The sequence below is a fragment of the Nyctereutes procyonoides genome, unplaced genomic scaffold (genome assembly GCF_905146905.1).
Source record: "Nyctereutes procyonoides isolate TBG_1078 unplaced genomic scaffold, NYPRO_anot_genome, whole genome shotgun sequence".
Classification (NCBI taxonomy): domain Eukaryota; kingdom Metazoa; phylum Chordata; class Mammalia; order Carnivora; family Canidae; genus Nyctereutes; species Nyctereutes procyonoides.
Window position 1 is genome coordinate 65,326,657 of NW_026575126.1, and position 61,235 is coordinate 65,387,891.

General features: G+C 48.4%; 1 protein-coding gene across 1 annotated transcript; it reads right to left on the minus strand.

Moving 5' to 3' along the window:
• Window positions 1-496: 496 nt before the first annotated feature.
• Window positions 497-43,263, minus strand: MMD2 (monocyte to macrophage differentiation associated 2). The gene is made up of 7 exons (XM_055340910.1): window positions 43,191-43,263; window positions 17,862-17,943; window positions 16,265-16,425; window positions 12,852-12,926; window positions 5,969-6,070; window positions 5,162-5,231; window positions 497-1,493 (listed from the first exon to the last, which is right to left on the minus strand). The coding sequence occupies exons 1-7, from the start codon at window positions 43,235-43,237 to the stop codon at window positions 1,290-1,292; spliced, it is 741 nt and encodes a 246-aa protein (XP_055196885.1). The 5' UTR covers window positions 43,238-43,263; the 3' UTR covers window positions 497-1,289.
• Between the last annotated feature and the right edge of the window lie 17,972 nt (window positions 43,264-61,235).

Genomic DNA, 61,235 nt, shown 5'->3' on the forward strand with positions numbered 1-61,235 from the left:
TGTCTACCTTGAGAGATGCTTGATTCAGAGATTCCCAGATTCCCACTCAGATCAGGAGCTAGGCCTGGATCCCCTCCCCAGTAAATGTCCACGTGCCAGGTACAGAGTGGACAGCCCAACCCTGGGAGGACACTATGAGGACAGGTCCCCAGAAGTCTTGTCATTGGGCTACTAGGAGCTTCAGAGGTGGGGGTATCCCAACACTGGGGACACTCTGCCCAGATCCCTATCAAACTAGCCAAGGCCTGCCTTCCTTCTGGGGCTCATCTGAGGAGCCTCTAAGGGCCATGATTTGCACCAAGCAAGAATCTGAAAGTTGGCATCACAAGCCCTAAATCTGGAGCAGGTGAGCAATTTCCTGGGATCTGCTTGCCCCCCCCCTCCCCACCCCCACCCCCCAAGGAATGGCTCTGATCATTTCTCTGGATTTTTCAGCAGAGGAATTGGCCAACTAACCACTTCCCAATCCCCAACCACTCTTCCTCTGTACTGAGAATCAGCTATGGTGTAGCCGAAGGCCAGGGGTTCCTCGAGCTGTCTGCCTAGGTCTCCCTTCATTGCCCCAGACTGCCCCACTCCAGGAGTGTCCCCAACAGGGAGAAGGAGTTCAGGCATAGTGTCAGGAGATAAGTATGCTCCCCTACATGGAGACTTCTAACTGGTCTGGTCATGATCCCACTGCAGAGCACAGAAGACAGGAAAGGCTAAGAAGGGCCATCCTAAGTGCTGAGTTGATAAGTCATGGCTGCCCAGAGCACCTCCTGGAGAAGAATACTGATACTGCACCATGCTCCATTTGATTGGTGATGTCTGCTGTGGTCATGGATATTCACCATCCCTGATCTACAGGCTGGGTGACTTTCCCTGAACAGGGCACAATTCCCCAGCCAGGACTTTGGTAGCAGAGGAGGCCCTGGCCAGCGGGGTACAAACAATCCACCAACTCCCTAACAGAGTTATGAGAACCCTAAAGAGTGTCTATTGGCCCAAGGTCCCCCAGTTTGCCAGGACAATGTCTCTCCCTTTTCTGAAGATGTTAATGTTGGTTGTATTAGGAAATACTTGCCTAGAATAGAAACACATTGCAGGGTTAATTTATCCTCTGTAAAAATGACTAAATGCTTTCTTTCTCACCTGGGACCCTAAGGACATTCTGGCTACTACCAGAAGTAGCCTTGGACCCATCGAAAACTCTGCCCGTGGACATGCAGATGGGCCTGGGCACTGCTCTGAACCAAAGTTCATAGAAATGCTTTTCATGATGCTCTGTCCCATGCATTGGAGCCACCTCACTTGGACACCTTGGCCTGCACAGTGCTGGGCAGATACAGGTACCTCCAGATGGCATAGTAGTGGGTGCCAGCACCAAATGCCACAAAGAGATGCCAGATGGCGTGAGCAAAGGGGATCCTCCCGTCACTCTTGAAGAACACCATGCCCAAGCAGTAGAAGACCCCTCCGGTCATCAGCTCCCAGATGCCCTCGGTGTTGGGCTGTCGGCAAGGACAAAGGTAGGGCACAAGTCAGAGGAGCAGCCAGCAAGGCTGGGAGCACCCCACAATCCCCGCCCACATACTCAAAACAAAAAGAAACATGGATGGGAAGCCAGCCCAGATTCCCGGGTAGAAGGTCTTGACACATATTAATTCTTCCCAAAATTAATTCTCAAATGTTATTGATGTCTACCAAAATCTCAAAGACTATTTTATAGCATATGTTTTCTAAAAATTAATACAATCTGGGTGTGTACCCAAAAGAAGTGAAAGCAGGGATGTGGACAGATACTGGTATATCCAGGTTTGTAACAGCCAAAATGTGGAAGCAAGGCACATGTCTGGGGATGGATTAATGGATAAACAAATTGTTATTTGTGTTATTTCATACTGTGGGCAATTATTGCTCAAGAGTTAAAAAGGAAGGAAATCTGGCACCTGCTACAACATAGATGAACCTGGAGGACATGATGCTAAGTGGAGTGAGCCAGAGACAAAAGGACAGATACTGTAGGATCCCACACAGATAAGGTCCCTGGTGTCCATTGAATCCATAGAGACAGAAAATAGAATGGAGGTTACCAGGGGCTGGGGAAGGAGGAACAGAGAGTTAGTGTTTCCTGGGAACAGAGATTCAGCTTGGGGTGATGAGAAAGTTCTGGAGATGGCTGGTGGTAACAGCTGCATGAGAACGTGAATGTGCTTCATGCCACTCAACTATATACTGAAAATGGTTAAAATTGTAATTTTTATGTATACTTTATCACAATTTTTAAAAAGGAATATATGTCAGGGAAAAGAATTTTAGAGAAATCAAACAAAAAATATTAAGAAAAAAAAGGAGTCATCCTAGCCATCAGAGATGAGCAGTATTAATACCTGAGCAATTGGTGGTTAAAGGGAATGGTAGAGACCCGATGAGAGCCATCACACCATCCCCCACCCCCTGTCTTCCTGGGTCCACCTGTACATGAATTACAAGCTGCCACTGCTAACAGTATCCTTCCAGAAATGTTCTCTCCACGAGCAACATGCCATATGCACTTTGTACATAATGATGCATAGGAAATGATCATTCTAGATAGATGGACTCACACCATCCCCACCATGCTGCAATGCCACACTGGGTTAACTGGTCTATGGGGGACCAGTCTGCAACCCATGGCAGGAGACATTTCCATCTTTTGAACAGCTGCATAGTATTTCATTGTCCCTGTGGACACTAACTGATCCATTCAGTCCTCCAGAGCATTGTACTCACATATTAATTACACAGTAACAACATTAGGAATATCTAGAGCCTCCTAGCCCTTGCTAGGTGCAAGGCACCGCATGGAGGGCCTTTGTGCCACCGTCACAACTGCCTTAAGAGGCAGGCATTACTCCAATTGACTGTCATGAGGATACGCCCATGACACCTGCTAAGTGAGGAAAACACGCTGCAGAGCAGCGCATTTCGTGTGACCTTATTTTCGTAGAAGAACAAATAATTCAGTATGTCTGCATATCCACGTAGATTTGCATATAAATAAATAAATAAAAAGGACATACAACAAACTGAGTGATGGTTACAGCTGGGGCATTGTATTAGGGAGGACGTGAAAGGGGGCTTTGGCTCTTTCACACATGTTCAGACTTATTTTTTGCAGTGATTATGTATTTAAATATACACTTACTATATATAAGTATATATATGTCCTTAAATATATGTAATACATGATTGGACAGATAGTGTATAATTTAGTATTTATTTAGTGTAATTAATAAAATTTAAAAATTTTAACATAAATTTAAATGATATTTTAATTTAAAAAATATTTACTATATATAATGTAATATGTACTTAATAAAATTTTTAAGAACCTTTTAAAAATTTATTTATTTATTTATTCATGAGAGACACAGAGAGAGGCAGAGACATAGGCAGAGGGAGAAGCAGTTTCCTTGTGGGGAACCTAATGTAAGACTGGATCCCAGGACCCCAGGATCATGACCTGAGCTAAAGGCAGACACTCAACCACTGAGCCACCCAGGTGCCCAAATTTTTAAAAACTTAAAAGTAAATTTAAACAAATAGTTTTAAGATTTCAAAACATTACAATGTAACATTTAGTTGAATTTGTAATATTTTTAAAATAAATTTAAATTTTTAAAAATTAAAAATATTTAATATAAATGATATAATGTAATATTTATTCTACTATACTTCATACATTTTTAATTTTTTAAAAAGACATTTAGATGTTTAAAAAATTTTTAATGTTAAAAATATTTGTCATAAAAATATTTGTCATAAATTATATAATGCAATATTTAATATACATCAAAAATTTTTTTAATTTAAAGATAGGGGTGCCTGAGTGGCTCAATCAGTTAAGAGTCCACCTTTGGCTCAGGTTATGACCTCAGGGTCCTGGGATCAAGCCCCACATGGGGCTCCCTGCTCCATAGGGAGCCTGCTTCTCCCTCTGCCTCTCTCTCTCCTTGTGCTCTCTCTCTCTCTCTCAAATAAATAAATAAATCTGTAAATAAATAAATAAAACGTAATTAAGCTACATTAGCTCACTCAGTTTAGTGCCAGAATAGAGACAGGCCCTTGGACAAAACAGAACTGAAATATTGTGTTCACACATATATGTGTGAATTTAACATGTGGTCAAAGGAACATGTTTAAATGGCAGGTAACTGAAATCACTGGCTAGGTGTCTGGGGACAAATCACCATGTCCAGGAGAAACCACGGTGGGAAGTTTAAATCCATAACAGAAACAGGAGAAAATACTTTCCTAACCATAGGAAGGAAGAAAGAAAGGAAGACTTTCCTAACCATAACACTTAGAGTTAAAAAAATAAAGAAGATAAAATTTTTCAAAAAGACGAAACACGTGGTAGACTTGACAATGTATAATCTTACCACTTGCCAATAAGAGTGTAAGATAAATCAACTAGGGGGGGTGCCAGGCAGGTGAGTTTACTGTGCCCACTTGACAGGACAGTGGAGGCTGGGAGGGGTGATGTGGTTTCCACACTTGCCCCCCCCCACCTGGCCTCTGCCCCTCACAGCGGGGGGGGGCGGGGGCGGGGGGGGGCACACCTGAGATCCACCCTAGTCACCAATGTTATGGGGGCAAATCCTGGCTCAGCCACTTAGGGGCTGCACATGCACATGGGCTGGCCTGAATGTCATGAACGGGACGTCATGTCCCTCTCCAGGGACACCTGGGTCAAGGAAGTAAGATCCTGTGGGTAGGCCTCCTGCACTTAGTAAGGGCTCAGACTATATATAGGGAAGGTGCCCCTTCTGGGCTTGGTCTCTGGTGTGGACAAGCAGTTTAGGATATACAGACGCCAAAGCAGGTAATCAGAAGTCCAGAACCCTGACTCTGCCTCTATGGCCAGGAATGTTATTACCACAGATTTAATTTAGTGACTGGGTAATTACTATGTGCCAGGTACCATCCTAATCCCCCCCACGGGTTTTCCTATTCAATCCTTAAACATACAGGAGGGCTGAAGCGGGGAGGATCACACAGCTCGCTGGAGGTTAGGCAGAGTCAGGCCTCAGTTTCCTCATGTGCCAGAGGAGGGGGTTGGACTCAGTGATCCCAAGAGGCACGCTGGGTCCCTCCAGCCAGCTGGGAGTCCCCTTGCTGGGCAGGCAGGACTTACCATTGAGAGGATGACCAGGGCAGGGAAGAAGCCCATGATGACATAGCAGAGCAGCTCCACAAGCTTGTACCTGGCAGGAAGACAAGCCATCTGGGCCTCGGGACAGCCTCCCCATGAGGAACAGCGTACAGCTCCCCGTTCTGGGTAGGAGGGACACCCCAACCAAAAGAGTGAGAAGGACTCCACCCTCTGCCCAGCACTCCTGGACTCTGACTTCACCCACTGACACCCAGCAGGTGCTGGCAGAGCTGGGTGGCCCTGGGTGGATCTCCTTCCCTCTGGGACTTGGGTCTCCATCGATGAGATGACAGGCCAGTATTGCCACTGCTGAGTACAGCATGCCACACTCGAGCCTGGGGCAGCCATTGCTAGGTGACCCTAGCACCTTTTCCTGCTGGGCCCAGGCAGCCGCCCTCCATACATCCGAGTGGCTGCAACCGACTGACACTGATTTGCTGTCCCTGGAGATTCCAGGGATCACTTATTCCCTTTGGCTTCTATAGCTCTGTTTCTTTTTTCACTCTGCAGGACTGAAGTGAAGGTATTCGCAACCTCTCCCCCTCACCTGACCACCCAGCTTAGGGAAGGTGGGTAACACATGACCCACAAGGCCTTTGTTAAAAACACTCTTCAGATCCACCCTACAAGGCTGTGGCCCTGGTCATATGGGCCTGAACCCCATGATGCTAGGCAGAGCTGTACCCTCATGCCTCAGGGGGTCATCCTGGGTTGTCATCTCCCCAGGGGCAGAGAGGAGGCCCAGCCCCCACCCCGTGACACTCCCCCCACCCCCCAGCCCTGGCTTACCGCTCATGGAAGAAGAAGACGTAGATGGTGCCCACAGAGGCCATGATCCAGACCAGCCAACGCATGTGGGAGGCCCAGGGCCCCAGCTCCCGAAGGTTCAGCCTGGGAGAGAGCCAAGGGCACAGCCTGAGGGGGGCCCGCTGGGACCCAGCCCCTCACAGGAAGACTGACCCCAGAGAAGCCCTGTGACCCGCGGCCCGCAGCAGGGACGTGGGCTCTCATGGAAAGCCAGGTGGGGAGACCGAGAAACCCACTGAACAATAAGCAATGATTAGAGGGAAATTTCCAAAACAGATACTGTCGGAGTATGAAGAGAAAGAGCATCTCAAGTGGACGGGAGTGTGAAGCCTCTTTGAGGGCAATCTGGCAGACTCTTTTTTTTTTTTTTAAGATTTTATTTATTTATTTATTTATTTATTCATTTTTTAATTTAATTTTTTATAATAAATTTATTTTTTATTGGTGTTCAATTTGCCAACATACAGAATAACACCCAGTGCTCATCCTGTCAAGTGCCCCCCTCAGTGCCCGTCACCCATTCACCCCCACCCCCCGCCCTCCTCCCCTTCCACCACCCCTAGTTCGATTTTATTTATTTATTCATGAGAGACATACACAGAGAGAGGCAGAGACACAAGCAGAGGGAGAAGCAGGCTCCATGCAGGGAGCCCGACGTGGGACTCGATCCCAGGACCCCAGGATCACAACCTGAGCCAAAGGCAGACGCTTAACTGCTGAGCCACCCAGGTGCCCCCCCATCTGCTTGAATCTACCAAACCCGAGGTGTGCATGTCCCATGACCCGGTCCTTCTGGCCCCGGGGGGTCAGCCAAGTCAAGGCTGTCTGGTACTCGCACCCAGAGGCACAGGAAAGGACATTCATCACGGCATGGGTCCATCGGGGAAAGCCGGAAGACACCCCTTGTCTACCAGCAGGGGAAGGGGATGGCATCCATCTGTGCTGGTTATCAATAACTGCCTCTCACCCTTTCTGCCTGCCCCAAGGTAACGGAGCTGGGCCTTGCACATCCCTCCTTAGCCGAGGCACGATGCTGAGCTTTGTCAGGGGAGTAAAATGAAGAGACTTTGCAGGAGGAAAGGCTCTTCCTCCCTGGTTTCTGCAGTTTTCCCATGACGTTTGCAGAGCAGGCTTTTCTCCGCAGCTACGTGGCTTTCTCTGGCATTTGGCCATGGCGTGTTCTCTTGCTGTTGACTTAGGTGATGGCAGCAGCGGCGGTACAGCTTCAGGTCCTGGACAGTGCAGGCCTGTGCCCCAGGCCAGGTGGCTGCTCCTGCACCCTCTCTGCAGCCCCACACACCTGCACACTGGGGCCCCTGCATAGGGACTCCTGTCCAGCAGGCCACCTGGCCTCCACCCTGTGCAGTGTCTGCATAACTGAATTGCACCAAAATGCTCTAAGGTTCCTGCAGGCGCGTCTCTGGCTGCTAGTTCCAGGAGCACCCAGCAACCAGCAGCTTCCCTGGCACAGAACAAGTGGGGAAGCTCAGGACCTCCCGTGGCTGGCCTCTCCCAGCACCAAAGAGGGGTGAATTCCAGCAAGCCACCACACCCCCACCAAACCCTCAGCAGCTGCTCTGTCATCCCGTGGGCAAAGACCAGGCTCTTTCCAATGAGGTAGGAGCTCTGCCCTGGGTGAAGGTGGGGCTGGTGGTAGTTGTCCCTTATCTCCACCACTACTGGCTTCCCTAGATTTGCCTTTGATGCTCATGAATCAATTCTCCCCTACTCCAATCTCCCATTATTAATCCTTTATACCAAGTTTTTGGTGTTCAAATCACTGTATGGTTTCTGTGTTCCAACTGCACCCTGCCAAACACACCGTCCTCTGGTATAGTCATAGCAGCTTGGAAAACAGGAAAACAATCTAATCTGTACTTAGGTGCATACAACAAGACATATTATTAGGTGTGCCAGGATTGAGCAGAGCATAACAGGACTGTATTATATGAAGAGAAACACGTCAATGCGCAGAACTCCAATCTGAGCCCTTTGTTGAGTGGTAGCAGGAGTTACATCTAGAAAGGGACTGTTAATGATGGCAGTGGTTGTGGGGGGAGGGTCCTTTTGCTCTTTTTCAGGAGTGGCTTTCTTTTTTAAAATTTTTTAAAAAGTTTTTATTTATTCATGAGAGACACACAGAGAGAGGCAGACACAGACAGAGGGAGAAGCAGGCTCGCTGCAGGGAGCCCCATGTGGGACTTGATCCCAACCCCAGGATCACACCCTCGGCTGAAGGCAGATGTTCAACCACTGAGCCACTCAGGCATCCCCTGAAGTGGCTTTCTTGAATGAGAATACTTTATATAAAACGTCTGTCTGGGGGCACCTGGGTGGCTTAGTTGGTTAAGCATCTGCCTTCTGCTCAGGTCATGATCCCGGAGTCCTGGGATCAAGCCCCACATTGGGAGTCCCTGCTCAGCAGGGAGTCTGCTTCTGCCTCTACCCTTCACCCTGCTCTTCCTCACTCTCAAAAAAAAAAAAAAAAGTCTGTCTGCCCTCCTGCCCCCAAAAAGCAACTGGCTCAGAGTTCAATTGTTATTATAAATAAGTTAATTTATACTGGATAACTTAAAGGTAAAAAATAAACAATAATAACCAACTCATTACCCAGAAAAACCATCAGGAAAGAGCATTCTAAATAGTTCTCCAAACAGATGCAAAATTGGCCAATGGGTAGGAGGACAAGTATAAAATGGGATGGAGGGGGGTGGGCAGAGGAAGGGATAGGAGGACAGGCTGGGATGGAGGTGAGGGAGCATCGAACCACATGTAATATTTCTTTCTAAAACATTACACTGAATTTCGGGATGCCTGAGTGGCTCTGCGGTTGAGCATCTGCCTTTAGCTTAGGGCGTGATCCCAGAGTTCTGGAATCGAGTCCCACATTGGGCTCCTTCTGGCTTCCGGCAGCACCTCCTTCTCCCTCTGCCTGTGTCTCTGCCTCTCTCTCTCTCTCCCTGTGTCTCTCATGAATAAATAAAGGAAATCTCAAAAAAAAAAAAATATATATATATATACTATGCTGAATTTCAACTTGACTTTAAGAGAAAAAAATGAACACCCCTTCCCCACAAAACATGAGCTGAACTTCAAATAAATATTTCTGCTCTTCTCTTTCTATGGTGCCAAAGCATTTCAAGCATCTTTTATAACCTTTTCTTTAAGTAAAGATTGTATGCAGGAATCTTACACGTAAGTCCAATCTACCAGAAGCAAACATTTAAAAAAATGAGGTTTTCTGATTGAGGCAAGGATGGGGGAACCTGCAGTCATTCACACCCCCACCCCTCCGTGGTCCTCTGGAAACCTGGGGGGTTCTGCAGAAAATGGTGTGAGAACCAGAGCCATTCAAAGAAAAATATCCACCACAGGATCTATGGTGTCCCCTCTTCCCATGCTCCCAGCCAGCCAGGAAACTGGTCCCCAAGCTCCTCTGTTTCCTCCACATTCAGTCAACCCCCATGTTTTGCCAATTCTTCCTCCTAAAAACGGCTCATAAACCAGGGTACATCTCCTGCCCCCCTCGTTCACAGCCCTTCCCACAGCTGTGACTCATTTCCTGTGTCAGTATCGGGACGGTCAACATCTGTGCTCCCTGTGAGACCCGAAGTCCCATCAGGAGGGCCATCCTCAGACACCGGCACGGGACAGAGAGCCCAAGCCCAGCCAGCCGCAGCCAGGCATAAAGACTAGAAACCCAGGCATTAAATCAGCAGAAGGCAGGACAGACGGAGGATTGTTCTAGAAATCCATGTCAAAGAGAATTACTGGGACACCTGGGTGGCTCAGCGCTTGAGCATCTGCCTTCAGCCCAGGGCATGATCCTGGGATCCGGGATCAAGTTCCACATCGGGCTCCCTGCATGGAGACTGCTTCTTCCTCTCTCTGTGTCTGTGTCTCTCATGAATAAATAAATAAAATCTTTAAAAAGAGAGAGAGTTACTGCAGCTGAGCCCAAAACTTGACTGTATTCAGTCACGTCCCAAGGGAAACCTGACATTACCTGGCCCCTGCCAACTGCAGGTGGTGCCTAGGGCACACGTGGGACCCACCACAAGTGGCCACAGGGAATGAGGTCCCTCCTATGGCTCCTAGCTTCTCTCTGCTGCTCCTGGCCTGCTCCAGTGGCTTCCCACGTACCCACACCTCCAGGACCTTGCTTATTCTAGACACCTCCAGACTTATGCCTGCCCCCTTGGCATCGATGACCAAAAGCACACCAGTTTTGGGAATAGAAGCGAGTCACCTCTTCTCCCAAAGCCCAGCTAGGCATGGGGCTTGCATGTGCCTGCATCTTGCAGGCAGACAGCAGCATGGCTGGTTTCAGGGGGAGGCTGGCCCAAGAAACCCTGGCCCCCTTGCCTCCTCCCACCTTCCATATGTCACTCTACTCAGCTGCCTGCAAGTGTCTTTTCAATCTGTCCTGTCTCCTCTTAACCGCCTTGGCCACTCCTAGGGGCCGGGCTACCACCTCTTTTTCCCTAGGTCCTTGTGCCAGCCTTGCCCACACCTCCCTGCTCCCAAGGCAGCCACCCTTCTGCCTCCAAACAATAAAATCACCTCAATATCCTGCTTCAAAGCCCCATCACTCCTAAGGATAGACCAAACAGCCTCCCATCTATACTCCCTTTACCTCTACCCTTGTATGAGATGTGGGCACCATGCCACACCTGCCACAGGAGCACAGACACCCAAGGCATGGTCACCAGGACCTCGTCCAGCAGGGAGGATGGATGACTTCATGGGTCTCTCCAGACATATGCTATGCGGAAGAAGCAAAATCCAAAAGAACGGGATGCCACTAACATGAAATAAGAACTCAGGCATAACTATCATCTGATGACAGGTGTCAGGACTGTGGCTACCTTGAGGGGAGGGGACAAGGAGTACGAGGCAGCTGGACACATTCTGCTTCATCTGGGTGCTGGCTGCTGTGTGCAGAAATTCACTGGGATGTACACTTATGACTGCGCATGCTCTCTAGGTATAGCACACCTCCATGAAACATTTATTTACTTTTTAAAAAAGATTTTATTTATTTTTTGATAGAGCAAGAAAACACAAGCAGGGGGAGTAGCAGAGAGAGAGGGAGAAGCAGGCTCCTCGTTAAGCAGGGAGCCCGATGTGGGGCTCGATTCTGGGACCCTGGGATCATGACCTGAGCTGAAGGCACTTACCAGCACTCTTAAATGTATTTAAAAAGCAATAGTCAAAAATAAATAAAAATAAATAAAAATAAAAAATAAAAATAAAAAGCAACAGTCATTGTATATACAAAAAGACCCATCTATTAGCAGATACAGTGAAAGAGAAGGCCCCACTTATGACAGCCAAAAATAGAAATTTCCTAGGCAAAAACAGAACAAACCTTTCTGTGGTTCCTCACTCTTCAGAAGCACACGTGCTTCTCAGAGCAGCACACCTCCTCCAGGCAGCCCTCCCAAGGCCCCCACACCACAGCAGCACCTTCTCTGAGCTCCCATGGCTGCATGCACACATGCCCATCTTACCATGTCACCACTGTCCTGTCACAGACACCCTTCCACTGGCCAGACCCTCGGTGTCCCGACCCCCAGCACCACCCGGCCACGTAATACACATTCACCAAATGTGAGCCCAACAGCTCTACAGGCTCCCCAGGCTTTTTTTCTTTTTTCTTTTTTCTTTTTTTTTTTTGAGATTTTATTTTATTCATGAGAGACACACACAGAGAGAGAGAGAGAGAGAGGCAGAGACACAGGCAGAGGGAGAAGCAGGCTCCATGCAGGGAGCCCGACGTGGGACTCGATCCTGGGACTCTGGGTTCACGCCCTGAGCCAAAGGCAGACGTTCAACTGCTGAGCCACCCAGGGGTCCCTCGCCAGGCTTTTAGAATGTGGTGTGAAGCTGAGTGTTTCCTTATTCCAGAACTTCCTGGATTTATTACTAAATCAAGTTGGAAAACTCTAGGTCACTTGCTGGGGGAGTTTTTTTTTTTAATTTTTATTTATTTATGATAGTCACAGAGAGAGAAAGAGAGAGAGGCAGAGACACAGGCAGAGGGAGAAGCAGGCTCCATGCACCGGGAGCCCGACGTGGGATTCGATCCCGGGTCTCCAGGATCGCGCCCTGGGCCAAAGGCAGGCGCCAAACCGCTGCGCCACCCAGGGATCCCGCTGGGGGAGTTTAAAACGGATACACCGATGGTGACCTGGCAACACTTAACCAAATAAAAGGCCCACTCTCTGCCACCCAGAAATCAAGTCTCTAATCTATCCCCCAAAGATCAGGCTCCAACCAGATGAAGCTGCCATTTCTGGAGGTCAGGAAAGGCTGCCTCTTAGCAACTTCATACTATTTGAGCCAACAAATTCACGCACATGTGCTAAATGATACACAAGCAAGGGGCTTCCTTCACCGCAACATAGCCTCTCCTAGCCAAGGGTCAGAGCATCCCAATGCCAGAAATATCCATAAACGGGGGATGGCCAGGAAATGTTATGCTGCTGCAGAAAAATAAAAAGACTGGGGAAATCTTCAATGCACTGATATGGAGACATGCCCTCAGTGATATTACTAAGAGAACAAAACTAAATTGCAGTTTGAATGGTATCCTTCCTTTTGTATTAAAAATAGGAAAAGTATGAACACCAAAAAATTGACAATATTATGTTCACACACTTTCACTCTTTTCGCACAAAATAACTTTGGAAAGATACACAAGAAACTGGTAATAAGTAGTTGCTTCTAAAAGGAGAATGGGCAGAGGGTGTGTTCTTACCTACACTATTCTGTGCTGAATCAACATATTACCCAGCCAATATAAGAAGAAATTCGAAGAGAGGAAGCCAGCCCTTCCCAGGGACAGCACAGGGGTACTTACCAGGGTGCATAGGATGCCGCTATGAAGAAGTAGATGACCATTCGGTCAAACATGTGCAAGCAGTGCTCCACCATCCTGGGGCAGAGAAGGCATAGGGGTAGGGTCAGGGTTAGGGCCCCAGAGCCACACCCTGGGACAAACATGCCTCCCCGCAGGTGTGGAGGGGCCTGAGGTTGACTCGCCTCTGTCCAGCCACCACCCCTAGGCTTCAGGCTCCCCATCTGTGAGTGCCCAGAACAGTGATTTTCAAACCAGGCTCTCCAGCACTCTGGAGGTTGAATGGGGACACCCTGTAGGTTTCTTCAAAGACCCCCTTCTCCCAGAAAGGTGAATGTCTGACATCTACACCTGTACAACTCTGCATTTTGGCTTTATTTTTATTTATTTTTCTTAAAGATTTTATTTATTTATTCATTAGAGACACACAGAGAGAGAGGCAGAGACACAGGCAGAGAGAAAAGCAGGTTCCATGCAGGGAGCCCGACGTGGGACTCGATCCCGGGACCCCGGGATCATGCCCTGAACCGAAGGCAGATGCTCAACCACTGAGCCATCCAGGCATCTCTGCATTTCAGATTAATATGCTGGGCTTTTCAAAAGATTTCATATGATGAAATAATTTGGTGATTAAAACCAATGAACTTGGGATCCCTGGGTGGCGCAGCGATTTGGCGCCTGCCTTTGGCCCAGGGCGCGATCCTGGAGACCCGGGATCGAATCCCACATCGGGCTCCCGGTGCATGGAGCCGGCTTCTCCCTCTGCCTGTGTCTCTGCCTCTCTCTCTCTCTGTGTGACTATCATAAATAAATAAAAATTAAAAAAAAAACCAATGAACTTATCTATGTGCCCCCCTCCCCCAAAGATCCTCTGGGTCCTGGTATTCTGGTTCAGGTCCAGATCTGGAGCCAGAAGGCCTGAGTTCGAATCTCAGTGTTACCACTTAGGGACTGTATGACCTTGAACCAGCTCCTTATCATCTGTCTGTTGGCCTCAACTCTCTGCTCTGTCAAGTGGTTAGAATACCAGCCTATCACAGGATGACTGTGAGGATTAAGTGAGTTGGTACTTAGCACAGTGCATATCAGGAAGTGCTCAATAAACATTAATGTTTTTGTTGCGACCTCGCATTGCATAGCAAATTGTAGGCTTCAATATATCTGCCCTGTGTGGTAGCCAGCCTCCAAAATGATGCCCAAAGAGCCCCACTTTCTGGTATTCACACCCATGTGTAGCGCCTCCTGTGATGAATAAGACAAATGACATGTGTAACCAACAGAGGGCTGCAGAAATGATGGTGTGTGATCTCTGAGGCCAGATCAGAAAAGACATTAGAGCCTCTGCCTTGTTCTCTTGGAATGCTAACTTTGGGAGAAAGGAGCCATGTGTCTGTGGAGATGTCCATGTGGGAATCACTGAGCACCTGCTAAACATCCAGCACCAATTTGCCAGCCACGTGAGGAAGCCACCTTGAAAGTAGCCTCCTGCAGCCCCAGTCAAGCCTTCAGATGGAAGCAGCACCGGGCCAGCATCTGGACCACACAAGAGATCTGAACCAGAACCACACAGTCAAGCCCCTGAATTCCTGGCTCTCCAAAGCTTTGAGAGGCAATCGAGGTTTCCTATTATTGAAAACCTCTGTGACTGAGCATAATTTATTATACAGCAATAGATAACTAACATAAACTGATTCTGTCCAGGAAACCTCAGCCCTCAACAAGACTGACCAGTGATCCTATGTATGGTTTAACTGCATGTCCTCCTAGAAATAAAAATGACAACCGCAGCTAGCATGTATAGAGCATGTGACATGACCAGAACACTAGTCGAAGCAATTTAGAACATTAGCTCTTTAATCCCACCTAGAAGGTAGGTACTGTTAGTTTCATTCACCATGTGACAGATGAGGACAGGAACAGCCAGCACAGTCACACCACTGGTTAACTGGACACTAAACCCAATGACAATGACTGCTATCTTAATAAGAAAAGCGGGGGGGAGATTTGGACAAAGAGACAGACAGGGAGGAAGGCCACATGAAGACACAAGCACCCTGGAGGATAATCCAAGGAACGCTGGGGTTGCCAGAAACCAGAAGAGGCCAGATCCTTCCTTAGAGACTTCGGAGGGAGGATGACCCCATGGACACCATGATCTTGGCCTTCTGGCCTCCAAAATTACAAGAGAAGAAATCCTGTCATTTCTAGACACCCAGTACATGGTAATTGGTTACGGCAGCCACAAGAAATCCCTACAGTGGGGAAGAAGAAAGACCCATGGGGAGAGCAAGAATGGGAAGCAGGAAGGGGGGACACAGCAGAGTCATGGGGTTTCTGGGGGTGAGGGAGGCACTGAATCTGGGGAAGAGGTATCACTGCAGCTGCTGCAATGGAACAGGGCATCCCTGGATTTAGGGGGACCCTGGATTCCTGGGATTACCTCTGGCTCAGATAGGACCAGCTCGGTGATCTTGAGCAAGACCCACGGTCTGTGGCCTTCCAAATTTCAGTGTCATTATGCACAAGACGGGGATTCCATGTGCTGCAACATGGACGAGCCCTGGAACATCATGCTTAGTGAAAGAAGCGAGCCACAAAAGGTGGAAGCAACCCAAGTATCCATTGATGGATGCATGGATGCGCAACATGTGCTACGTACCCACAATGGAATATGTCTATTTAATGCCTTCAAAAGGAAGAAAGTTCTGAGACCTACTACCTACCATGTGGAGTGAGCAACATACTATGCCGGATAAATAAGCCAGTCACAAAAGGACAGATATTCTATGATTGCCTTGTGTGAGCTCCCAAGAGGAGTCAGACTCAGAGAGAAAGTAGGATGGTGGGTTGGGCGAGAGGATAGGGAGCAAGTGTTCAAAGGGCACACAGCTTCAGTTCAGGAAGATAAAGTTCTGGAGATGATGATGGTGTTTCCACAACCATGTGAATGTGCTTAATGCCCCTGAACTAGACACTTAGGCCTGGCAAAGATAGTCAATTTATGCGATGTGTATTTACCACAGTGTTTTTAAAAATTAAAAGCAAACCAAAAATTTAAAAATATGAGACTAATGCTACACCACAGATTTATTGGAAAGACCAGGGGTGACATCTGTACAGGACCTAGAATTGGTAGGGGTGTTTCCCAGAAGGGGGGCAGTCATTCTGATGGTTCTGACAGTTCCAAAGGCCCCTCATAACAACACCAGAAGCTGGGAGCTTACTCTCTGGGCCTCTCAGAGGTGAGCCAACAAGGCTCATGTAGGTGACATGGTCTCCCCAGGTGGGACCCACCTGCGGACAGCCAAGACAAAGACAGGTCCCCACCCTGGACCCCTCCTGGCCCAGCTAGGCATGCCTCCTGCCCTGGTCACCCTGCCTGGCACACACCCCTTCCGTGGGCTAGGCAGAGGCACCTGAGGTGGCTCTTCTTCCAGGAGATGGTGTGGAACACAGTGGACACCACGAAGAGCCCACAGAGGCCAAGGCCATAGATCCAGGCAGAGATGGTCTCCCAGTCGTCATCTGACAGGAGGTAGAGGTTGGAGCTGCCGAGGATGCTGGGGATGATCCAGAGCTGGAAGCAGAACAGAGACAGGTGCTAGAGGGCCAGCCTCCAGGCCAGGGAAGTACAGAGTCCCTAAGCTTCCCAGAGCCCACTGTCCACCCTCTTCTCTAGACCCACACCACTCAACAGAACCTCCCCCCATGGTGGGAAAGTCCTAGACCTGCACCGTCCAACATGGGAACCCCTAGACACCTGTGACTACTGAGTACCTGAGCCATGACTATGCAGTAAAGTGCTGAATTTTTTATTTTATTTCATTTTAATTGACTTTAGTTTCCATTTCAGCAGCCCCACGGAGCCAGAGGCTACCATATTGGGCAGCACGGCTCTAGAGAAGGTTGTGGTAGACACCAAAGCTCCCTGCCTCAAGGAACATCACCAGTCACTGCCCCCACTTCTGTATCAGCTGACAGCCCAGCCTCGCAGTCCCCAGGCACCTCACACCACCTCACACTTGTGTGGTTGCACACGAAGCTAGCGCCTTCTGAAGAAAACAGCCCACTCCACCACGCCCACCTAAAAAACCCTTCACTCTTCACAGCTTGGTTTCTCCATCATTGCCCTTGAGGAGTCTAGAACTCTCCAAAGCACTGGGGGCAGGGGAATTCTAAAAGCATGCCTAGTTCTGTGTGTTGGGAGCACTTTTTCAGGAGGAAGGTTCTATGACAGCAGCATCCAACGGAACTGTAATGTGAGTCACACCAGTCATTTAGGATGTTCTGGTAGCTGCGGTTTTAGAAGGAAAAATAGGTGAAATTAATACTGTATTTTGCTCAACCCAATATACCCAAAATATCATGTAATTAACATAAACACAGTAAGGAGATATTTTACATCCTGTTTTTCATGCTAAGTCTTCCCAAGTTGGTGTGTATATCACACTCCCAGCATATCTCCAACAGACGAGCTGCATTCCAAGTGTGCAATTGCCACAAGGGGCCAGTGGCTACTGAACTGGACATGGGTCTAGATCTTTCATTATTCTCAGAAGGGTACACTGCCCAGAAAAGGATTTCTTAGGCAAGACTGAGGTGGAGTTGGCAAGTATCCCAGAGAGAGGGAATGGCATGTGCCAAGGCATGCAGGTGTACCTTCTACCCAGGAAACAGTGCATTCAAGTGCTGGAAACTGGGAGGAAGGGTGTGGCAGTGGGAGGTGGGCCAACTAAGGAGCTAAGACCTGCTTTGGAGCTTGCTATGAAGTCCAGATTACCAGGGAGCCACTGAAGGTTCATAGAGCAAAAGAGGCATGCTTAGCACCGGAGTCCAATGTACCCAAATGACCTTCCCTTGAGATCCTACTCACTCTTCCAGGAGCCACAGAGGACTTGTCGTCACTTGGGACATCGCCATGGAATAGAGATGTTGACTCTCTCTAAGGGTGAAGGACTGCCTTCCCTTCCACCTGAAAGGGGCCCCCTCTCAGCACCCCAAAATGCAACTCACAGCATGGGTGGCACAGTTGGCTGCATGTTCATACTCGGTGGGCTGGTACCTCTTGTGGGCGGGGACTCGGTGGTTCATGAACCTGGAATGAGAGGTATAATTCCTGGAGGCTGGCCCAGGAAGCCTGGAGCAGCTCTGGTCACAAGATTCCCAGGAGACCTGAAGATCAGATCCCTCCCGGGTTGAGGGGGTGCTGGGGGGAAGGATTCCTCCCCCCCTCCCCCTCTCCCTTCTCCTTCCCCTACTCCTCCTCTCCCTCCTTCCCTTTTCTCTCCCCATCTTCCCTCCCCCCTTTCTATTACACTGTTTTTGGACTAGCCAATATTTATTTTGTGCCTAATCCCCAATGTGGTATTTTTTACAAAACTTTGCTAAATACAGCATTCTCTCCATTTTCTGCTTCTCATTTTCCTTCCGTCCAACTGACGCACAGTACAGCTCCCCAAGGGTACAGCCTGACCAACTCTTCCTTGTGCACCCACCCCCATAACCACCACCCATAAGGAGCCTGAGCTCATTTCCCGCCCCCCAGAAAGTGCCCTTATACCCCCTCCCAGGGACTTTTCCCTCAGGGAAACCACCCTCTGACATTGTCATCAGATTACTTTGGCCTATTCTTGAACTTCCCATCAATGGGATCACACAGCACAAACCCTCTTTTGTCTGGCTTCTTTGGTTCCACGTGACTTTTGCGCGATTCATTCATGTTGTTGGATATAATGATTGGCTGTTTTCATCGCTGTACAGAAGTCCATCCACAATTTATGTATCTACTGGAGGTGGATATTCCAGTCTGGGGCCATCATGGAGAACTCTGTAAGCACTCGTGTGCACATCTCTGGTGACCATCTGCACTCATTTCTGCTGGGCGTAGATCCACATGTGGAAATGCCAGTTGACTTTATCTTAAGCAATATGCATTCCTAGTGTTCTGGAGTCCATGCCTCGTTCATTTCCTCCAGTCTCTCCTTTGATCCGCACTGGAGCTCCGAAAGCACACAGATCTCTTGCCTCACTCATTTTACCGAGGGGAAACCATCGTGTAGAGTATATGAAGCAACACCCCCAGGTGGTATGGCACTCAGTCTGTGCCTGGCTGGTGTGACTCTGGGCAGTGGTTTTCAAGTCAGGCTGGGAAGGCAGGCCTGACAGGGTGGGGAAGGGGAGTCAGAGAGCTGGGGGTGAGGTCTGCAAGCACCTGGCCAGCAAGCAGGGCCAGCTTGGCAGGGGTCCTCTCCTTGGCCCAATGGGCAGCTCACCTGTTCACCTTGGACCGTGCTGACCATCATCCACCAGATGGGGTTAAACTCCATGGAAACACCAAAAACGTTCCCTCGAAGACCCCAATTAGTATTATGAAGGCCCATAAAAATAAGGGATAGGCACATGGTTCAGAATAAAGGGCTCAATGCAGTACAGGTCACAGAGTATCTACTAAAGCACCTTCCATATGCTGGGTCCATGCCACGTGCAGACCACTGAGTATATGCTGAGCTTCTGGATGCTGGTGTCACGCTGGTACAGTTCACGGAGAATTTACCCAGCAGTACCACACCAGTATAGATCACAGAGCATTCACTGAGTACCTTCTGTGTGCTGAATCTGTGCCAATGAAGGTCACAAAGCATTCATGGAGCACCTCTGTATGCTGGACCCATGTTAAGTGTACTTCACTGAGGATTTGTCAGCACTTTCTCTATGCTGGATCCACACTATAGAGTTCATAGAGCATTTGTTAAGTACTTTCTATATACCAGTGTTACACTGAGAACCAGGGTCAATGGGTTGGGATGACCTGGCCTTGCCCTCGAGGAGCTCATAGTCCAGAAGGCTTTAGATGCAAGCAGAAATCCCAATGCCATGTGATTAGTACTCCTCATCCCTTTGGGAAACCTTTGAAAACATCTACTATGTGCTGGAGTTGAGAAAAGAGACAGCGTAGTGTGAAGGCTTCCAAGAGGGGACAGGCTTCCCAGGGCACACAGGTACACCAAGATGCCTGGGTGCCTGGCATAGCACCTGACTCCACAGTGGGCACCAGCAAACAGATTGTCAAGGGATAAATGAGTGCACAAGGTGAAAAGAGAGGTGAAAGGGTGATTCTGGCCTAGGGACCAGCAGAAGGGACTGTACAAAGCATTGGGCAAGCCGCCCAGTGTGTGCAGGGCAGTCAAGGCCGGAGGGTGGGGCTGTCTGCCAGGCGCTGACACTGCCACCTGCCCTGGCTCTCCCAGGGTCTGGTTTTCCTACACTGGCCCCTTGGCACCTAGACAAGTCTGCTGGCACCTGCTGGCAGCCACTCTCTGCCTGCATGCAGCAGTCACTCCACCTGTGACCAGGGCAGGGTCATGCTGAGCCCATTACACAGATGAGAGAACTAAGACCCTTGGGCAGCAAGTCCCAGGGCTGGGTGTCTGAGCAGAGCAGGTTGGACCTCAGTGCTCCAATCTCTGCAGAGTTCGACACCTGTGGAGGGGCGGGCTCAACGCTGGGCTTTGGGTCACAGAGAAAAGGGAGGACCCAGCCCTGGAGCTGAGGACCGCACAAAAGCACAGCCTCCTCTACCTCCTCCCAAGACAACCAGCCCAACAGCTCACCTTCTCCAGGAAGAAGCTGTCTGTGGCCAAGAGTGGCTTAATAAATAACAATACAACAACAGAAGCAGTGCTCTGGGCTGAGTTGTGTCTTCCCTAAATGCTTATGTTGGTGTCCTAGCCCCCAGTACTCAGAAAGTGGCCTCATCTGGAAACAGAACATCTGCAGATGTCATCAGTTAAGAGGAGGGTGAGGCCCTAACCCGCTACGACGATGAGGGTGCTTATGGGATAAGGAGAGACACAGAGTTGAAGCCCCTGATGCCAAAACCCCCAGAGGCTGGGAGACAGACACAGAAGCTTCTTTAGAGCCTCCGGAAGGAAACCAACCCTGCAGACACCTCAGTATTGGACTTTTGGCCTCCAGAACTGGGAGGCCAAATGTTTGGGAGGGGTTTGGTTTTTGAGGGTTTTTTTAAGATTTTATTTATTTATTCACAAGAGATACAGAGAGAGAGGCAGAGACATAGGCAGAGGGAGAAGCAGGCTCCCTCTGGGGAGCCTGATGTGGGACTCGATCCCTGAGCTCAGGGATCACGACTTGAGCTGAAGCCAAATGCTCAACCACTGAGCCACCCAGGCATCCCCAAATGTTGGTTGTTTTAAGTCACAAAGTTCATGGTCGTGTGTGACTAGAGCCCTGAAGACACTAACAAAGTTATGCACAGTGTTAATTTTGATAGCTCCTGCCCAAAAGCCCCAAAGGGGGCTGTGCCAATGGGGTGGGGCAGAGGCCAACCATGCAAGGACACAGCTGATGCCTTTGTCCAAAATGGGAAACTGAGTCTGGGGCTGAGGGAGTTCTCGTCCACCTGCCACCAGGCACAGCCCAGCCACCCTCTCTTCTGCTCCCTTAACAAATAGCAATAAGCCACCCATGATGCCAGCCTCACGGGTCCAAGGGTGATGTTGCATTGCCGTGGCAACCTTCGATGGGCAGTTCTTTGTTTCTGGGTTCCACAAAACCCTCCTTGTCTCGCCCCGTGCTGCAGCCACTGAACAGCAGAAAGGCGGGCAGAAAAAAAAAGCCAGGAGACAAGGCCCCAGGACCGGGGGCAAACACCCAAGAAACAGAGTTCCCACAACCCTCCAGAACTAAGAACTTTTTCTTTACCTCCTTGTGGCCTACTTTCTTTCTTCATAGCCTCTAGGCAGACATTTTTTAAGAGGACAATGAATTGTTTTATTTAGGTTTTCACTTTCCTTTGTATTTACATACAGTATATATATATATATTTTTTTCTATCCAGTTTTATGAGTTTGGGCAAATGTAGACTGCTGTGTAACCACCCCCAACAATGAAGATAAAGAACAGATCCTTCATCCATCCCAAATGCCCCCATGCCCCGGGTACCCAATACCCATCCCCAGGTGCATAACAGCTGCTCAGTTCTCTGCCCCTACAGCTTTGCCTTTCTAGAATGTCGTGTAAATGGAGTCGCATGGGTGGCCTTCAGTGTTTTTGTTTTTTGTCTAAAAAGTACTTACACGATGAAGTCAAAGTGCATTCTCAGGTGGAAAGAAACTGCTCTGAATGCCAAGCAGGGATTGACTTAGGTCTACTTAAAGTGCATCTAAGACAAACTTGTTTTAGGGACGCCTGGGTGGCTTGGTAGCTGAGCATCTGCCTTCAGCTCAGGTTGTGATCCCAGGGTCCTGGGATCGAGTCTCGCATCGAGAGCCTCTCAGGGAGCCTGCTTCTCCTTCTGCCTATGTCTCTGCCTCTCTCTCTCTCTCTCTCTCTCTCTGTCTTTCTCATGAATAAATAAAATCTTAAAAAAAAAAGACAAACTTGTTTTATACAAGGAGAAAATGGGCCTTCCTAAATCACTCATTACTGTTCTTGGCGATTAGCCTCAACCCTTCCATCCTCTTTTTTTTTCTGCATCGCCTTCTGAGTTTGGTTTTTTTTCACTCGGCATCATGCATGTGAGGTCCATCTGTGTTGTCACTGTGCTCTGATGGCTCCTTCCTTTTTACTGCTGAGCGCTCTTCCATTGTCTGGATGTACAATGGCTTGTTTATCCATTCCCCAGTAGAGGGAGAAGGGAGTCATTTGTAACAGATGAAACATAGAGATAAAATTTAGAATGTTCTTGAACAGAGCTGACAGTCAAGGAGCAGCCTTCGAGATTGTGGGAAGCTTCTCTTAAAAGAGTTGATATTTCCAGCAGGATGTCACTAAACTAAAGGAGGAAAGTGGGCCTTTCTGCCTCCTCTCTGGAGAACAAAATTTCTATTCTGTGGCCAGTCCTACTGCTTAGATGACCTCGGGCTGTGGCATTTGTGGGGGGTGGGGAGGACAACCTCACATGGAGAGCTCCCAGACAGAGTCAGGATCCAGACTTGGAGCCAGCAGGGAGGCAAGAACAGAGGCTGAATTTCCATCCTGAACAGGATGGAGCAGGGGCTTTGAAGTTGGGCACAGCTGTGTGGAAAATCTCTGCAGAGTCACTTAGGTGCTGGGAGACCTAGGGGAAATTACTTCCTGTTTCCGGGCTGCAGCTTCTTTGTATGTAAAAGGAGATACTATTGCCAACCCGATAGGTACCATGAGATGAGATGGCTCAAGAGCAGAGCACCTGGGTGGCTCAGTCAGTTAAGCATCTGACTCCTGATTTGGGCTCAGGTCATGATCTCATGGGTCATGGGATTGAGCCCTGTGTCAGGCTCTGTGCTAAGCAAGGCGTCTGCTTTTCTTTCTCTCTTCCTCTCCTGCCCCTCCCCTGTTCATGCTCTCTCACGCTCTCTCTCTAAAGTAAATAAATAAATCTTAGAAAAAATATGGCTCAAGAGGCCACACAGGAGTGCCTGACATGCACTGGTACTCAAAGAATGGGCACTCTTTTCACTTCTCCCTGGAGAGCCCCCAAAGAGCCCAGGCACCATTTTCTTACTGGTGGTTGATCCATCCAGATACTTCCCATTAAAGTCCACAACATCCTTGCAAAGGAGATATTATTATTCCAACTTGAAGGTGAGGCCATACTAGGTTAGGCCAATGCTTCTCAACCTTGGCTGCACACGGACGGGTAGATCAACAAAACGTGAACCATCCATATGATAGGATAGTACTCAGCCATAAAAAGGAATGACATTCTGATACCTGCTACACATATAAACTTCAAGCACAGGATGCTGTCACATGAATAAAACAAACCAGACACAAAGATCACATATTATAGGGTCCCATTTATACAAAATATCCAGCATAGGCAAATCCCACATAATGATAGAGAATAGATTAGTGGTTGCCCAAAGGTGGAAAGAACAACCTCTTAATGGGTATAGGGTCTCCTTTTGGGGGATGCAAATGTTTGGAACCAGACGGAGAGGGTGATTGTACAACATCGTGGATTACACTATGCCACTGAATTGCTCACTTTTAATGTGAGCTCACTTTAAATGGCAAATTTTGGGGGTGCCTGAGGGCTTCAATCAGCTAAACATCCAATTCTTGATCTCAGCTCAGGTCCTGACCTCAGGGTTGTGAGTTCAAACCCTGTATTGGGTTCCACACTGGGTGTGGAGTCTATTTTAAAATAATATAAAATTTTTAAAAATAAATAAAATGGCAAATTTTATATGTCGATTTTGCCTTAATTTTTTTTAATGCTAAGAAAAAAATAACCTGGGAAGATTATAAATATGCCAATGCCCCAACTATATCCCAGATCAAATAACCTAGAATGTGTCTCGGGGGCTGGGACCCAGGCATCGTATTAAAGCTGCTGGGTGACTGCAACAGGCAGCCAAGATTATGAATGAAAAGCCCAAGCTGCTACACGGTGAGTAACACAGAACTGGACAAATACTAGCAACAGGAATTAATCTGAATGTCTAACAACAGGTTAGTGGTAAACGCATAAAGAGATGACTGCAAAAAAAGAGGAGAGATGGATAGAGTTGGGTCTCTAGTCACAGGAGACTTTGGCTGCCCTTTATTTTTTTTTTTTAATAGGATCGGGTGGGGGATTAAAGGAGATTTTCTTTTTTAAAAAAAGATTTTATTTTATTTATTCATGAGAGACAGAAAGAGAGGCAGAGATATAGGCAGAAGGAGAAGCAAGCTCCTCACAGGGAGCTGGATGCAGGACTTGATTCTCCAAACCCGAGATCACGCCAAAGGCAGCTGCTCAACCGCTGAGCCGCCCAGGCTGCCCATAAAGGAGATTTTCAATTGACCTGTACTGTTTGAATTTCTAGGAGATTATATTCAAGCTTTATTTGTGTAACTAAAAGTAAGTTTTATAAGTGCATAATGACACAGGAAATGTTTGCCAAATATCTATCAAGAGGGAAGAAGAGAATATATAACTCATTATAATTATAATAAGGCTGAAACATGTATGGATGGAAGAAGACATGTAAATGCACAAAAATGAAATACATTATTTGTGGGGAGGGCGTTGGATTTACCCTTGATGATACTTTTTCTCTTAAGAATTCGTTTAAGGGTTTTGAGGGAAGACAAAGATGGAATGCCCATCAGATCACAGTATTGTATAATATGCTGGATTTCTGGGAGAGATAAGTGTGTCCCGGTTATGGGGAAGATTGTCCTTCCTTAGGAGATATGTGCTGACATGTTTGAGGATGAAGTGTCTGGATGTCTGCAATTCACCCTAAAAGGTTCAGAGAGAAGAGGAAGTGATAAAGCCAACATTGCAAAAGGTTAATATCCGGTGACTCTAAGTGAATGGCACTCAGACTTTCATGGAACTTTTCTTGCAACTTTTCGATACCTAGATATTTGTCTGGAAGGACGAATGGACGGTTGAATCAGGGGACAGGAAGATGGATGGATGAGGGGATGGATGGGGAATGGATAGATGGGGGATAATGGGGGAATGACTGAGGGGATGGCTGGGGGAAGAATGGGATCGACAGATGGAGGGAAGGAGGGAGGGACGGATGGATGAAGGCATGAGTGGGGAGATGGATGGAGGGGTGGGTGGATGAGTATGTGAGTAGGAAAGATAGGCACGTAGCTTGGTAGAAAAATAAGTAGAAGTAGACACGTAGTTGTCTGAATGGACAGAATGATGGGTGGTAGAAAATCTGTTTTCCTTTCCTCCTTCCAAGGTGAACACCAAAACGCTTTCAAGTGTTTCCTTCAAGTAAATTATGCTTTGCTGAGGCTCAGTGTCCTGGCTAATACAGCACTGGAATCCTAGGAGGTGCCTGTCCCAGTCCTTTCTTAAAGTGGTAAATGCTTGGGTTTCCAGGGTTTGGACGGGCAGTGGGGAACAGTGGAAAGAGGACAGCCTTTGGAAGCAGTTCTGATTGGACCTGGTGAACACTCCAAATGCAGGAGTTATTATGATCCCGTGACTCCAAAACTAGGAGAGAGTTCCTCTGTCAGAGCCCAGCCTGCTCGCCCATCCCAAACGCAGTCACAGGGCCATCCTGTGTGGAACTGCTCAGAGGAACTACTCACCTGCTGCAGGGCTGCTCGGAGGCTCAGCCTGGAACTCCCAGCACCCAGGTAAAAGTGCTCTACACTGTAAGGTGCTGTTCATCTGCTGCCCTGCTCAGGCCTGGGGATCTCCTCTTCTCCCTATGCCTCTGCTTTGGTTTATACCCTCCTCCTACCACCTCTGAGCATACACTAGAGTTTACAATTAAAATAAGCAGCTCAGGGAGTCAGACTATTCATATTTCAACCCTGGCACCAACCATTCTAGCCACAAGCCCATGTGCAAGCTGCTAAAGCTCCCTGGGCCTCAGTTTTCTCATCTGAACAATGGGGAGAACCTCAGCACCCACCTCAGAGCATTATAAAAGGATGAAACGGGTTCATCCAAGCACAGCACTCAGCACTTGTTAGCATGTGACCCACATTAATAATTCTGTTACTATGAATCCTCACGACCAAAAAGACAGGTCCTATTATAAGCCCCATTTCAGCTGAGGAAACTGAGACCCAGAACTGTCTGACCATGAGGCCTGTGGTCTCAGAGGATGATGGCACCTATCTCACAGAGGAGGAGACGTACCATGTGAACTTCCCACACACAGCAGGTGCTTAGTACTGGTGGATCCCTCTCTGCCTCCCATGTCACCTCCAGAACAGGTGCCATAATGTGCTTAGATAAGGCAAGAAGGTTTGCTTTCAAAATCAGGCCTCACCACTCCACATCCATAAGGGTGGCTACTATCCAAAACCCAGAAAGCAAGGGTTGGCGAGGATGTGGAGAAATTGGCAGGAATGTAAATGGTGCAGCCGCTCTGGAACACAATAGGGGAGGTCCCCCCAAAATTAAACACATAGAACCACTCCACTTCTAGGAGAAGAATCAAAAGCGGGGAACTGAAGAGACGTTTGCACAGCCACATCCACAGCAGCATGATTCACAGGACCCAAAAGGTGGAAGCAACCCAAGTGTCCATCACAGATGAATGGATAACAGAATGTGGTCCAGTCATACAATGGGATATCCTTCAGCCTTAAAAAGGAAGAAATTCTGACACCTGCTACAAACAACATGGATGATCTTTGAGGACATTACCCTAAATGAAATAAGCCAGACACAAAAAGGACAAAGTGTGAAAGATTCTATATATATGAGATCCCTAGAGTCACCAAAAACACAGAGTCAGAAAGTAGGTGCTGGTGCTGGAGGTTAGGGGGAGGGAATGGTGTGTAATGGGAACCCCGGTTTGGGAAGATGAAGGGTTCTGGAGCCAGATGGTGGTGATGGTTGCACAACAGTGTGGATGTGCTCAATTCCCCTGAAGTATACACTTAAGAATGGTTAAAACATGGGTGCCTAGGTGGCTCAGTCAGTTAAGCATCTGCCTTCAGCTCAGGTCCTGGGATCAAGACCTGCATCAGGCTCCCTGCTCCACAGGGAGCCTGCTTCTCCCTCTGCCCCTTACCTGGCTCATGCTTGCGCTCTCTCTCAAAAAAATAAAATCTTTAAAAAATAAATAAAATAAAATCTTTTTTTAAAAAAAGAGAAAAGTATGCTTTCTCAACCATATCTGCCTCAGGCAGGGCCTAAGCAGCCTGACCTGCTGGGTCCCCACCACCTGGATACCCCCCAGCACATCCCAGCTGCTTGTCTCCCCTCCTGCCCCTTCCTTTTCAGGCTAGAGGGGTGAGGCCCAGCCTCAAGCTTCTGCAGTCTCTCCCTCTCCTCCCAGCCTGGGGGCAGTGCTGTAGCCCCCAGAGAGAAGCAGTCCACCTCTCCCACATGAGCACAGACCCAGGAAAACTACTGCGGCCAACCCCCCTCTCCGGACGGGGCTGTGCCTGGCAGCGGCAGCCCTGGGATCCCACGACAGAGGACTAAAGAGATTTGTCCAGGTTTCCACACAAAGAGGGTCTGTCTGTCTGTCCCACAGCAGCAAGGACCGCCCACAGCCAAGCTGGCCCTGGGCCCTGAAAGCCTCCCCGTTCTCCAGCTTGGCCCCAGGACACTTCCTTTGTGTCCATTCATGAATTCAGGCTCCTCCTGGGTGCAGACAGCATCTTGGCTCAGGCTTTGGGAAACAGTTTTTGGGCTTACGCCACCCCACAATGGTCTCAAGATCAAAATCCCAGGGGAGAGAGAGCCAGGAGCAGGAAGGGGTGGGAGGGGCTGAGACTGGACCCTATGCCTGGTCCCAGGAACTCCCTCCAGGTCTTCCTGAGGCATTTCATGTGGACAGCGCCCCCTGGAGGTTTGTACCTGGTAGTACTGGCCGGACAGACCTGGGCAGCCCCCAGGCTCCAGCTCACAACCCCTCTGTGGCTCCAGGGGGGAACCTCCCCTATTCTGGGATGAGTCCCCATCTCTAAAGTAGGCACCACCCTGCCTCACCGAAGTTGCTGGAAGACAGCAGGTGAGACACCTTCTGAACCAGAAATCCTAGGCCGGGTTGGGGAGCCACCTCCACTGTCCTAGCAACAAGAGGCTGATGAAAGCCCACCCCCCACCCAGTGTCCGAGAGTTAATGCTCATGGCAATCAGCCTCTGCCAATGCCACGGTGAGCTGAGGAAAGTGCCAGGCCTCTGTGCCCAGAGGGGTAATGCCAAAACATGCCCCACAACGTCTCCCAAGCAGAACCAGCTTGCTTCTTAATAAACCCTTTGGTGAAAAAATAATAAATAAAAAATAAAATAAAATAAACCCTTTGGTGGCTCCGCACCCTTCCCTGTGCTCATTCCCTACTCTCTTCATGTCTCTTGGGATCACCTCCCAAACACACTCCTTGCCCTTGGATCCTTTTTTCCGGGTCTGCTCCTGGGGAGACCCAAATAAGGGCAGAGTTGGCTTCTGAAGATGCCAGCCACAAACCCCAGGGGCAAGCAAGGGACGTTGCTTCTGAATGCCTCGGGTCCCAGCTGGGGACGGTGCTATGATACCAGAAGGCTTGTGAGTACAGCACTCCACAGTTTGCAAGGCTCGTTCACACCCCCTCGCTCCTCGGGGCAGCAAAACACTCTTCCCAAATCACAGGCCTTCTCAGAGGCATGTCCCAAACAGGAATCTGCCAGAGGGAACTTGTGAGGAAAATCAGTAAATTTCTCCCCTGCCCCCGGAAGCCCTTGGCCCTTGATTTCCTCACCTGGAGGCAGCAAAGCACCTCTGGCACCACAATGAGGGGCCAACCTCAATGCCTCACCCTTCCACCTCCCGCTGGAAGGCTGGGGCATCCAGGAGCCTTCACAGGATGCTTTCACAGGAAATAGCATCCTCAAGGCTCGTGCTATTCCCTGAGTGAGGAGTAGCCACTCCTGGGCCATGCAACATAGCAGAGGCCTTGAATAACCATCCCTGCCAACACAGTGCCCCATGCCCTGGCACAGCCCAGCTCCACCAATGGCCAATGGTAGGGCCACGGAAACTCCAAAGCAGAGTGCCCTGGAATAGGCTGAAGCTGGATTTCAGACCAACCCCATCCCCTACGGTCAGGATTTGGGCACCCATTCCTGAGCAAGGTAGCTGCCTTCTGGGAGATCTAGATCTATACCTTTCTGGGGCAAGATGCACACATGTGTGTGCACAGAGTGGGTGCACCACCCCAGGGGTTCATGGAGCCCAAAACACCATCCACATATCCTAAGAACATCTACACTACAAACAGACTCATCCACTCCTTCCTCTGGAGGGCTTTCTTGGCAAGAAATGAACCTTGGCTCTGTCTTGGATAATAATGAAGATCCCACCACTTTGGTACACTAAGTGCAGAGAAGTTTGGGGGGCTGCTGAGCAACCAGATATTCAAAAGGAGCCGGGGGATCCCAAGAGCAATCTGGGCATCACCGGAAATGGGACAGTCAGATGCCTTGTGCCCCCTTGGACAGATGCAACATAAAGTTTCTCACCTTTCTTGCCGAGAACATGGATTCTAAACCTAATCTAGCCTCTATAGCTATGCTATCTGACACAGCACGAGCCATATGTAGTCAAGTAAATACACCTTCTCTAAAAATAAAAACTGGGGACACCTAGGTGGCTCAGCGGTTGAGCCTGTCTGAGTCTGTCTTTGACTCAGGGTGTGATCCTGGAGTCCCGGGATCAAGTCCCACATCGGGCTCCCTCTGCCTATGTCTCTGCCTCTCTCTCTCTGTATCTCTCATGAATAAATAAATACAATCTTTTTTTAAAAAACTAAATAAAAATGTATAATTCAGGGGCACCTAGGTGGCTCAATGATTGAGTGTCTGCCTTTGGCTCAGGTCGTGACCTCGGGGTCCTCCTCTCTCGTGGGGAGCCTGCTTCTTCCTCTTCCTATGTCTCTGCTTCTCTGTGTGTGTCTCTCATGAATAAATACATAAATTCTTTAAAAAACAAAAGTACAGGGCAGCCCTGGGGGCTCAGTGGTTTAGCACCACCTTCAGGCAAGGGTGCGATTCTGGAGACCCGGGATCGAGTCCCATGTTGGGCTCCTTGCATGGAGCCTGCTTCTCCCTCTGCCTCTCTCTCTCTCTCTCTCTCTCCCTCTCTGTGTCTCTCATGAATAAATAAATCAAATCTTTAAAAAAAAAAAAAAAGTACAATTCAAGTGCTCCATACCACCAGGGAATTTTTTTTTTTTTTTTTTTTTAGGTCACCAGGGAATTATTGTCAATACTGACAGGTGAGACAGGGGTCTAGTGGTTAGGGAAAAACTGTCCTCACCAGTTAAAGATGTGAACTGAAGTCACACCATTGGGATTTGTCCTCAAATACTTCTGCAGAGATGAAGCAAATTTGGCAAAATGTTAATAATTGTTAAGTTCAGGCTTTCGGGTGTCAGAGGTTCATTATTCTTTCTACTTTCATGAATGAAAGTTTTCACTACGTGAGGACTGGAATATTCATACAATCTCAAAATACTCCCTCCCCCCACATAGTACTGGTGACCAAAACAAACAATAATTTTACAGAGAGAAAACCTGGAGGACATCCATGTGAGTGGGCAATCCCAGTCTATAGCACCCTGAAAGACAGACGGACATCTCCCACCAGTTATGAGGCACCTAGAAGGACCAGCATCACTTCTACCAAAAACGCAGAGCCTCAATCTAACCAGGAAACCCCGAACTGAGCCCAGGGACCTCCACCTTGGGGCAGCCCACAGAGTGACTCGCCTGGACACCTCCGAGACCATCGGATGCCTGACAGAGGAAGACGGGAGATGAATTCTGGATTCGAGGAGGCTAAGGAGACAATGCAGGGCACCCTGAGTCAGATTCTGGTAGCTGGCACAGTGATGGGGCAAGCTGGCAAAATCAGAATATGGACTCCATGTGAAATAATATTGCATCAACACCAATGTTCCCATTTCTTCCCCCTCTTTCCCCTTGCATTTAATCAATGACTTGCATACATCACCGTGTTCAGCTAGGTTTTATTTCTCTTATTATTTTTTTCATTGTGGTAAAAGACTCTCAACATAGAATTTTACTGTTTTAACCACTATTCAATGCCCAGTTCAGGGGCATTGAGCACATTCATGCTGTCATGCAGCCACCACCACTACTGGCCGGCTCCAGAACGTTCCATGCCCCCCACACTGAGACTCTGTCCCTGTTACATGCTGACCCCCAGCCCCTCCTCCCAGCACCCCCCCAACTCATACCACCATCTGCTGTCTCTGTGCGTCTGACAACTCTGGGGACCTCATGGAACTAGACTCACACATTTGTCCTTTTGTGTTATCAGCTTATTAGCATACTGTCCTCAAGGTTCATGCTTGCTACAGCCAAGTATCAGAACTTCCTTCCCTTTTAAGGTTGAGTCTCTTTTCTTAAATTTCATCCCATAAGAGACAGCCCTGGTACTACATTCACACATAGTGAAGGCTTTGGGGTCAAGGGACATGTAGGCAAGGAACTGTCCCATTGTCAGGAGATGCAACAAGCAGACCCCCCCCCACTGCTGGGGAGCCCCTTGGGGTCTCCATGCTCCCTGCAGCTGCAGTCTCTGGAGTGGCCTCTTTGGTTCCTTCTGGAACCAAAACCTTGCCACTCATTATAAAAGCCTCAGTAGTGCCCCAGAGCCCACAGGGGAAGGGCCAGCTGCTGGGCAAATGCCCGGGCACTTGGGGGCCAGACCCGGCATCCTCCCCTCCAGTGGATCTGAGCCCAGCCTCAGACTCTTCCCTCATAGTGGGAACCCATTCCTGCAGCCCTCATAGTGCTCTTCCCTCTCCCAGCCTCCTGTAGAACTCCTGTTCACCCCAAAGGGCCAAAAGTCACAAGCTGTCCTTCGCTTCTCCTGTCACGTCCAGCATCTACCCCGTCTCATAACAGCACTCTTTCCTTTTGGGCCACACCCTCCTCCTCTCACTCCACTGGGCTCAAGTAGAGCCACACCCCACCACCACCCAAGCCATGCCTGACTTCCAAATTCCAAGCTCCAAAGGACCTAGACTTGGCAGGCCCTTCCCCTGACCCCGGTGATAGGTTCAAAGGTGGGCATGCAATCCAGGCCAAGGCACAGAGACTCGATTCCAGGACGGTGGTGATTCTGCCGGGAAAGAGAAATTCTTGGTCTACAAGGGCTGTGAGCAGTCCAGAGAATGCAGCCACCAGAGGAAACAGAGCCCAGAAACAAAGAGACCCTGGATCCAGCTTTACCTGAACCCAGACACTCCTGAACTTCTCAGTTCTGGACATTAACTCATTTCTTTCTTCTGGTGTTCCCTTCTTTCTCCTCCTTCTTCCTTTCCTTGTCTTCATCCTCCTTCTCTCTCTCCTCCTCCTCCTTCCCCTTCTTTCTCTCTCTCTCTCTCCATCTCTCCTTCCCTCTCTCTCATCTAAGCCAGCTCAAACTGAGGCTTTCTGTTACTTACAACTGAGAGCACCTGATTGACCCTCAAGACCCCTTCACCCAGGCACGTGAGCAGAAACTGTACCCCTGGTTTCCTGCATGCTTGTCAATATCTCAATTCTGCATTAATTCACATGGTGTTATTAGGAAACTGAGTCCTCCCCTAAACTATGAGCTTCTATACGTCTGGGACAGAGCCCGAGATCCTGCATTTCTAACAAGCACTAGGTGACACCAACGTTACTGATCCATGGAGTATGCTCTGGAATGGCTTTGGAGGGTCCTGCTCTCATGAATACCCACAAACTGACTTACAGAAGCACCAGGCACCCTGGTCACAGGGGATCCAGTGCTCGTCACTGGCACAGCCCAAGCCGTCACCCTAGACATCCACATTATAACTAACCCAGGCAGGCCCCAGGAAAGGTCTTCTCCACATCTCTTATCCCAGGTCCTCAAAACCAAAGACAGCTGTAAACCCATACAGTGGAATACGACTCAGCCTTAAAGAGGAAGGAAACTCTGACACACACCCAAACAGGGATGAACCTTGCGGACATTATGCTAAATGAAATAAGCCAGTCACAAAGGGACAAACATGTATGACTCCACCTACAAGAGGTCCCCAGAGTCATCATCAGACTCAGAGACAGAAAGTAGACGATGGTGCCAGGGCCTGGGGGAGGGGATGTGGGGAGGGGGTATTTGATGGGAACAGAGTGGTAGTGATGATGCACAGCAAGGTGAATGTGCTTTATGCCCCTGAATTGGACATTTAAAAGAGACTAAAATGGTAAACTTAATGTTATGTAACCTTTACCACATTAAGAAAGGGAAAAAAAAAAAAAAAGATCACATCCACATGCCATGGAGGTCTATGGGTGACACCATGGCCGGCATTGTAGGGGAGGGTGCAGGCAGTCCCAGTGCTGAGGTCAGCGGGAAGACACATTAACCCATCTGTCAAAGCCTTGCTCTTGGTGCCATGGCACCACGGGTTCCACCCGAGAGTCACTGCCCAGCAGTCTCAGCCTCCACCTCTCACGCCTCCTGTGGTTCCGGGTTTCCGAGCCACTCAGGAACTGCCCTGGAATTCCCAAGAGGTGTACATGGCAGCGCAGGAGCACTGTGCAAGAAGGACAAATTCGTATCAGCCCTGAACCTGCATATGTCTGGGCCAGACGTGTCTGGCATAGGCACGATTCCTACTCTTTACCTTGGCCACTAGGCCACTAGCACTGAGCTCTAGATGTGAAGGGTTTCCTTTTCATAAGAGGAGATTCAATTGCATTTGCAAAAAAAATAAAAATAAAAATATTTCAGCTTGGGGTGCCTATGTGGCTCCATCAGTAAAGCATTGCCTTTGGCTCAGGTCACAATCTCAGGGTCCTGGGATCAAGTTCCACATTGGACTCCCCACCCAATGCGGAGTCTGCTTCTCCTCCCTCTGCCCCTCCCCCAGCTTGTGCACACACTCTTTCTCTCAAATAAATAATCTTTAAAAAATATTTTCAGGGACACCTGGGTGACTTTGCGGTTGAGTGCCTGCCTTTGGCTCAGGGCGTGATCCTGGAGTCCTGGGATCGAGTCCCACATCGGGTTCCCCGCAGGGAGCCAGCTTCTCCCTCTGCCTAGGTCTCTGCCTCTCTGTGTGTCTTCTCTGCCTCTCTGTGTGTCTCTCATGAATAAATCAATAAAATCTTTTTTAAAAATTCAGCTCTACTTAAATATTTTACGTAAGTGCTTTTTGACTTTAAGTTTTATACTTATTAATCTTCATTTGTATTTTGCCTTTCAAATTTAAGAAAATTCTGGATGCTCTAGAATAAAAATAAGTAACTTTTTTTTCGATTTTTTACTTTTGGTTTAATTTACATTTGTAGGGTATTTTTTATTTTTTTAAAGATTTTATTTATTCATGAGAGATACACACAGAGAGAGGCAAAGACATAGGCAGAGGGAGAAGCAGGCTCCCTGCCAGAAGCCCGATTCAGGACTCGATCCCAGGACCCCAGGATCATGACCTGAGCCAAGGCAGATGCTCAACCACTGAGCCACCCAGTTGTCCCTTGTAGGGTATTTTTTAAATTACGTTTTACATTTTCATCCTTTAGACTAGTGCTCTCCAAGAAAAATTTCTGCAACAACTGAAATGTAAGTCTTGTGTTGTCCAATACGGTGGCCACTGGCCATATGTGGCTATTGGGCACCTGAATGTGGCCCCTGCAACCAAGGAACTAACTTTTTATTTTTATTTAATTTTTACGAATTTAGATTTGAATTTTTTTAATTTTTATTTATTTATGATAGGCACACAGTGAGAGAGAGAGAGAGGCAGAGACACAGGCAGAGGGAGAAGCAGGCTCCATGCACCAGGAGCCCGACGTGGGATTCGATCCCTGGTCTCCAGGATCGCGCCCTGGGCCAAAGGCAGGCGCTAAACCGCTGCGCCACCCAGGGATCCCAGATTTGAATTTTTTTAAAATATTTTATTTATTTATTCATGAAAGACACAGGTAGAGAGAGAGGCAGAGACACAGGCAGAGGAAGAAGCAGGCTCCATGCAGGGAGCTGGATATGGGACTCAATCCCAGGACCCCAGGATCATAACCTGGGCTAAAGGCGGCACTAAAACCGCTGAGCCACCCGGGCTGCCCTAGATTTGATTTTAAATAGCCACAGGTAGGGGCACCTAGGTGGCTCAGTTGGTTAAGCAGTTAAGTGTCTGTCTCTTGATCTGAGCTCAGGTCTTGATCTCACAGTCACAAGTTCAAGCCCTGTGTTGGGCTCCACACTGGGCGTGGAACCTACTAAAAAGAATAAATAAGTAAAAATTTAAATAAATAAATGAACAGCCACAGGTGGCTAGTGTGACAGCCCTGGACTGCACAACTTTAGATGATCAATTAGACCCCAATTTAAGTGAAAATATTTAATATAAATAATATAATTTGTGATTTTGCTGCAATGAAGAGAAAAATAACTGGTATGAAATATACCATAATGAATAAATTATGTATACCTTTATCTTATTGCTCATCCAAGCATTGCTGGCCCAGCCATAAATGCCAAGACACACGTGAAAAAACTAAATTCAGCTGCCTTTGATAGTGGCCAGCCTTCAATCATATGACAGCCACGTTTTAGAGTGTTCCATTTTTGTCATTATAGAAGTATATTTGCCAAGGAGGACAGAACCCATTTTGCCGAAAAGCTTGTTAGCTGGGTTTTTAACTTTAAATATTCAGACATATGGTGTGTGGGCTTCTGCTGGGACACTCGCTCCAGCCCCGCAAATGCTTGGGGCGGGCCTGTCCATGAATGAAGGCGGCTGCACGGGTGGTGTGTTGCGAGCCTTGCCAGACCCTGCGAGGTTGTGGGCAGCAGGGAGGACTCAGGATTCTAGTCCCTGTGTCCAGCGAGGACAATCGCACGAGCTCTGGCCCTACTCCACAAACGCAGGTGATCAGGAGGATTATTATCCCCATGGTGGTGTGGGAGGCAGAAAAGCAAAGCACAGTCCAGGTGTGAGCCTGACCATGTGGTCCATGACTACGGGCAAACCAAATACGGGTGGTAAACAGAAGGTGCTAGGCATGAGGCCTGACACGAGGTTCTTATTCCATGAAGCCCAGAACTGGCCTGCCCACAGTAGCCCAGCAAGACAGAGCACCCGGGAGCCCCTCCTCGCCACCCCTTCTCCACGCACAGGGACCCTCTGACATCAGCACAAGCCTTGCCAAGATGGAAGGGTTCTCCAACAGCCCCGTGGATCTTGAGAAACTTGTTTTGTACAGAGCGCTTCAAACTCTCCCTGGAAAGAGGCTGTGAATAACAATCACTTGCAGAAATAACCACCACTTTGGAGCACCAACTGTATACCCGCACTGGATGCTTCTCATATATATCTTCATCACTTAAAGAACAAAAAAGTGTTTATGAGACCCATGACTTTCAGAATTTCTGAGCTGGAATAGGACTGGTCCTAAGTGACCTTGAAGGGATGTCAGGTAGTAAGATGGGGACCTAAATGTACAGAAAGCCTACCAGGGCCACTGTATGCTTTACCAACCCATGTTAGCCTCCAGTACAAGGACGATAGCATGGCTCGGTGATTAAGTTACCTATGCAAGAGAACCCAGCAAAGAGATGAGCAGAATCAGCACTCAAGCTCCAGGCTCCTTCAGCTTCTCAAGAACACCACTACAGGATGAGCGGGGCCTGACCCTCCTGTGGCCTTAGGAACAACTTCAAGCCTGTGGCAAGAACTATGCGATGAGGCCGTTCTGGGGGCACCCTATGCCCCAGTCATTGTATAACTAGGCAGTCAGTGAGCATCACGTCAAACTTGTGACCCATGGGACGTGGCTAATGCCCAGGATCGACAATGGATCAAATATGTGTCCACACAGAGAATTCTCCTGGACACTGGTGCCCTGCTGCAGAGATGTTCCCCAGCAGTGTTACTTACAGAAGTGGATTCCAGGAAGCAATGAAAGCCTCTGAAAGTGGAAAATAATAAAAATAAACCAGTGTTCGATGATGATGAGATGGAATATGAGGCACACATTAAACTCGGGTTGCGAATAACTGTTAAAGACAAGGGAGACAGGCTTGCAGCAGGTCACATTTTTAAAATTACAACACAATGCTAGCTACAGCGTCTCTGCAGAAAAAGGACAGCAAGCAAACGAGCAGCACATTTCACGGTGATGATCTTAAGATGGTGGGATGAAGGGGGACTGTTGCTTTCATTTTTATACCTACTTCCCTTGATTTAAAAAAACGTTGCCCAAAGAGCACATGTTGCGCTTATAATTGCAATGCTGCTTTATAATGACTCCCACTTAAAGTCAGATTAAAGAAGGGGCACCTAGGTGGATCAGTTGGTCAAGCATCTGCCTTTGGCTCAGGTCATGATCACAGAGTCCTGTGACTGAGCCCCGCGTTGGGCTCAATGTTCAGAGGGGAGTCTGCTTCTCCCTCTGCCTCTGCCCTTCTGCCTGGGATCTGTCTGTCTTTCAAATGAATAAATAAAATCTTTTTTAAAAATTTAAAAAATAAAGTCAGATTAAAGCAAGAAAGCGGGATCCCTGGGTGGCGCAGTGGTTTAGCGCCTGCCTTTGGCCCAGGGCGCAATCCTGGAGACCTGGGATCGAGTCCCACGTCGGGCTCCCGGTGCATGGAGCCTGCTTCTCCCTCTGCCTGTGTCTCTGCCTCTCTCTCTCTCTCTGTGTGTGACTATCATAAATAAACAAAAATTTAAAAAAAATAAAAAAATAAAAATAAATAAATAAAGCAAGAAAGCAGGGACCCCTGGGTGGCTCAGCGGTTGAGCATCTGCCTTTGGCTCGGGTCATGATCCCGTGGCCCCAGGATCGAGTCCCACGTTGACCTCCCTGAATGGAGCCTGCTTCTCCCTCTGCCTCTGCCTCTGTCTCTGCCTCTCTCTCTCTGTGTCTCTCATGAATAAATAAATAAAATCTTAAAAAAAAAAATAAAGCAAGAAAGCAGACCAAGGTCTTCAAAGGTTAATTTGCTTGTCCAAAGTCACACACCCACTGGTCATTCACCAGATCTGATTGGTACCTATTCAGATGCCAGGTGCTATTCTGGACAGCAATGGGCACAAGACAGCAGGACTACACTTCCCAGCCTCCCCTTGCAGGAAGGTGGCCACATGGGTAAGTCTCGCCCTGGGGAATGGAAGCTATCTTGTAAGGCATATAGAATCCAGGTTGGTTTTCTTCCCAAGTCAAGAATTAGAACACTGCTAGGACCAGAAGCACCCTGTGTACCCAGAAGCACCTGCCCCCCCCCCCCGTTAGAGATAGCCAATGAGCTGATTTTGCAATAATCATTTTCTGGCTTTCCATATACCTTCCTCTGCATTCCTAAACAACAGATGGCTTCCTATTCCTGAGCGTCAAATGACTGGATTCATAGTTCTCCTTGTGTTTTGCTTATCACTCAACATGTCTATAAGATTTATCTGTACTGTTGCCTGAAAGTGGAGGTACTCTCGCTGCAGGATATTATTCTATTATAGGGATGCACACTACTCTACCATTGACGTTTGGGAGGTCCCCAAGCCTTCCTTATCATGAACAATACTGCTGAGAAAATTCTCGTCCATTTCCAATGACACACATTGTGCACAAGTTTCTCCAGGGTAGATGTCCAATGAAAATGAGCAGTTTTTTGTATGCTCACTGCTCATTTGTGTACTCTCCTCTCTCTCTTTGTGTTTATCTGCAAAACGATTTGTATTTTCACATTTTCTATTCGTCTTTTTCTTCTTGTAGTTCTTTATATTTCCTGGACGTTAATTACCTTGGTGGTTAAATTGTGCTGCAAATACGTCCTTCATAGCTCATCTTCTATTTTCTTCATGGCATTTTTCAGTGGATAGAAATTCATAATTTTTAACATGCTCTACTTTATCTCTCTTTTCTTTAATGGTTTTAACCTTTTTGTGCCTTCAGATATCTTTACCTACCCTGAAACCCAAAAGCTAGTCCTTTCTATTTTCTAAAAGTTTCAAGTTGTTTTTTTTTTTAAATTTCACTTATAAATTTTTAACCCATCCAGTGCTTTTTTCTATATGGTGTGAGGTAGAGCTCCAGTTCCACTGTTTCTGTCTGGATAACCAGTTGTCTCAGTACCATTTATTTAATAGACCATCCTTGAGTTGGTGAATCAGCAATGCCACATTTCACAAAAATTAAAATTTTTTTGATATGTGTGAATCTGCTTCTGGACTCTCCATTCTGTTCCACTGGCCAATCTGCCTAGCCCCGCACCAACATGACACAGTCTTTAATTCCTATAGCTTTATGATAAGTATTTTGATCTAGGTAAATCATTCAAGGGTTCTAGGCTAGAACCTTAAAAGATGGGCTAGTCCCACCATCCATTGAAAAACAGGCTCAAAGATGGAAAGCATCTTTTTACAGTGTCACACAGCATTTAACTAGGAACACTGTTAAGGGCTGAATGGTTCCCCCTCTCCTTCCCCCAAAATTCATATGTGAAAATCTAATTTCTGGTGTGATGGCATCTGGAGGTAGGATCTTTAAGCCATAGTTAGGTCAAGAGGGTGGGGCCCTCATGAATGAAATTAGTGCCTTATAAGAAGAGGCCAGAGAGTAGCTCCTTCTCTATCTACTACACAAAGATACAGTCTGTAGCTCATAACCCAAAAGATGTCTCTCATCAGAACTCAACCATCCTGGTACCCTGATCTTGTACTTCCAGCCTCCAAACCTATGAGAAATAATTCTCTATTGTTTATAAGCCACCCAGTTGATGATATTTTATTAAAGTAGCCAAAGGAATTAAGACAAATGCCCATCTCTTGCCCTGGAAAGACATTCCTGTGCTATTTAATTGGGCAGCCACTAGGCACAAGTGGCTATTGAGAACTTGAAATACAGCTAATCCAAACTGGGATGGGCTGTGGGTATAAAATACACAGATCTCAAAGATTTGCAGTGAAAAGAGAATATAAAATATCTCATGGATAATTCATTTATATTGATTATATGTTGAAATGACAACAGTTTGCATATCAAGGATTAACTACAATATATTCTTAAAATTAGTTTCACCTGTTTTTTAACCTTTTAATGACAATGAGATAGAAAATCAGTCACACATTAAACTGAAGAGCTACTAAAAAATGTAGAACTACATATGTGGCTTGTGTGACATTTCTTCCAGATAGCACTGGGTCATACTATTAAATTCACTCAATCAGGAAGCCTTTATTAAGAACCTAACTTGTGGGCTGCACCACAGTAAGGGTGCAGAAAGGGAACAGAAATAGTTCTAATCCATGTGCTTCACTTCCACTGGACTCATTGTAGAAACTGCATCAGCCCAAGCACGAAAGGAAAAAGCTCTTCATCCAGACCCTGGCCCAGATGGAGAGCTCTATCCCAGTTGGAGAGAGCATTACCAGTGTCCAGATCTACAGATCATTCAGACCAACCCTTACAAATCAACCAGCTGAGGTTCAGAGAGGATGAGACACCTACCCAAGACCACACAGCAAGTGCAGGAGAGGCAAAGGCCCATAGCACAGGCTTTATAGCTCCTTTCCTGCATGTTTGCATCTATGGCCTCTAGTCCAGACTTTGCCTTCCCTTCCAGCAAACCCTCCACCAACTTATTGTACTTCACAATAGCAAGCCTTTGAAAGTCCAAGTGCCCATATCAGAGAAGACTCTGGATTTGGACAGCCAGCCCTTCCTACCTTCCAACCCAAAGAAAACCCACAAGAACTCTTCCATGTGTCTCCTTTTCCTTTTTTTTTTTTTATTTTTTATTTTTATTTATTTATGATAGTCACAGAGAGAGAAAGAGAGAGAGGCAGAGACATAGGCAGATGGAAAAGCAGGCTCCATGCACCGGGAGCCCGATGTGGGATTCGATCCCGGATCTCCAGGATCGCACCCTGGACAAAGGCAGGCGCCAAACCGCTGCGCCACCCAGGGATCCCTGTGTCTCCTTTTCCAGTGGGACTCCCCAATTCTATGAAGGAGAATTCACAACTCCCTCCTCCCCCAGAAATGAAGGCTAAGACTGAGCAGTTAAAGCCCAGTCCTGCCTCCCCACCCACCCCACCCAGCCTCATGCCATTTTCAGCCTAGACATCTGTGATCAAGCTTTGCCATTTGACCGGAATTTGGGAGACCTCAGGGGGACAGGGACTCTCAGCAACTGCCAGGAGACAATGAGCCACATAGATGCAGGTATCAAAGTAATGTCAGTCCATCTCAGACTCACCACCTGCATACTCCACCCAGAAGCAGGAGACCTGAGGCAGAGAGCTAAAAGTCAGCAGGGCAGGCTGGCCCCCTCGATGCCCAGGCAGGAGGCAAAAGTGCAGCTTGTCCTCCCCTCAAGACCTCTAGGGGCTGGAGGCAACTTCAGGAAAGGGTTTTCAAGCTAGCTTTCAGGCAAGCAGACCCCACAGAATCCTACAGGAAATTAATAATGATAGACCTCCCCCATTTAATTTGTAATCAATGCAGCAGGGACTCGCCTTCCACTCAGCAATCCAGTGGGAATATCTGCCATCACCATTTTAGAAGAAACAGGCTCAGGAGTGACCACAGACCTCACACTGTGAAAAGGTCAAGAAGTACAGGCAACTCTTCCTGGGTCCTACCCTCAAGTTTCTCCACCTTAAAAGAGCACTTAACTCGTTCCTCCAGCTTGTTCTGGGGGTGGTGAAGGCTGGGGGGAGGGGGAGGAGCCGGGACGGGGGCGGGGGCGGTGCGGGGAAGGCGAGGGCAGCGCTGGGGGGGGGGGGGGGACACCGCGGGTGCATGCTAACACCGCTCATCATTAACAGAAACGCCCGAGAAAAACTGAGCGATTCCTCTGCTCCGGGCGCCACGCAAAATGCTTCGCAAGGTCCCCAGGGATGGGGGCGTTCGTTATCCCCGTTTTGCCGACCTGGAAATCGAGGTTCCGGGAGGTGAAGCGACTCGCCCCAGGGCTCGCCGCTAGGAGAGGAGGCGCTGGGAACCCGCGCTACTCCCGGATCCGGGGCGCAAAGCGGGGCGCGGACACTCACAAAAACCACGAAGTCTCTTTTCTGGTTTCTTCCGGCCGAGGTGAGGGTCCGTTTATCAACTCGAATTCCCTAGGCGGCGCGGGGAGCGAGCCCAGCGGCTCAGAGCTGGGAGAAAGCCTTGGCCGCCCCTCCCCACTCGCACCCCTCCCCAGGCGTCCCCTCCCTGCGCGCCCCTTCCCGGGTGTCATTTTCCCCGCCGGCCCCTCCCCGTGCCGTCCCCTCCCCTTCTCCCCGAGTGCCCCCTCTCCGAGCGCCCCCTTCCCCGCGCGCCCCTCCCCTTGCCGTTCCCTCCCCTTCTCCCCGAGCGCCCCCTCTCCGCGCGCCCCTTCCCCGCGCCCCCTCCCCTTCTCCCCGAGTGCCCCTCTCCGAGCGCCCCCTTCCCCGCGCGCCCCTCCCCTTGCCGTTCCCTCCCCTTCTCCCCGAGTGCCCCCTCTCCGCGCGCCCCTTCCCCGCGCCCCTCCCCGTGCCGTCCCCTCCCTTCTCCCCGAGCGCCCCTCTCCGCGCGCCCCCTTCCCCGCGCGCCCCTCCTGGTGCCGTCCCCTCCCCTTCTCCCCGAGTGCCCCCTCTCCGAGCGCCCCCTTCCCGCGCGCCCCTCCCCTTGCCGTTCCCTCCCCTTCTCCCCGAGTGCCCCTCTCCGCGCGCCCCTTCCCCGCGCCCCCTCCCCGTGCCGTCCCCTCCCCTTCTCCCCGAGTGCCCCCTCTCCGCGCGCCCCCTTCCCCGCGCGCCCCTCCTGGTGCCGTCCCATCCCCTTTTCCTCGCGCGCCCCCTCCCGGCGCGCCCCCTTCCTCCCGCGCCCCCTCCTCTTGCGGTCCTCTCCCCGAGCGCCCCCCTCCCTGGAAGTCCCCTTCCCCGCGCGTCCCCTCCCCGGGTGTCCCCGTCCCCGCGCGCCCCCACCCTCACCTAGCGTACTTCGTCTTCTGGAAATCCAGGAGCCGGGGAGCGAACATCGCGGCGATTCCATCAGCACCCAGCCCGGGGCTCCGACCAGCGGCTCTAGGAGGGAGCACGGAAGGGAGGGAGGGAGAGAGGGAGGCGGGGGCGCGGGAGCAGCAGGTAGGCGGGCGCGGGGCGGGGGCCGGCGGGGGGCGCGCGGAGCCCGAGCTGGCTGCGAGCCGAGCCTGAGCCCGAGACGCCGACGCCAAATCCCGAGCAGATGGTGGCGGGGGCGGGGTGGGGAGGGGGGGCTCCGGGCCAATCGCCTTAGTCCCTGCGGCCTTGGCCCCCTCCGGGTCCCCGGAGGACCCCTCCAGCAGTGGCTGCGCGGAGGAGGAGGGAGAGGGAGGGATGGGGGGGCTTCCGATTGCAGCACCCCCTCTCCCGGTGTGCCCTCCTCCCGTAGTTTTCGGAGCGAGGCGACAGCCTGCTAGACGGAGCCCCGCTGCCCCGCCTCCCCCACCCACCCCCATCCCCGGCTGGGGCTGGGCTGGAAAGGGAGAGGACAGTGCTGGCGCGCCAGCCATTCAGGCCCCTGGCGTGGCCGGCGGGGAGTAGACTTGTAGCTAGCGCTCCCCCCGCGGCAGCGCCTCCTGCCTCCGAGCGCCTGCGAGGCGCGACGGCCCCAGGGGATCTGCCCGGGAATGGCTGCAGTCTCTGGGGAACCTCTCCACTTCCAGAGGCTATGACTCTAGGGACCCTCACGACCCCCAGGCAGGGACACACGCATTTGGCTGTGGGATTGCAGCGTACCCAGGATCTGCCCACCCCTCTCTGATCTTGTGCAAGATCCAGCTCTCTCCTTTAGGAGATCTTGGCCCTGGGTTATGGGCTTTGGGAAAGCACCCACGGGAGCAGATGACACCTTTGGGGGCTGTGGGAGGCAGAACAGATGACACCTTTGGGGGCTGTGGAAGGACAGAGGACCAAACTGAAAGGCAAGCACCTCCTTCTCCCTTTCCTCCTCAAACCCCAGCTCCTTTCTATTTGTTATAGCAACTTTTTATTTGAGATCCTACTACACATCCAGAAAATAATCCCACCCATGGCAAAGTGACCCTATGGAATTCATTTCTGCCCTCCAGATGTTGGGCGCAGCCACTTGGCGGGCATTGGTGTTGGTGGGGACTTGCAGGTAGAAGTATTCACAGGCTGCAGAGGGGCCAGGGCAGGTTGGAGGTGGGGACCAGGAAAGGGATCTAGGGATGCTTATGAGGTAAAATCCACTAGACCCTGCTGATGCATTAGAAATAGAGGGTGGCCACTGGGCTTCTGGCTGGCCCTGCTGGGTGGGGATGTGGAGGGAGGAGGAAGAGATCAGAGGAGGAGCTGCAGGGAGGTGAGGGAAGATGTGAGTTGGGTTTTGGCCAAGTGATCTTGAGGTCAAGAGTGGAAGTCTGGGCGTATAGAATGTGATGGATCAGAGAGTCCCCTAGGGCAGCCAGCCCACCCTGTGAAGAGATGCTGGGAAGGAAGAGCTGGAAGGTCCCTTGGAGCTGCAGGTTTTGAATTGCTCATCTGGACTTACCAGAGCGGCGACTTCCAGGATGATAGCCAGCCACCAGCCTCCTGCGTCTGTTTATTTCTACATTAAATAAAAGGAAATGCAATTTGAAATGCAGCTCTTTGGTCATATAAGCCACACTGCAAGTGCTCAACAGCTACATGTGACCAGTGGCTGCTATATCGGACCATTTCCAATACCGCAGAAAGTCCTGTGGGGCAACATGGCTCTAGAAGATCAGGAAGTCAATCAGGTGGGCAGTGAGCAGCCACTGGAAATGAAACAGAGAAGACATCCCTTCCAGAGTGCATGGTGCCAGGGGAGAGAAAGTCATGTTCAAGAAACTTTTGTTTCAGTTGTCTTATATACATTTTTTGTGCTGGTCAGGATAGAAAATGTCTTTTTGCCAGGGGTCATGGTTAAGAGCGGGTGAGGCTCATGGCTACAGGGAACAGGGGACTGTCCCAAGGTCACACAACCAGAGGAGCTGCCCTGAAGCCCAGCTTCCCAGGCTCTGAACTCCAAACACGCATTTCATGGCCTCTTCTCAGACCTTTTTTTTTTTTAATTTTTTTTTTATTTATTTATGATAGTCACAGAGAGAGAGAGAGAGAGAGAGGCAGAGACACAGGCAGAGGGAGAAGCAGGCTCCATGCACCGGGAGCCCGACGTGGGACTCGATCCCGGGTCTCCAGGATCGCGCCCTGGGCCAAAGGCAGGCGCCAAACCGCTGCGCCACCCAGGGATCCCCCTCTTCTCAGACCTTGATCTCCATCACCATTGTTGTGACCCCGTCCCTAAGCCTTATCATCAGCCCCACTAGGACACACTGTCCCCAGATGCCAGCGATACCTCCTCCTCAGCCCTCAACTTTAATTCCCAAAAAGGTCCCTGCTGGCTTTCTAAAAGTGAAAGAGATCAGAGGCCTGATCTCCCTGAGGCCCCTTCTGGGGAAGTCCAGGGCAGGCCTGAGGCATCAATCGTTGACCACAGCTGCCCAGAGGCTGAGGGAAGCCACAGGTGTGGGAGCAGACCTCCCCAGGCTGCTGGCTCACAGGCCTCCTCCCAGCCCCCAGCCAGCCCTCGAGGACCTTCAGCTTGTCTTGGCCACAGGCTCAGTCGGGCCCCAGAGGAGACCCCTGAAGGGAAACAAACCTAGAAATGGATTTTCTTTTTCTCCAAGAACAAAAAAAGTTGAATAAGAAATAAGTTACTATTTTTACTGCTGAGATCCAGTTGTTATGGCAACTGAGGGCCTGACTCCTGCTTGTGAAGGAGACAGGGTGGGCACCAGGGGTGGCAGCAGCCACTGGACAAACCTTGGGCTCCTGATCCTGGGGCCTTCCAGGACCCCACCTCCCCTCTCCTCTGGTTCTGCCCCCCTCCCCAACAGAAGTCCACCTGTGCCCACTTGACCATGGCCAGTGCTCCCTGACGACTTCTCCCTTTAATGCAAGCCCACCTCCTGCTCACTGCATGGTCTCAGGACCCCCAAGCTTGTCACTGAGCCTGTCCATCACCACTCCTGGGAGGGGGTCACTGTGGCCTCGTCTCCAGATACAACCTACAGCCCCTGCCATAGCAACCACTCACGATCACCTGAGTGCCCAGCCCCCCAACTGCTCCTGGCCAAAACCCAACTCATCTTCTCTGGGGCTCTGCTGCTACTCCTCTGACCCCTCCCCATTAGGCCACCCCATACACCCCCTGGGCCAGGCTGGCCATGGCTGGGAGCTCTGAAGGTAGCCTTCCAGGATCCAAGATACACCTCCACCACCATCTAGCTTTGTGCGCTGAACCCAGGTGCTTCCCACTCAACGAGGCTGGTTTCCCCACTTAAAAAGTGGAAGTAACAGCACCTGCTTTGCAGCTTTACCAAAGGAATAAAGGCAGCCTGGGTCAGACGTTTTTACTGGAAATGTGCTACCTCCTTAGTACCCTCTGTAGCTCTGCACGAGAGGAGATGTTCCTAGTTCATGGACAAGGAGCCGTTCTCAGGCAGGCTGTCCCACACCAAGCCAACAGACCTACACCTATCTCCCTGAATGGACACTGATTATGCTCTTACTATCTTCCTGGCTCTTTGAAGAGGAAGAGTGGCAAGCAGGGAGGGAGAGAAACCTCCCCCCCAACCACCCATGCTTTTCACCCCTTCCCTGGAGCCCTGACCACATCACCAATCCCCTCCCATGAAGCCAACCTCTGCCATCCGTCCCCAGGACCCCAGGGCACCCTCTGCCTTGATTCTCCTCCCCCCTCCTGGTGACTTCCGTCCCCAATCAGTAGATATGACACGGGCATCTACTATGTGCCTAGCAGTGTCTGGAAACAAAGTCCCCATTGTTTCAGCCTCGCCAGGCCACCAACCCTCCCTACCAGAGCGACTTTCTGAAACACAAGTCTGATTAAGTTCCTCTCCCTACAACCCTTCAGTGGCTCCCCTTGCCTTCAGGATAGAGTCAGGATAAAACAGCCTCACCCACACCCAATAAATGAATCCAAACAGACTCCCCAAATATGTATGGCTTTCTAGAACTCTGTGACTATGCAGATGTTATCCCCTCCACCCCCACCCCCCAGACATTCTTCCTCAGGTTGTCTGGCAGGTCTCTATTTCTTTTTTTTTTTTTCCAGGTCTCTATTTCTTCTTCCTGACCCAGTTCAAAGGTCTCCTTTGCAAGAGCTTTTAGGGAACTGTCTTCTCCTTCCTTTTGTGCCAGCTCCAGGGCCCCACAGAAACATCCCGTCCATACCCACCAGCCAAACACTGCCTGATGACGTACCTGCGGGGAGGCTTATTGACTGGTTACAGGGGGGAGGAGGGCCTACCATGGGGAACCGAAGGCAGCTCCTCCAGGGAGGTCAGGAAGGACTTATGACAGAATTTGTATTTGCCTTAAGTGCTTGAGGGAGTTCAAGGAAGTAGGATTGTGCTTTTATTTTTTCGTTTTTTTTTTAAGATTTTATTTATTTATTCATGAGAGACACACACAGAGAGAGACAGAGGCAGAGACACAGGCAGAGGGAGAAGCAGACTCCACGCAGGGAGTCCGATGTGGGACTCGATCCCAGGAATCCAGGTTCATGCCCTGATCCAAAAGCAGACGGCCAACCGCTGAACCACTCAGATGTCCCAGGGGCTGTGCTTTTAGATATTCTCAGGAAGCAGGACTCATTCTTGATGGGATATCTTAATAAGTCTTCCCTAGAATGGGGAAAGTGCAGGGTGAGGGTGGAGCTGTGATTGACAAATCAGTGACAATCATTTGATTAGCCAGGAGAGTAGAGATATTTGGTATTTTTGTGCTTTGCACAGGGACCTTAATTTGGTCTGTGGTTAGACAAACTTTCAAGCTGGTTTTGCTCTCTGTCTCACTGTATCAGGGTCACAGAACAGCGTTGTCAGACATGGGTGGACAGTATGTGTCGTCAGGCCAGTTCCTGGCTGGCAAGGGGGTGGGGGGTGGCTCATTGTCCTTTCTCAGTCCTCTGCTGTGAGATCAACTTCCAGCCCTCCACCTCCTAACCTTTGGGGACCATGACCACCCACCTGCAAGGCCAGGTGCAAGGTAAACAGTCACCTCAGGGTAGACAGGCAATGAATGGATGGTAGGCAGCTGACACACATAACTTTTCTGGCTGTGGCTTTGCCACCAGCTAGCTATATTTTTTTTTTTGATGTGCAAAATGGGAAGCAGGAGAAGAATCACAGATCAAGATCCTGTGCTGGGTTCTTTGTGTGTATCAATCTGGTTTGCATGCATCCCTCTCTCCACACTTGCCCAGAGGTGAGCAGGTGCAACGTGGACGCCGTGGGAACATTACTTCACTGACTTTGGGCCAGTGGTGCTCAAATTTCAGCACTTTTTGCAAAGCTTCTAACAGTGCTGATGCCAGGGCCCCCTTCACAGGGACCCTGGCTCAGTTGGTTGGGGAGCCACTAAGTACCTATATGGTTTTACAGGTATGCTGGGCAATCCTGAAGTCCATCCGGGTCTAGGGTATAAGTCTTTCCCTGGTCCCCGACCCAGTGAGGTCGGGCGCCCCCTCCCAGATCTCACTGTCCATGCTTTTCTGCGAACACCACCCAATAGACCTACCTCTGGATTGGATTTAAGACCATAAGGGTCTGGACACCTGGGTGGCTCAGGGGCTGAGCATCCGCCTTTGGCCCAGGGCATGATCCTGGATCCCAGGATTGAGTCCCACATCGGGCTCCCTGCATGGAGCCTGCTTCTCCCTCTGCCTATGTCTCTGCCTCTCTCTCTCTTTCTGCATCTCTCATGAATAAATAAATAAAATCTAAAAAAAAAAAAAAAAAAAGACCATAGGGGTCAAGGTTAAAGTGGAGTGCACTCAGCAGACAGGCAGGAATAGTTTTCAAATCCTCCATCAGCCCCTCAAACCCCAAGGAATATGGCAGCAAACATAGTGGAAACTCAGATACCCACACTGAAGCTGTCCTCCAGCACCAAGCTACAAACTTGCAAATGTTACTCCTTTCAAGGTTTTGCAGTTTCTCCATCACTCTCTGTACCTTCAAGTAAGATCTTATTTGGGGAACAAAGGCAAAAGAAAAAAAAATAAATTTCCCAGCAACTTACAGCCATCGACAACTTACAGCCCATCGACAAGTCTTTGGGACAGTCTGAGTGACTTTCTTTTCGAAACTCAACTGCCTTCACATGAATGCTTCGCTAAGGACCAAAGGCAATCTTACCTTAACATTATCCCAAAGTCAGGATCCTGGAAGTCTCCTTTATTTTTTTAAGAAGATTTTATTTATATATTTGACAGAGAGAGAGCACGCACGTGCACAAGCAGGAGGAGTAGGGAAAGGGGAAAGTAGGCTCTCTGCTGAGCAGGGAGCCCAATATAGGGCTCAGTCCCAGGACCCTGAGATCATGTGTGACCTGAGCTGAAGGCAGATGCTTAACTGATTGAGCCACCCAGGTGCCCCTGTAAGTCTCCTTCAACATATAAAAATTTCTTTGGAAATTTTTTCTGTTATTTTTACCTCCTCCCCCAGGGAATTTTTGTCAGCAATCATCCTCTAAGCCTATGGCCTATAGATATACATCTGAAGGGTCTCCCAACTAGGGTTTTACTAGACAGTAATAAATGCCTTTTTCCTAACAACAGCTAGCTCCTCAAGGTCCTGGAAACTTTGCTTCCAAACTCCTTAGAGACTTAAGCTCTCCCCAACCCCCTCTCAAAAGTATAAAATCAGCCACTCCTCACAACCCCAGGGCAGCTCTTCCTGCCCACGTGTCCTGTCCCCGTGCTTTAATAAAACCACATTTTGTACCACAGATGTCTCAAGAATTCTTTCTTGACCCTTTGCTCCCGATCCCCAACACTTCCTACATTATATATCTATATCTATAACTTATCAATAACCTATCTAATCTATATCTTATCTATAATCTACCTACACATATATGCATGTGTATATATACATGTACACATATATGTATACACACACTCATATATAGTTTATATATACTTGTATATCTCAGATTTTATAATATATATTCCAGATTTTATTTGATACATGTGGTTAAATAATTAAATATTCAATCTAGTTAAGATGTAATCGGCTTTACTAATCGATTCATGAATTGGTAAGCATCCTTCTGGGCTGCCAGAAAGGAAAGGTTTTTATTTTTTATTCTATTTTATTTTTTTAATATTATAACCCTTCTTTTTTTTAAGATTTTGTTTATTCATTAGAGACACAGAGAGGCAGAGACATAGGCAGAGGGAGAAGCAGGCTCCCCACGGGGAGCCTGATGTGGGACTCAATCCCAGGATCCCAGGATCATGCCCTGAGCTAAAGGCAGATGCTCAACCACTGAGCCACCCAGGAGTCCTGAAAGGAAAGATTTTTAAATGCAGGGAGAAAATGGAAAAAGGACATTATTAGCAAAGAATGCATTATTTTAGACAAGTTTACCCTCCTAAGTGGAATGGAAAATGTCTATCCGTAAATTTCCTAGTGCTGACCAGGAAATTCAGGTTGATGAGTTAAAGGTTACTTTGGGGGGTAGAGGGAGTAAAATTGCAGTTAAGTTAGGTATTAAGTCCTGGTTTTCTCACAGGAGGCTTTTAAGATAAGTGACTCCATTTGGGCTTCCTTTTTAGCAATGTATGTACAACTGCTGGAGAGTTTGTCCAACCAGGATCCCCGGTCCCCTGTTATCACTCAGAGCTGGGACTCTGACCACCCTTTCTTTGTTCAGCCTGATGGAGCAGGACTTGTCCTTGTCAGGTGGCAGGGGGAAACCTGTCCTCTTGTATAGCTTTGTGGTCCCTGAGCCAGCTTCAGTTCTTCCCAGGAAGGAAAAGGAGCAGTTCCCAGGAACCAGCTTGTTCCAGCTTGGATTCCTGGGAAGCAGACTCTGGGAGGAGATTAAGCACAAGGAGGTCAATTAGGGGATTATTCTTGGGGTGAATGGCAAGGGAAGGGGGGAGTCCCATACACCTGTCACTGGGTGCAGCTGCAAAAAAGGGGTGCAGGGTGGGCACAGCAATCCCCCAGAGGGCCTGACAACTAGGAGGGTACCTCCTCATTCCTGGAGAGTGCCTCTTATTACTGGGGACCTCCCTGCTCTGAACTATCCAGGTTCTTCCTGGGTCACCTGTTCTCTGGTCCTAGCCTCCTACCTCCTCCAAATGAATGCCCTTCTCCCGTCTGCTCCACTTCTGACTTAGCCCAGAATCCAAATCCTGAGCTTCCAAGCCAGTAGAGATGAGAACTGGGGGAGGGGGTGTGTGTGGGCCAGATCATAATCTGGGTTATCTGGCCTCTGTCTTCCAGACATCCTTCATCTCAGCACTGTGCCCCCAGGAGTTACCATCCAAATCCTGGAGGAAGCCAAATTACCTCTGCCTTTGCAAAGTGCCCAAGGGCACCATTCTTTTTTTTTTTTAATAAATTAATTTTTATTGGTGTTCAATTTACCAACATACAGAATAACACCCAGTGCTCATCCCGTCAAGTGTCCCCCTCAGTGCCCGTCACCCATTCACCCCCACCCCCCACCTCCCCTTCCACCACCCCTAGTTCGTTTCCCAAGTTAGGAGTCTTTATGTTCGGTGTCCCTTTCTGATATTTCCCACACATTTCTTCTCCCTTCCCTTATATTCCCTTTCACTATTATTCATATTCCAAGGGCACCATTCAAAGGACAATAGAGCTGGAGAGACTTCCATGCAGGTTGAAGCTAAATTCAAATCCAGGGCCTCCATTGACTGAGGGACCTCAGATTTAAAACAAAAACAATCAGGCAGGTAATATCAGTAATGATAACCTGAATTGTCAGAAGAATGAAGGAGGAGGTAACTTCCCCACCTGAGGTGATTGTCCTCTGGCTTTTTTTTTTTTTAAGATTTATTTATTTATTTATTTATTTATTTATTTATTTATTTATGAGAGAGAGAGAGAGAGAGAGAGAGAGAGGCAGAGACACAGACAGAGGGATAAGCAAGCTCCATGCTGGGAGCCCAACGCGGGACTCGATCCCGGGACTCCAGGATCTCGCCCTGGGCCAAGGCCAAAGGCAGGCGCTAAAGCGCTGAGCCACCCAGGGATCCCCTGCCCTCTGTCTTTTTATTTAAAAATTTTCCCTGGGGCCCCAAGAGAAAATATCATTTTCTAAATATTCATGATAACGGGTGTAATGTGGTAAGTAGATTTTAAAATTTTGTTCTGGTTTTATATGTACAAGAAACACAAAACATCATCGAATGTTAAAAAGAAAACCGCAGGACCAAAATGATGTCACTGCAGGTAAGGCCCCGCCAGTCAACCAACACTTAGTACCTAATCAACTGCAGTTTCAACCTCCCAGAAACGTAATCTTTTTTTCTTTTTTGGAAACGTACGTGACCTTTAACACATCAACATGCGAGTTCCCGGTCAGCTCTAGGAAATTGACTTAATGGATCCTATCCATTCCCCTTACAAGGGTGACCTTGCCTAAAACAACAGATTCTTTGCTAATAATTGCCCCTATCTTTTTTTTAAAAAAGATTTTATTTATTTATTCATAAGAGACACAAAGAGGCAGAGACATAGGCAGAGGGAGAAGCAGGCTCCCTGCAGGGATCCTGGATATGGGACTCGCTCCCAGGATCCCGGGATCAGGACCTGAGGCAGACGCTCAACACCTGAGTCACCTAGGTGTCCCAGTTTCTGCTATCTTAAAAACACCTTTCCTTCTCTGTGGGCCTTTGGAGCTCCCCTCTACTTGCTGGATGAGATGATGCCGGACACATGAATTGATTGGGAAAGCCAACCAGATCTTTAACATTTCCTTGGTTGAATTTTTGTTACTGAACACTAGACGGGTATGGATTGTGCTTTTCTCAACACTTAGGACTTTGGAACCACTGATTTGAATTGTTACTGACTCTAAGAGGACCTGGGTGGAGAAGGAAGTGGCTGGGGATCCAGGCTCCATCCAGCCCCTTACCACAAACAACTCACATCCTCTACCTGGGCCTCAGGTTTTTCATCTCTAAAAGGAAGGTATTCCAGTTTTAAAAATTAAGATATAACAATACCAAAAGAAGAACAAAATTGGAGTAATCATACCATGTGATTTCAAGATCGACTATAAAGTTGTGGTAATCAAGACATTATGGATGTGGGGAAGGAATGAACACCTAGATCAGTGGGATAAAATGTAGAGAGCCTGATAACAGGCCTTTATTTTTTTTACAAAGATGTCAAGGTAATTAATGGAGAAAAAAACAGTCTCCTCAACAAAGGGTGCTGGAGAAACTGGACAATCATATGTAAAAGAAAACTGTTCCTTCCCTATCTCACACCATATACAGAAATCAGTTCACAGGCTTCAATGCTTTCTAGCAGCTAGGGGAAAGGGTAAGCAGAAGTTAGTGACAAAGGGACACAAGATATTTGGGAGGTGGTGAAACTGTCCTGTATCTGGCTTGTGAGGGTATAAATCTTTCAAAACTCATAGAACTGTACACTTCATAAAAGGAAATTTTGCTGTATGTTAATTATACTTCAATAAAATTGAAAAGACCTAAAATATATATAACAATTTTTAAAGGTTATTTACTTATTTATTCATGAGAGACACACAGAGAGAGGCAGAGACATAGGCAGAGGGAGAAGTAGGCTCCCTGCAGGGAACCTGATGTGGGACTCGATCCCAGGACCCCAGGACCACAACCCAAGCCAAAGACAGACACTCAACCACTGAACCACCCAGGAGCCCCTGTATAACAATTTTTTAAAAGGCCATATCTTTGTACCCGCCCTCTGTGTGTAGATGTGGGAGAGGTAAAGAGCAAGTGTGTGGTACTCATAGGCCCAGTTACTGCTATAATTGAGAACTATAAGCTTTAAGTGACATTAGTCACAGAAGAAATGTTCAGTGTTCAAATTTCTGGGAGCTGCCCACCAGCTCCAACATTCAGCCCTACTCTCACCGAGGCCTCTCTGACATGCCCCAGCCCTCGTTCACCTTTGTTCAGTCTGCCCTACTCACCCACCTCTTGGTTACTGGACGCCCCTGATCCCAGACCCCCTAAGAAGATTCAGAGCCCAGGATCCAGCCTTAGAAGAGCCCCCTTGGGTCCAATGCTTGGGCCCTGCTGGCCTCTTGTGGCCAGAAGCAGAATTATCACATGATCACAGGTTAAAAATGACAAGCCTAGGAGCTGCTCAATCTGAGCGTGTCTGGGGGTGAGAACGGGCCTGCTCACCCACCATCCTGAGTATAAATTAGAGCGACCTTCTCAGCAATACATGTCAATATGTAGAATGCACGGACCTTTGCCCCATGACCCCAGCCCCGGGAATCACAGATGACATCTTCTTGAAAATGTATTTCCTCTAGTTCTAAATAAGAGAGAAAAGAGGAACATTCTCATCCTCGTGTTAAGTGAAACCATGAGAATGTAATCAGCCAAACCCAGAATGTGGGGCCAATTTGCAGGACAGCTGATCCTGTCTCTTCAGCAAATGCCTGGCATAAAAACTGGGGGTGGGAAGACTCTTTTGATTAAAAAAAGAGAGAGAGAGAAAGAGAAAGAGAGACTTCCAGATTCATCAACCAATATCACGTAGAGCCATAGTTTAGATCCTGGTTCAGAGGAACCAATGGTAAAAGGATGTCTAAGCCACAATCAGGGGAGTGGATTCCCAACCGTGTAGTAGATACAAAGGGATAATTGGGACAATGGCATTGCAGCCATGTTAAAAAAAAGGGGGGGGGATGTTTCTGATATGTATCCTAAAGTGCACCTGGGTAAAACGAAGTGGTACCTGGGATTTACTTCTCAAATATTCCTAACAGGTGTCAGGGAGCAAACCAGAATGGCAAAATTTAGCCCGTTGTTGAAGCTGAGTAGTGGATATAAGAAACTCATTGTGCTTTTCTATCTGCTTTTAGTATGTGTGAAATTATCCATAGTAGTGTTTTGTTTCATTTCATTTTGTTTTAATTTTTAAGTGCTAAAAGGGGAAGAGAACAGGCAACAGGTGGGGACGTGGCTGACAGGATGGTTAGGGATATTGGTCAGCCTTGGTTCCCAGGAGTTCTGTGCGGCGGAGACCTGGAATATGGGAGGCTGGAGTGAGGGCAGACTATAGGCAAAGGGAAAGTCTTCAAGGTGGGAAAGAGGGAAGAGAGATAGGAAGGATCAAGACAGGACTGGGAGTAGAGGGAAGGTGGTCCCAGGTGCGATGGAAGAGTGAGCAGAGCTTGCACAGAACAGGTACTTCTAAACTGTGATGAGGAAATTGGATTTTGTTGGGAATTGGGATGGAGAAGGTGTCCAGGTTCCCATTGCCTTTTAGGATTCCTCTGAGCAGAGGCACCTGAGTGGCTCAGTGGATGAACGTCTGCCTTTGGCTCGGGTCGTGGTCCCAAGGTCCTAGGATTGAGTCTCACATCAAGCTCCCTGCATGAAGCCTGCTTCTCCCTCTGCCATGAAAACAAGGCCTGCCACCCCATCCAGTCCCACGGCTCACTTGTAGAACATGAGCATCAGTCCCAGAAATTCTGGTCCCCACCCCAGCTCAGCTGAAGCAGCCCAGGGTCCCGCCCAGAGGAAATGGCAGAATCCGGGATAAGGAACTCAGTGACTGTGCCAGAGAGGACCGACTTCCTGCAGAGCCCAGAGTTGAAAACTCCAAGCCTGAAGGGAAATCTGGCAGATTCCCACAGCCCTCCTGGAATCCTGGACAGCTCTGGGAGCCAGGAAGACTGTACCCACACCAGAGCATTCAGAGCAGCACTCAGGGTACACTTGAAGGCATTCCCCATACTGTACCCAGCTGTGTCAGAACATGTGAAGCCTCATTGGCACAAGGAGCTTACGAGAACTTTGGACCTGCATTTACTGAACAGTTAGCTACTGCTACTCAGTGTGGTCTCCTAGCAAGCTGGGGTTTATTTATTTATTTTTTTAAGATTTTATTTATTTATTCATGATAGACATAGAGAGAGAGAGAGAGAGAGAGAGAGAGAGAGAGAGAGGCAGAGACACAGGCAGAGGGACAAGTAGGCTCCATGCAGGGAGCCCGATGTGGGACTTGATCTCAGATCCCAGGACCATGCCCTGGGCAGGCGCTAAACCGCTGAGCCACCCAGGGACCCCAAGCCGGGGTTTAAAATGATATCCCAGTCAATCAACACTGGCCATCTGGAAGATGGTGCATATGCCCAGGGCTATTCCCTCTCAGGAGAGACCATAGAAAGAAATCTGAACTACTAGCTTCTGGCTGAACATAAGGCAGAAAGAAGTGAACCCTCTGAGTTCTTCTCAGAGGAGCTTCTATGTCTCTGAGCAGCTTCTATGTCACATGCATAGCAGTAACAGGCAAAAATCTAACTTCTGAGGGGCTTATGTGCAACTTTGACCCATCAGTGGCTCATGCTGAACCAGGGACAATCCTAGAGAGGCAGGTTAAAAGGCAAAAAGAAGAGGTAAAAAATCTGAGTGGTGGTATCAGAGATTTCACACAGTAGGATTGGGGGATGCGGGAGTGGGATGATTTCTCAGAATCAGTCCAACCAAGTCACTGAACAAATAAACAAATTACAAATGTGATCATCCTATAGATGCAGGAAAGCTTTTGATCAAATCCAACCACATTCCATGGTAAAACTCAACTAACCAGGAATAGAAGGGAATTTCACCCACATGATACACTGGCAAACTCGTGAATCAAATAAAAACAAGCTTTGAAAATGGAGCTTTTTAGCAAAAAGTGTACCAGGCAGATCAAATGGTGACTGTTCTCTGGGGATGGGGCTTTTGGGGAGCTCCAAGCCCTTTCCGCCCCCTCCAGTGACTGTGAGGCTGCTTGTTTTTATACCTGTCATTGTCGCAAGGCTGCTGGTTTTCAAGGCTACCATGAACCATGGAGGGAGAGATGGGATTAGGGAAAATGAAAATGCCACAGATCTTCTCACTGCTTTTACAGAGATTCAGCTGTTTTGCTGTTTATATTAATGCTTCTTAGATTGTTGCAAGCCTGTAGTTAATTTCCAGAGTTCCAGAAAAGTGGATTTTGATCCTTTTCTTAATGTTCTCTTTGCTTTTGTGGAGGAATGGTTTTCAGAGGTTCTTGCTTCACTACTCTGGAAGGGCTTGCTCCCATTCATTCAATCTCCACAGCACTCTCAAGAGGTGAATTATTCTAGCCCTTAACGTTGTTGTCAAGGAAGCGGATGCTCAGACAGGTTATGCGACTTACTTAAGGAGACGGACCTCAAGGGAGTCTGAACCTGGATTCGAACCTCTGGATGCCTTTCTGATTTCAGAGCTGTACGGGCCCTGACATCTCTCCCACTGCCTCACTTCGTGTCATCACTCTTTCACTCAGGCCTCAGTTCCCTCCTCTGTGCCAGCTGTTCAACCCACAGTTTTATTTAGAAACTCGCCTGCGGGAGGATTGCTCATCTCTGAATGTTGCACATAAGAAGAATACCAGCAGGAGTGTTGAAGCACCAGCAGATGATGGTTCTGCTCTAAGGCTGAAAAGAGGAAGCTCTTCTTCATGGGGTTGGCATCAGGCCAGTTAGCTGGGCACTCCTGAGGTGATGATAGAAGTTCCGGGGCATCTTTCTGGCTCTACCTGCCATCAGGAATGTCAGTTCATGATGTCTCCAGGTGAGCTGGGACGTGAGGGTGCATTTCTGAATGACACATAGGTCAAGCTCTTGGACGCAAATCCAGCCTACTTCTGGCACCACTCATCGGTGGTTCCCAATGCCACCCAGGTAGTAGAGCAGTAGAAAGAAATGGGGTGAGTGGGCAGCAGCCCTTTGCTCCAGCCCATTCTGGCCACCAGGAATGGGGGCCAGAGTTTAGCTCTTCAGGCACGAAGTTCCCACTATTCTAGGTAATGGGAACACACAGTGAATGAGACAGGAGGGGGCGTTTTGTGGTCCACTGGAAAGTGATAAATCCTATCTAGAAATAGAAAGTAAGGAGAGGGATAGGGAATGTGAGAAAGTGTGGAGGTTACCATTTAAAAAAAAAGATTTTATTTATTCACTTGGAAGGAGAGAGAGAGAGAGCATGTGTGAATAAGCACAGCTGGGGGAAAGGGGCAGATGGAGAGGGAGATGCAGGCTCCCCCCTGAGCAGGGAGCCCAATGAGCTCGATCCCAGGACCCCAAGATCATGACCTGAGCTGAAGGCAGATGCTTTGGAGGTCACCATTTTTAATAGGTTATCCAGGTGTCATACCACATCTCTTCTGATCAATAAATTACTCAAGGTAAAGGAAGCTTGACAGTAGGCTCATGCCCTTGGAATTCACCATCCTTATCACATGTCTTATTGCCCACAGATGGTAGAATGGCTTCCTGAAGGTTTAGCTGTGGCCCCCGCTAAGAGACCACACCCTGTGAGATTGAGATAGCATTCTACAATATGCAGTACATGCCATCAACTGAGAGTAGAGGTGGTAGTGTATCCTTGCATACCACAGCTGAGAATCCACTGAAAAATTTTTGGTTTCCGTTCACACAACCCTGGGCTCCCTGGATTTTTAGATTCTAGTACCAAAAGGACCCCTGTTAGTCAGGGAACAGAGTCATGATTCTGGTAAATTGGAAACTGAGTCTACCCCCGGCCATTTGGAGATCTTCATTGGCTGAACCAATGGAGTGAGATGAAGTTATTATCTTGGATGAAATAACAGATTCTGATAGGCAAGGGGAAATTTGGTGGCTTTTCAAAATGAAGTCGAGGACTGTGTCTAAAACCTGGAGGATCTATCAGATACCTCTTTGTGTGCCTTTATTCAAAAATAATGCCTCCCCGCCCCGCGCAAAAAAATAATGGCCCACAGGAAACTGTGCCAACTGATAAAGACAGAACCACTAAAGACATTGCTCCTGCACAATACCTTGATTTCATGATTGGAGATGGGCTATATGGGCATCCACATATGTATATTTAAGCATGTACGCATGTGATATACCCATATAGTCAACCACAAAAATCAAGACCTAGATCAGTTCCAGCACTCCAGCCGGCTCTCTCTTGCCCCTTGCAACCAATCCCCCACCAGAGGGAACCACAACTCTGCCTAGTTTTGACTTCATATAAATGGTCTCATACAGTATATATTCTCATATGGTATCTGGCTCTTTTCACTCAATATTGTATCTGTAAGATTCATTCACGTGTATATGGCCTTTCAATTGCTCTGTATTATTCTTTGGCATGAATGTACCACAATGTGCTTATTCATTCTGTTGTAGATAAACGTTTGGGTTATTTCCAGTTTGGGATTATTATGGAAAAGCAGCTATGAGTGTTCCTAAACCTATCTTTTGGGGAAAACATGCACTGGGGCGCTTGTGTGGCTCAGTCCATCAAGCATCTGCCTTGGGCTCAGGTCATGATCCCAGAGTCCTGGAATGGAGCCCCACATCTCCTGCTCAGCGGCGAGTTTGCTTCCCTCTCTCCCTCTGTGGCTTCCCCTGCTTGTGCGCTCTCTCTCTCTCTGCCGAATAAATAAAATTGCTTTAAAAATTAAAAAAAAAAAGAAAATATGCACTGATTACTATTGAGTATATACCTAGGAGCAAAATGTCTGAGTCATAGGGAATGTGTATGTTTAACTTTAGTAAATACTGTCAAATAGTTTTCCAAAGTGATTCTAACAATTTTTTAATTAATTAATTAATTTGAGAGGGGGGAGGGGCAGAAGGAGAGGGAGAGGCAGACTCCCCGTTGAGCAGGGAGCCCAACATGGGGCTCAATCCCAAGACCCTGAGATCATGACCTGACCAAGGGAAGACACAACCGACTGAGGCACCCAGGTATCCCTAACAATTTGTTTTTTTTAAAGATTTCAGGGATCCCTGGGTGGCACAGCGGTTTGGCGCCTGCCTTTGGCCCAGGGCGCGATCCTGGAGACCCAGGATCGAATCCCACGTCAGGCTCCTGGTGCATGAAGCCTGCTTCTCCCTCTGTCTGTGTCTCTGCCTCTCTCTCTCTCTCTCTCTCTCTCTCTCTCTCTCTGTGTGTGTGTGTCTCATGAATAAATAAATAAAATCTTTTAAAAAATAAAAGATTTTATATTTTAAGTATCTCTACACCCCAATATGGGGCTCAAATTCAGAACCCTGAGATCCAGAGTTGCAGGCTCTACAGATTGAGCCAGTCAGGTGCCCTGATTCTAAGAATCTAAGAATTTAGAATTCTATTCTAAATTCTTATTTAGAATTTACTCTCATATACTGTGAGTAAATTCTTAGAATTCTTAGAATTTACTCACAGTATATGAGAGTTCCAATTGCTTTGCAGTTATTGTCTACACTTTGCTCAATTGTTTTAATTTTAACCAATATGGTATGTCAAAAAGTTCAGAATAAAAAACAAAAATCAACAAATCACTGAACCAATGATTAGAAAAGGTTTATTGTGTACACACCAAAGAGACAGTTGGCAAATGAGAAGCATGGAAATCAAAACATGGAAGGAGGCTCAGAAGCATATCATTATACAGCAGCTTCTATAGTGACTATTCATTATCCCAAGAACAATGGGCTGCCAATTGGTTATTAGAATTTTCTTAAATGCAAAGGAATTGGTTAGCAGTTATCTCTTATCAATTTTGGGAAACTACTTCTTTTTTGCTTATGATTTTCAGAGGCACTAGCAAGAAGTGACCCAGGTCAAGTTAGCTTTGCCCATCTTACAAAATAAGCTAAATTAAGCTTCGCTTGTCTGACTAAACTGGTTTTCTCTACTCAGAGTATTTTCAAGTCTGGTCTCTGTTTCTATTTGATTTTAACAGATGCTTGTAGTATCTCATTTGCTCTTAATTTGCATTTCCTTATTGAATAGTAATGATGATAACGTTCTCAGGTGCTCATTAGCCATTTTGCTATTTTGTGAAATGCCTGTACTCAAGTATTTTGCCCAGGAAAAAAAAAAAAGAGTTGGTATTTTTCTTATTGATTTGTAGAAATTCTTTTAACATTCTGGAAAGAAGCCCT

What these genes read in the sequence shown, in the direction of transcription:
- MMD2 (XM_055340910.1), bottom strand. Translation starts at nt 43,237, where the DNA reads ATGTTCGCTCCCCGGCTCCTGGATTTCCAGAAGACGAAGTACGCTAG. An exon ending in CAGAAGACGAAGTACGCTAG is followed by an intron (nt 17,944 to 43,190) that starts GTGAGGGTGGGG and finishes CTCTCATTCCAG; the next exon opens with GTTCATGAACCACCGAGTCC. An exon ending in GCGGCATCCTATGCACCCTG is followed by an intron (nt 6,071 to 12,851) that starts GTAAGTACCCCT and finishes GCTCTCTCCCAG; the next exon opens with GCTGAACCTTCGGGAGCTGG.